At 42.4% G+C, this 72,089-nt stretch overlaps 2 protein-coding genes across 2 annotated transcripts in view; one reads left to right on the forward strand and one right to left on the reverse strand.

The window, feature by feature from the left end:
• LOC306968256 (CD5 antigen-like) overlaps positions 1–3,371 on the reverse strand; it is a gene marked incomplete at both ends in the record, with an annotated part of 6,786 nt that extends 3,415 nt beyond the window's left edge. Inside the window, 4 exons of the mRNA XM_079563598.1 lie at positions 190–480; positions 553–837; positions 2,835–3,209; positions 3,335–3,371. Of these exons, the coding sequence (XP_079419724.1) occupies positions 190–480; positions 553–837; positions 2,835–3,209; positions 3,335–3,371 (988 nt within the window). The remainder of the gene's footprint in view (positions 1–189; positions 481–552; positions 838–2,834; positions 3,210–3,334) is intronic.
• A 16,796-nt stretch (positions 3,372–20,167) lies between these two features.
• On the forward strand, positions 20,168–51,594 carry LOC306967739 (protein FAM171B-like). The gene is made up of 9 exons (XM_079562899.1): positions 20,168–20,467; positions 38,771–39,004; positions 42,744–42,836; positions 43,154–43,315; positions 44,129–44,395; positions 47,157–47,273; positions 47,345–47,465; positions 49,349–49,805; positions 51,226–51,594. Exons 1-9 carry the CDS (start codon positions 20,236–20,238, stop codon positions 51,475–51,477), a joined length of 1,935 nt encoding a protein of 644 aa, XP_079419025.1. The 5' UTR covers positions 20,168–20,235; the 3' UTR covers positions 51,478–51,594.
• Positions 51,595–72,089: the final 20,495 nt, after the last annotated feature.

Below are 72,089 nucleotides of genomic sequence, written 5' to 3' on the forward strand. Positions count from 1 at the left end.
AGATAGGACACAAGTTAGGAAGATAGGACACACGTGAGAACTATTTCTCAGGCCTCTCCACATGAAACAAAAGCTGAAACAAACGTCAGTGTTTTCTCGGTGCCACAAATGACCTTTGACCTCTGAAAGCCGGGCTGTTCCTCAGTGAGGACTGGGCAGCTTTAAGAAGAACACGTTCAGAAAGTTCACCTGAGCACACCAGGTCCATGTCGTCAGCGTGCGGGTCGTCGTGTTGGATACAGTCTCTCACGGCGGCCGTCTTCACGCATTCGGACGAGACGATCCAGCCGTATCTCTGTGTCACGTTTCTTTTCTTCCCTGTAGAAACGACGGTGCCACAGTCCATGTCCCGACACACCACGGCCACGGCCTCCAGGTCCCAGGGGTCACTGAGGGTCGACACTGGCCTCCACTCGTCACTGTACTTCACCTCCACGTTCCCCTCACAGCGGCTGGCCCCTCCCAACAGCCTCAGCGGCTCTGGACACAACACACAGGTGAGCCCCGCCCCTTCCCCTGGCCCCGCCCCTTAACACAGCCCCGCCCCGTTACCTTCGCAGGTGAGGTCGACAGGGGGGCAGCTCTCTGGGCGGGTCCTGGTCCGGGGACAGTCCATCAGAGCAGACTCATTTCCCTCACAGTGGAACGTCTGCCCCAGAGGAGAGAGCGCCCCCTGGAGGAGAGGAGCCCCACAGCCCAGCTCCCTGCACAGCACCTCTGCCCCCCGATGGCCCAAAGCGCCCTCACAGACCCCGGCCCAGGACTGGTTCAAGGACTGGTCCCGGACCTGCAGAGATCCTGAACACAGGCTCCGCCCCCCAACCATCCGCACCGAGTCTGAGGGAACACACAGTTAGTGTTCCAGAGTGTTGTTGAATTCTGGAGACATATATATTTTTTTAATTCATGCAGTGCTTATATTTGAAGAGTTCAGTGGTGCTAGGCTAGTGCTAGGCTAATGCTAGGATAGTGCATGTCTATGGTAACTAGTAGCCGGCATTAAAAAACCTCTTCTAAATCATGGGCTCGTCCTCCAAACGTTGCCAGATCTGATTTGTAGAAAACTCCTTAGTGAATCCCACGTGTAGTGATGCGGCCGCAGGTAAACAAACGACTGTAGATCCGGTAACCGAGCAGATCACTCCGCCGCTGCGTAGCTACAACCAGGAAGCTGCTCAAATATAAGTTCTTTTAAATGCAAAAGGGTTATATATAGTTCTATGGGTTATATTTAAAACATGATTCAGTCGACACACACATTTATATGGTTAGTCTGGTGTTAGAAGTGATTTGCTCTGTGCTTGGGTCAGACTGTTTAATGCAAGCTACTAGTTACCATAGATATGCACTAGCCTAGCACTAGCCTAGCACTAGCCTAGCACTAGCCTACCACTAGCCTAGCACCACTAAACTCTTCAAATATAAGGACTGCATCAATGAAAAAAAAGAAAACATTATGTCAGGGGTAGGCAACGTCAGGTGGCCAAATCCGGCCCCCCAGCACAGAACCTCTGGCCCCCAAGATGATTTTGAGAAATATTATGCAAATAAGAGATCAAATACCTAAAGTACTCTTAAAATGCGAGAAATTGTGTATTTTTGCAGTGTATTTTTTAAATGTCTTTGCAGAACATCCCACTTGGTCTCATATAATGTAAAACAGTGATTCTCAACTGGTGGGTCGGGACTCAAAAGCGGGTCGTGAGCCTAAAGGGAACTTTTTTCCAATATTTTCCATGAGAAACTACACAGAAACACACTGGAGTCTGTTCAAATTAATATTATTGGGTTGTTTTGATCATAATTTCTACAGCTTGTTCATACAAATACAATCTTTTATACGATATATGACAAATTATAGTTTTCTTTGGGTCGCTGTTTTTGTCATTAAGGTAAAGCAGGTTGTTAAGTTTATTGTATAAGCCCCAGTTATAACGTTAGCCTAACGGCCGCTTTCTGCCCCACTCAGTCACGGAGCTCTAAGTAATTTTTATTTATTCCTTGTCCTCCTCCTCCCTGATGGACCTGTGTAAATATTTTGTTTTTAAAGAGGGGGTATTCTGCTTTTTTCAGTCCCATAGCACCAGTCTATATCACACTACAATGATGACAAACCTTCTGTTGGTCTGTAAATGCAGTAAATTAGAATAACTGCCTTGTATAAAATGTCTCTCTCAAAATGGCTGTAGTGAATGACTTGAAATAGGCCTCTGTCTCTTTAAGAACCTCTGAGCCTTTAGACACGCCCCCTCCACACACTGTCTGTGGCATCAGTGGGGAGGGGGTTCTGCTGAGGAGCAGTGGTTGGTTACTCGGCTGGTGACGAAAGCTCGGAGGCGTCTCCAGGAGGTGGGGGCGTTCCTAGGAGGACTCAGGCAAACCTATCCCTAAAATGGCCGCCATCAGAGTTTTTACAGATTACTCACAAATACGTGAATGTGCCAAGGCAACACTTCAGGCATGTTTTTAATGAGGGGATGACATAATAACATGATGGAAAGCTTGAAAAAGTCCATTTTGCATAATACCCCCCAGTAAAGAAGCCATCATAACTGCGGCCCTGAGTTCGTGGTCTCTCTCTACACGTACATCGGTCACGTTTAGAACCACTGCATTTGCAGAAAATGGTTCTTAACTTTATGCAACAATGGTGAGGTTCGGTCCTTGGTGTTTTGGCGATGATGAAAATCGTCCCAAACTTGCCTAACCCTGCTCTATGTAAAAATCCCTTTAATGGCCATGTTAGTGTGTTACCATAGTAACCACACATAAGTAGCCACACATAAAGCGGCGTGATGTAAATCTCTGAATCTGAGCGAGTGCTTCCTCCTCACCTGAGCAGTTCAGCTCCAGACTGGCCTCAGAGGGATCCGTGTTGAAAGAGAAACATGTGATGAGTGACGTGTTCTCACAGGCGCTGTGATCGAGCTGTACGGCTCGTCTCATTCCCACACGGCTCTGCCGGGCCGTCACCGCGGCGCCGCAGTCCAGCTCCTCGCACACGCGGTTTCCAAACCTCAGAGGGACGAGGCCCGGGGTCACCTCAGACCAGTCCTGTCCCGCCACCTGCACCTGGAGCCGCCCCCGACACCGACCGTCCCCCCCGACCAACCGCAGAAACGGCTCTGAAACAGCAGCAGAGTCACACCCCTGTGGCACAGTGGTTAGTCTGTGCTCGGCTTTACCTGTGGAGTTCACAGCCTGGGCCCCTGCAGAACAGAAGACACGTGTGTTAGTTACACATATATCACACTCTCTCACTTTCAGCACCGGCCTTCCTTCAGTGACCTGCAGCTGAACTTCAACTCAGAACTAGAAGAACAAACAAACTGACAAGGGTTTGTGAAAGGGTGAGAAGTGTTTAGCACCATAGATATAACATAATAAAGATGAGCGGGTCTCATTCAGCCCCATTCATAGAAAAGGTCCTGAGTCCTGTGTGAACCTTAATGGCCGCTCTATCTCCTCCTACGCAGCCTGTGCCTTAAAAGGGCAAAAAGGCGGGAAGCTCTGCACTCACAGGGCGGAGCCTCCACAGAGCTCCAGAGCTTGATCAAGAAAGTGGAAATTGGAAATGCTTCTAAAAACCAGCCTGTTTAAAAATATTTCACCTCCCCCAGTGAGGTCACATGGGTCACATGGGTCACATGGGTCACGTGGGTCACATGGGTCACATGGGTCACATGGGTCACATGGGTCACATGGGTCACATGGGTCACAGTGATTTTTAGAAAAAGTAGAACTCTTTGGAGTCAGACTTTTAAGCCGTTCTAAGGACGTTTGAAGTCCCATTAGAATCAATGCTCCCAAGTGTCTCTTGGAGTCGCCCTGGCCACCAGGGGGCGGTATTACAGCGATGTCAGCTCCCACCATGAGGACCATAGAGATCCTCGCCCATTGATTAGCACAGACCATTTTCAGTCGGTTCAGGGATATTGAAGTGTATGTTGGACACTTGTACTTGTTCATTGTAAATGTTGGTGTTTTGTTTTCTGCCTAAACAAAGTTAGGCATAAAAAGAATGAACTTAAACCCTTTGGATCGTGCTGTAAATGTAATAATGGAAATGTTTGTGTAAGGATGTATTGACTGAATAAACTGCCTTAATGAGAAAGTCATGTGACCTCAGTGCATCTGTGCTGAGAGAAGACGCTGGACTTTGTGACAGTTTTTGTTTCATGTGGAGCCGTTACTGAGATATAAACCATAAACCAAGTCCAAATGTTTCCATCAAACCTGTCACCACACTGTTCTATCTCAGTACTATGTTAGGTGAACTTTTATTAGATTAATCTGACACAATGTCAGAACTTACCCTCACATCGCTCTGGATTTCCAGAAAGTACAAATCCTTGATCACAAACACAGGAATAACTGCCCTCTGAGTTCACACAGGCTCCGTGTTTCCCACAGATGTTCTCTTGGAGACATTCATCCACGTCTGTTCAGGAGGAAACAAGATTCTGTCATGATTTCATCAAATGTGCTCTGAGTGATGTTGGTCTTACCTCTGCACGAGACACTGACGCCGTTTTTAAACTCTGTCGTGCCATTGGACGAGGCAAATCCATCTTTACAGTAGCAGGTATAACCAGGTATGCTATTTGTGCATGTAGCATTTGGTCCACAGATGTTTCTGTCCTCCAGGCACTCATTGAAATCTTCAAGTAAAAAGACATGTTTTTGAATTGGACACTCACTTTTAATTTTAAAGTTTGTTCTGACTGGCTGTACCTATACATTGTGCAGGGGGTCCTGTAAAATTAACAGTGTTTGTTGGTGATCTGAAACCGTCCTGGCACTGGCAGTAGAAGCTTCCTTCAGTGTTAAAACATTTGGCGTTGGATCCACATGGCCCAACATACTCAGGGTCATCTTCATTCAGGCATTCATCAAAGTCTGAAAGGAAGAAAATATCATTCAATTCATTGTCATTAAAGTGTCTGTAGGTCCTCATGACAGTAGACTTACCGTTACGATTCCCGTGACGAAATCTCTTCCCAGCCCCCGTGTGGCTCAGGAGTAAAACTACAAACACATGCACAATGTAAAGCTGCTTCCTTATTTAAATGTTTTTTCTCATCATCAAAGACGTGTGAGCAGAGATGCAGATGTACGATGCTCTACTGTGGGTTTAGAGCATTTTATATTGAACACCATCGTAGGACATAAATAATATTCCTGCACTCGTGGTTATTAACGTGTCTCTCCACCAGGATTTCCACCACATGCATGTTTCACAGGGACTCAGTCAACCGCTCACATTACACTTTAACACACAGTAAGTTTACACACATTTTAGATTAGAGATTATGGTTTAGGGATTATGGTTCGTTATGTTTATTAAGGAAGATTCAGCTCCGATTGTTCAAAGGTGAAATAAGTTCTGTCAGTGCAGTTACTTCACTGTTTTATTCTTTGGATTCATTCATCATTTCCTCTTAGCTAAGCTAAAAAACTCCAACAGGTGTCATTGATATGACCTTTAACCTTTTAACACCAGCACAAATACAGCAAATACTGAAGCAACAAAGTGCAGTTTCCTTTACCCAGAATAACTGCTCTATGTAAAGTCAGCTCCTGTTTACCTGAATGTTCTGTGATGTATCCTGGTTATTCAGTCATATTAGACTGGCAGGAACAGACATGATCATTTTCATGCTAATGTGGCAATACGGGTGGTTAAGGTGCTAGAAATTAAACATAATATACTTAAAAGTAACTACCAACCACGCCAGCTTGAATAAACAAGCAATAGAGGAAACACAGGTTTGTAATTGAATAAGAGGCCTAGACAGTTCCATTTTAAAACATATAGTACTTCATTTATTTACTTTGTATTAAGTTCAAAGAATTATTTCGTTTCACTTCATTTCATTATACCAAGTACCATAAAAAACATACGTTTCAGTTCACATTCTCACGTTGGTTGTGACGAACATGGGCAAAATCGTTCATTTGGTTTTGTGGAAGTGCGCCAGTGGGTCGACCACAGGAAGGAAACAAACCAGGCGACATAGATACAAAGCAGAAGGACGAGAGGCGAGAGGCGAGAGGCGAGAGGCGAGAGGCGAGACAGCCATGGTGTTGGGGTGGAGACCTATTTAAAAAAAGAAGCGTTAGAGTACGAAATTATCACGTTTGCCACTGCCTTGATCAAAACAAACACGTACCTCCTCCGAGCGCAGAGGCAGCGCTGTCAGGACAAACAAGCGGAGGGACACACGGAGGACAAAAGCCAGGCCATCGGCCCCCATAGCCGGCCCCTGTACACCGGCGCAGGCCGGAGCTAAAAGTGATACAATCGCCTGAACAACAACTAGTCTTATTCGATAGTTATGATGAAGAGAACTACACTGATCACCTGTGAGCCGCCCACAGCTAACGCTCTGTGACTTCCCGGATGAGGGATGTGGGGGCGGTGACAGTGAAAGCAGAGGACGGTAAAGCTAAAGCAGGGGCAATTTATATTTTAGGGCTGGCGCCATCTAGTGGCAAGTCCAGCCTGCTACACTCATCCCCCCAAATTTAATCGGCGTCCCGACGATTTCACATTTACATGACTGCATACATCACACGCATACGATGACAACGTTTAGAAGACGGGCCCTCGAACCGGGCCACAGCCACCGCCAACAAAGGTTTACGCAGGACTGCGTGACGGCACAACCTCCTCATCGTTCCACCCAGTTTACGGGCGAGATGAGGTGCCCTGAGAGCGACCAGTTGACAGACACGATCACTTAAAACTTACTTGGGCCCAAAGCTGTACCGAGGCTCTTCCTCACTGACAACCTTTATGTAACAATGGCCGCGCCGACACGCCAACAGTAAATGAGGAATCCTTCATCTCACCTTACGTACCATTGCCTGGGGTGTAAAGCCACCACTAGAGGCCGCCAGGGCACAGCACCTGCCACGGGCACCAAGCTGCTGTGTCCTCACGGCCACCGCCCCATGGCTCCCTGACAAGTGTCCTTGAACCACAGCTGTCTCGCCTTTGAACAAAACACAATTTGACTTAACACATTGACGCCATGGATTTATTATTGATTGACACTGTTTAATATAATAGATCCATGACAGACACAGGTTAATCCAGCTATCACTAGTGGTAGCATTAGCATGTTGTTAAGAGCTTTAGCATGTTCTAAACAAGCGTGGTTGTGGAACAAAACAAAACTGTCAACATAATCATGACCATGAAAAACAAATACATCACATCAAATTAGAAAAGGTAAATCACACAAAAAAACATGCAAATATACACACTTTGAAATAACAAAAACGGACACAAAAGATTGAACAGAGCATTTGCTGAACCAGCACTGGAGAACAGAGCCACTTACTAACAGCTACCTTTACTAGCATTAGCAGGGGTGCATCAGTTTTGTTTTTTACTACATGGAACAGCCTCTATTTTATCAATTATACCACTAATAATTCTCTCAAAACATTTGAGATTGTAACAAAACCTTAATTAAAACATCACTAAACACCGCGTGGTGAAAAACGTTTCCTCCTCTGGCGTCTGAGCTCTGACTTACGGCTCCACAGACAGAAAAGATGAGCTCATACAGTTTAAGTGAGCGCTGACTTTAACCGGTGTTAAAGGGAAGTGGTGACAAACTTCTACCAAGAAGAGAAGAAGTGTGAATAAATATTTGACTTTGGCAGCAAGAAATAAGTGAGCTAGTTTATGTGCTTTTTGTTGTTTACATTTTAGAAGTTGGTCATAAGAGATGAAAACGAGTTTGAAAATGCAACAAAAAAGCGACAAAGAAGTGATGAAAAACTGACGAGAAAGTGATGAAAGAAGTGATGAAAAACTCACGAGAAAGTGATGAAAGAAGTGATGAAAAACTGACGAGAAAGTGATGAAAGAAGTGATGAAAAACTGACGAGAAAGTGATGAAAAACTGACGAGAAAGTGATGAAAGAAGTGATGAAAAAGGAAATGCACCAAAAAAAAAAACACACACATAAAAGAGCAACAAAAAAGTGACAAAAAGCGATGAAAAATGTAGTTTGGGTGTTTCCTGACAGATTAATGACACATCAGGGCAGTAAACTGCAGTGTGGCCGCGCTGAGCCCTCGCTGCGGCTATAGAGGCGCTAACGGAGGCGCGGCCCGCGGGGCCTTCGATGCCAAATCCAAAGGCTTTAATTCTTTCTTTCTTTCGCACCGTCGCAATTTTCACCCAGTGAACACTGAGACAACTTTTGACTATTTTGAATTTCAAAGTAGTGGTGCGATGGCGCCACCTCAGCTTTTTTTTTTAGCATTGTGAGATAGGACGCGGGCAAAAATGAAGTTTGTCGTAGAATCCTAAAAATCAAGTTGAGCGAAAAATATGATTACGGCCACGCCGTAAAGTCAATCACACATATGCCACGGTGTTGCCGTAGCGATGACCAGAACTTCCCATTTTGTTCGGATTGGAAAATGTTAAACTCCATAATTCAGCGACATATTCGCTTTCTCCATTTCCTCCAAGGAAAACCAGGTGAAAAAGATCTGGAGAAGTGAGGACTCTAAAGTACTTGAAAACCTTTATGGCACAAACCTCAGTGAGTCAGTAAGTTGAGTTATGGTTCAGTTTGCACATATAGAGTGATTCATGCTCATTTTGTCTCTGTTTAAGGTTAACTAAAACTGAGCGCGGAGCACCTTTTCACTTTGTCAGATACAAAAAAGCTCCCCCTGGTAAAAGAACAGCATTCCAACACCCAAAAACCCTGAGAATAAATCAAACGAGGCAGAAGCAGTGCCATAGTTTAAATCCCAGTGCGGTCGGCGAGGGCCGATACTCGCCGCTTTGTGGATATTTGTATCTGTAACTTTACTCACACTTTTATGATCTCGACATGTGTGAAAAAGCACCGAAACAAAGAACATATGAGAATATTAAAGGATCAAAATCTGGTGCTTTAACCGCCTTAACCGAGCACATGTTCTCCAGTTCAGCTTTACCCGAATCTTAAAGCCTCTCACAGCCGACAGGCCAGAGTAATGCCTTCTTTGAAACCAACAAACCTGATTAAAAAATGATCTTTTCCCATGCTTTATTGTCTCATTTTTTGCTGGGTTTTTTTTCAAGAAGCTTTTGGATTTGGGTAAAACCAACCAGGAGGAAATCTGCTCAGTTCAGGTGGGGGTTAAGAGGTTAACCACTGCCACAGTTACCACAACAGGATTCTTTTAAAATCCTAGTCTGTTTCTGATATGAGTCTCCCCATAGCCCGTGTACTCACCCCCCAGGCCCCAGACCAGGACCAGCTCCCTGAGCTTCATGCTGGAACTGAAGCCCGACTCAAGAGTTTCCTGTTTTTAGCTCGTTCTCATCTCTTCATCATTTGTGGTAAAAGTAGCTTCTTCCTGTGGAAATATGTGTCTTCTTGTTTTATGCATTTGAAAATTATGTAATACTGCTTTGCTCTTTAGTATTTTTGTTTTAGCCACAACCAAGACTCTGCAAGTCGATGGGACAAAAAAGTAATGTGGAGAGATCAGTTTGAGACTTTTGCTGTAGATTACTGACATATGATGATTTAGGATATTAAAAAACACATCATTTTAAAGAAATGTACAATATTGAACACTAACTTTCCAGATTAGAATATTCTGTGAGAAATCATGTCTGTCCCTCTACATCAGCGGCCCGGGGGCCAAGTGCGGCCCTCTGCCTTCTCGCTGAATCGGTAACATCATCAGAGACGGTCTTTTTTATTTGAAAGTTAATAATTCTACACAAGTCGAACATAACAACTCACATTTTATTGTGAGACAGAGCTGCATGAATAAAGGTGTGGGGCACAGTTTAAACTTCCTCTCCACCCCCTGTACGCTTCAATAAGCGCCCCCCATGAAAAACGTTTGGACACCCCTGCTCTACATCATACTACCCCTCCTACCCCTAATTACTAATTACTACTGAATGTGCCAAGGCAACACTTCAGGCATGTTTTTAATGAGGGAATGACATAATAACATGATGCAAAGCTTGAAAAAGTCCATTTTGCATAATACCCCCCCTTTAACTTTGGGAAAGGAGTGAAACAGCGCCCCCAATTTGACCCTGGTGGTCAAAAAGTGTACTGCATCCACATTTACCATTGAGAATGAATGGAAGAAAGTTAACCAGATGCAGCGCAAAAGTAGGTCACCCTCTGGCGGGCCAACAGAATTGTTTTTGGGCCCCACTTTGGGCACCCCTGGTTTAAAGGGACTATACGAAGTTTAAAAATGTTATAAAACTAAATATTCTCCTCCCCCTACATGTTCCTCCATGTCCTCATGTGTAGACTGAGCTCAGACCTGTTCACCACAACTGCCTCTAAAATCCTGCACTGTCACTCAGAAGCTGTTACTGCGGGTCTGAAGTGTCGTCATGCACGAGCTTAAGCAGTAGTGAGTATAAAATGGCCAACTTGCATCTGTCCCCTTTAATAAAGGATTCAAGAACTACTTTGCTCTTTAGTATATTTGCTATATCCATATCCAAGACTCTGCAAGTCAATAAGGACATTTTTTTGTCACATTTTGTCACATTTTTGTGAATTTTTTGTCACATTTTTTGTCACATTTTTGTAATTTTTGTGTCATTTTTTTGTGTCATTTTTTTTTGTCACATTTTGTCAAATTTCTGTCAAATTTCTGTCATTTTTTTTGTCATTTTTTTGTAATTTTTTTGTAATTTTTTTGTCAATATTTGTCACATTTCTGTCATTTTTTGTCACATTTTTGTAATTTTTTTGTCAATTTTTTGTCAATTTTTTCGACAATTTTTCATCAAATTTTTGTCATCTTTTGTCACATTTTTGTAATTTTTTTGTCAAATTTGTATCGCATTTTTGTCACATTTTTGTCACATTTTTGTCACTTTTAATAAAGGATTAAGGAACTACTTTGCTCTTTAGTATTTGTGTTATATCCATAACCAAGACTCTGCAAGTCAATAAGGACCAAAAAGTAATGTGGAGATTGACACTTTTGCTGAGGGTCAGGGTCAGGGTTAACTAGTTTAAAGTAGAAAAGAATGTTCCAAAAATGCTCATTTCTCCTTGTTTTTTGGTTCAAAACGCAATAAATCAGGCGGCGATTCGATCCTTCTGACTTTCAAAATATTGTGAACGAGTGGAAGGTTTTTGCCACTAATGAAGAGGAATAAAACTGTGTTTCATTGGACCTTCTTTGCAGCACAGACGGCAACCTTTAGTCAGGGCTTTAGTTCAATGTAGATCAAATCAGATTACCCACAATGCCTTTCTGCTCATGGCTCGCTCTAACCTAACACCTCTCTTGAATCAACATCCTGGTATAAGATAAAGAAACCACAGGAACATGTCCTCACGTATACTTTAGCATCGAGTCACGCGGCCGTTTGAAACAGGATGATTTTATCACCGCCTCAGAATGTGTCAAACCGCCTGAAGTCGTCGTTTCTGTTTTAGGCTGAGGGTGAACAAATTAAAGGTGAGATTAGATGGGACTTAAAGGGATATTTCAGGATGTTTGACACAGGGCCTCATTTCCTAGTTATCCAGAGTGTTGCTGATTTCTGGATATATTTTGTTTGTAATTCACGCAGTTCTTATATTTGAAGAGTTATGTGGCGCTAGGCTAGTGCAAGGCTAGTGCATGTCTATGGTATCAGCTAGCCTGCATTAAAAAACAGCCTGACCCGCTCCACAGAGCACCTGAGGCAAATCACTTATAACACCAGACTAACCACATAAACGTCTGAGTCCATAGAATCATGTTTGAAATATAACTGACCTGCATCACATGAATGATCGCATTTTGAGGGACTATTTTCTAGCAGATCACTCCACGAAGCTGATGCTGCTCAAATATAAGGTATTTTAAATTGTTCTATGGACACAGACATTTATATGGTTAGTCTGGTGCTATAAGTGATTTGCCTCAGGAGCTCTGTGGAGCGGGTCACACTGTTTTTAATGCAGGCTAGCTGATACCATAGAAACGCACTAGCCTTGCACTAGCCTAGCGTCACGTATCTCTCAAATATAAGAACTGCATGAATTACAAAAAAAAAAACATCTCCAGAAATCAGGAACACTCTGGATAACTAGGAAATGAGTATATTGCGGCTTCCAAACAAAAAAATAAAATAAAAAAAAGAAAAGAAAAAAGAAAAATGAAGAAAATGTTGTAAAAAGAAAAGAAAAAGAAGAGAAAAAAACCCCAAAAACATTTACCTCTAGTCACAGCCAATCAATTAGTTGTGTAAATAACTGATGGATTGATCGACTATCAAAATGATCGTTAGTTGCAGCCCTAATGTTCAGTGTATATGTGTTGTGTTTCGTTGTGTGTGTGTGTGTGTGTTTTGTGTTTTGTGTGCACTTCTGTATTTGTCTTCATTGTTGCACAGCCTTGATGTTAATATTTGTTTAAGATTGTTAAGACCCCAGGAAGAATAGCTGCTTTATTTAGTAGCTAATGGGGATCTAAATAAATAAACATATAAACACTTCCACGTGCATTTTTTTGGTAATTTTTTGGTCAAATTTTTATCAATTTTTTGTCTTTTTTTGGTCACATTTTGTCATTTTTTTGGTCATTTTTTTGTCATTTTTTTGTCACATTTTGTCATTTTTTTGTCTTTTTTTTGTCACATTTTGTCAATTTTTTGTCATTTTTTTGTCATTTTTTTGTCATTTTTTTGTCATTTTTTTGTCATTTTTTTGTCATTTTTTTGTCATTTTTTAATCACATTTTTGTAAATTTTTTTGTAATTTTTTGGTCAAATTTTTATCACATTTTTGTCTTTTTTTGGTCACATTTTTGTCATTTTTTTGTCCATTTTTTGTAATTTTTTTTTCAAATTTTCATCACATTTTTGTCATTTTTTTGCCAATTTTTTATTGCATTTCTGTCATTTTTTGTCACATTTTTGTCATTTTTTTGTCACATTTTTGTCACATTTTTGTCACATTTTTGTCAATTTCTTGTGACATTTTTGTGACATTTTTGCCACTTTTTCATCAATTTTTCGTCACTTTTTTGTCAATGTTTTCTCACTTTTTTGTCACATTTCCATCATTTTTTTCATCTCAGTTCTGTTGCTATTTTCACAGCTTTTTTCCAGAAGCTTTTGGACTGGGGTAAAGCCAAGCTGGAGAAAATGTGCTCGGTTCAGGTGGGAGTTAAGGGGTTAAATGTTTTTTCTCATCATCATCAGTCGTGTGGACGTCGACCTGGGGGAATGAGCTGGACCCCAGCTGGACGCCCATGCCCACGTGAGGACCCCGCCTCAGAAGCACACACACACAAGCGCACCGTGCACACACTCACACACTCAGACACTGATGCGTCTCCTACACACTATTATGTCACACATAATAATTTCACGACACATATAGGAGGCATCAACATATAGTATTTCAAATGTAACGCTTCATATTTAAGTTACAGTCCATGATTAGGCTAAATCCGTACGTCGTCCTGATCAACTAGTCCATAGTCCAAAAAATAGTCTCAAAGGTGATCAAACGAGATCAAACGTGGCTGAAATGGCTCCAACAAGTACTGTATATCATGTTTAATTTCTAACACCATAACCATAAACAGGAATAACTGCCCTCTGAGTTTACACAGGTTAGGTTTTCCCACAGATGTTCTCTTGGAGACATTCATCCACATCTGTTCAGGAGGAAAAACGAGATTCTGTCATGATTTCATCAAATGTGAGTGATGTTGGTCTTACCTCTGCACGAGACACTGACGCCGTTTTTAAACTCTGTCGTGCCATTGGACGAGGCAAATCCATCTTTACAGTAGCAGGTATAGCCACGTAAGGTATTATAGCATGTAGCATTCGGTCCACAGATGTTTCTGTCCTCCTGGCACTCAAGACATGTTTTTGAATTGGAAACTCACTTTTTTAAAGCTTGTTCTGACTGGCTGTACCCCAACATGTTGCAAGGGATAGAAACGTAAAATTAACAGTGTTTGTTGATGATCTGAAACCGTCCTGGCACTGGCAGTAGAAGCTTCCTTCAGTGTTCACACATTTGGCGTAGGGTCCACATGGCCCAACAAAGTCAGGCTCATCATCTTCATTCAGGCATTCATCAACGTCTGAAAGGAAGAAAATATCATTCAATTCATTGTCATTAAAGTGTCTGTAGGTCGTCATGACTGTAGACTTACCGACACACGTTCTGTTCTGCCGATGAAATCCCTTCTCACAGCTTAGCGCCCCCGTGAGGCTGAGGAGTAAAACTACAAACACAAACACATGCACAATGTCTGTAAAGCTGCTTCTTTATTTAACCTCTTAACTCCCGCCTGAACCGAGAGGATCTTTTTCCTCACGTCATAAGATTTTTTTCCCATCATTTTTTGGTTAGGTATCCAACTCATTTTTGTAACTTTTTTGTCATTTTTTTATCATATTTTTTTCAATTATTTTTGTCAATTTTTTGTTATTTTTTCGTCAATTTTCTATCAAATTTTTGTCATTTTTTTGTCACATTTTTGTCATTTTTTTTGTCAATTTTTGTAATTTTTTTGTATTTTTTTTGTAATTTTTTTGTAATTTTTTTGTAATTTTTTATTTTTTTTTTGTATTTTTTTGGTAATTTTTTGGTCCATTTTTTATAAATTTTTTGTCTTTTTTTGGTCACATTTTGTCATTTTTTTGTCACATTTTTGTCATTTTTTGTCACATTTTGTCATTTTTTTGTCAATTTTTTGTCAATTTTTTGTCAATTTTTTGTCATTTTTTAATCACATTTTTGTATTTTTTTGGTAATTTTTTGGTCAAATTTTTATCACATTTTTGTCTTTTTTTGGTCACATTTTTGTAATTTTTTTGTCCATTTTTTGTAATTTTTTTTCAAATTTTCATCACATTTTTGTCATTTTTTTGTCAATTTTTTATTGTATTTTTGTCATTTTTTGTCACATTTTTGTCATTTTTTTGTCCATTTTTTGTCACATTTTTGTCAATTTTTTGTCACATTTTTGTGACATTTTTGCCACTTTTTCATCAATTTTTCATCACTTTTTTGCCAATGTTTTCTCACTTTTTTGTCACATTTCCATCATTGTTTTCGTCTCAGTTCTGTTGCCATTTTCACAGCTTTTTTCCAGAAGCTTTTGGATTGGGGTAAAGCCAAACTGGAGTAAAAAGTGCTCGGTTCAGGTGGGAGTTAAGGGGTTAAATGTTTTTTCTCATCATCATCAGTCGTGTGGACGTCGACCCGGGGGAATGAGCTGGACCTTTCTCTCCATAAACCAAACTAAAGCGACCACAGCACTGAGGTTTGGTTTGTTTATGCTGCGCTCGTGCAGTGTGGGGCGTGTTGCTGTTGGTGATGTCACTTCCTGTTGTTTCCTCTGCTGGGTGAGGATTGTGCAAACGCAGCGGAAACTCGAGTTCCTTAAATCAATGCCTGGAATCGTCGTTATTATTAATGCTGCGACTGTAATGTGCTGCAACGACGAGTATAGCATAGAAGCTCTGGCCCTCAAGACCATTTTGAGTAAAGGTATTTCTATAAATGGTCTTGAGGGAGATCGAAGGCCTGTTAATCTCTTAACCCCACTTGAAACCAAGCACACTTTCCCCAGATTGTCTTTACCCAAATCTTATCACACTTGGGGGGAAAAACGGTCAATATAGCAACGCAAACGAGGATGAAAACGCAAGAAATAGTATTAAAAAAGTAGCAACAAAAGAGCGATGTTAAAGCAGTACTAAGTAACTCTTCCCCCTAGAGGCCATAAGCGCAACTGCAGGTGTCGTAGCAAGTTACGATTTTTTAACTTATTAATTGTCTTGGAGAGTAAATGCTACGCCGACAGGAAAGGCGAAGGGACAGAGGGTTACTGTGCATCCAATCCAAAGGAAATAATTTTTTTCACTCAAACTTGGCTGTAAATACTGTTTAAAGTGACGCTAGCCCGCAGTTAGCTTTGCCCGTTAGCATGTTAGCTTCTTCGTGATTACATTAGTGTGTATTGGTGGCTCCGGACCGGTGGCAGTCAAGTTGCAAACATGGTTTTCTGGCCAGAGACACCAGGGGGAGATGAAAGACCCTCCAATCCTCCCATAAACACTTGTATTACCCCCACAGGGACTACGAAAAGGATTTATTAAGGTAAACACGTTACTTAGTACTGCTTTAACGTGACGAAAATGTGGCGAAACCAAGACAAAAAAGCAACGGAAAAAAAAAACACGATCAAAATGTGGAACTCCAGTCCAGAAGCTTTAAGATTTGGGTAAAGCCAAACTGGAGAAAATGCACTTAAGGCTCAAAATGTGAAACATAGTCAATTCCTCAACATTTCTGAGCAGACCGCCCACTTTAGTCATGTATGACGTACAAGTGGCAATTGTTAAAAGTGATGCTTTACTTCAGGCAACAATTGGGGGGGTTTGGCCCTCTGTCTTTTGACAATGAAGAAAATCGGCCCTCCACCACGCAAACGTGCCTACCCTGCCTTAAACCATAAAACAGAACAATAATGTCAATTCATTTCTTCTCCGTCTTTTGTATCATTTGTTTGAGGTGAAACAACCAAGAAACGACAAAACACAGAAACAACACTTGCGTTTTTTTCTTGTTTCCCCCATTTTTAACACATTCCCCTTTAATTTTCCATATTTCTTTATCCCCATTTTCCCCCAAATTATATTCCCCCCCCCCCACATTTTCCCCCCAATTTCTTGCAAATTATTAATATTTCCCCCCAAGTTTTTCTTCCACTATTTTCTCAATTTCTCCATATTTGTTTCCAAATATTTCTGTATTTTTTCCCCCCAATCTTTTTCTCAATTTCACCACAAAACGTTTTTTTTTTCACCAACATTTTTTCCACCAATTTCTCCATTTCTACCCATTTTTTTTCTACTTTTTTCAACTTGTGTTTCACTTTTTTTCCTTTTTAAATTTTAATAAAGATTTGATTTTTCTTTTCAGTATCTGCTTTCGATAGTTTTATTATTTGGATGCCAGCACTGCCTAAACCGAGGTCCCCGTCCCCCTAAACCAAACTGAGCCTCACCCTGGTCGTATCTGGAGCGTCTCCCCCGGACGTCTGAGGTCTTCAGTTCTGTGACTTCAGGAGAAACTTAGAGAAACTGGAGCTCTCGCTGACCTGCATCCATGTAGTGAACATCAGCTTCACTTTTTATTTCAGTCAGATTGAAGTGTTTTGCTCTAACCCCAGCCATAGTCCAGATTCTTAGCTGCACCAACTCCATTTTAAATTCTATTACATATTCACCTGCAGAGTCTCCCCACAGCCCCTGTACTCACCCCCCAGGCCCCAGACGACGACCAGCTCCCTGAGCTTCATGCTGGGACTGAAGCCGCACTCAAGAGTTTCCTGTTTTTATCTCAGACAGATTTTTTCAGAGGGAGGCTGGATCTTCCCCTCCAGGAACCGCCACCTTAACGTGGTGGAGGGGTTTGAGCGTCCGAATGATCCTGGAGCTCTGTTGTCGGAGGCTTCGTGCCCCTGGTGTCAGCGCCGTGGGAACTAATGTTGGTTAGGGGGTGCTGAGGGACAAAACTGCCCCCAAAAACGCCTTTTCTGTGCTTATTTCCTATTTCCTAACAACATTGCTTGAAATACACAAATTATCCACCAGGGGGTGCTGCAGCACACTCAGCACCCTGGGTTCCCACGGTGTCTCCCAGGGCAAACAGGTCCTAAGTCAGACAAAGAGCGGTTCAGAAGCCCCTTATGAGAGACCAACAGGCCCTGTTAGAACCACGAGGCCGTCCTTCTGTGGACCCACCACCTGCAGGAGGAGCCATAAGGGGCTGGGGCAATGTGATCTGGGCGGCTCCAACAACTGCCCCCACGACAAGTGGACAAGTGGAAGAAATGGATGGTTGGATGAATGGATGGAGGCTGGATGTTGTGTAGGTTCGGAATAACCAGTTTTAAGTGGAAAAGAAGGTGTAAAAATTCTAATTCCTCCTTGTTTTTTGGGTTCAAAACTCAATAAATCAGGCAGGAATTCAATCCTTCTGACTTTCAAAATATCGTTAAAGACTGGAAAGTTTTTGAAGTGGAAATGTGGCTGTAACAGTGTGATGGTAACCTTTAGTCAGGGCTTTAGTTCCCACAATGCCTTTCTGCTCATGGCTCACTCTAACCAAACACCTCTGCCATTGTCTGCTGTTGTCAGTGAAATCAAACCTCCAGAGGCCACGAAACCTCCTCTTATGATCTACAGAAACCACAGAAGTAACGTGTTCACCTTAATAAATCCTTCCCGTCGTCCCTCTGGGGGTAATACAGGTGTTTATGGGATGATTGGGGGGGTCTTTCATCGCCCCCTGGTGTCTCTGTTCCAGAAAACCACAATTGCAACTTTCCGGCACCGACCCAGAGGGCGCAATACACACTAATGTAATCACGAAGAAGAAGCTAACAATAAATGCAGTCAGTAAGACGTAAGCACAAACTATATTGATTTACAAACTATAAAAGTCAAATGAATAATCAAATAATGTGGATAAATCTCTAGAAATTGTTGTAATTAGTATTTTAACTAGACTTGGGTCTCTTTAAATGATTTTTAATGCTCTGTATGCTGCATCGGACTGGTGGAGCTGAGTCCATCTGTGTTCCTGCCCTCACCTCAGGTCAGGAGATCTGAGTAATGACTAAAAGGACGAGATCATGAGTTTCCTTCACAGAGACCAGAGGGAGCTCGGAGTAGAGTCGCTGCTTTACATAGAATTGTTTGACTTAGACCAAAATGCCTCATTGTGAAGTAGAGACGACTCGCCTGCACAGTCGTCCCCACGACTTTATCCACAAGGTCAACACTTGATTCAGGCTCATATTTGTTTCACTGTAGTGGTTTGCAAAAATAGTAATCAAGTCTTCACACTTTGTTTTAGTTTCCATTTATTTTTATTTTCAAATAAAACATCATTATGTAATGTGACCAAAGTAATAACTTCTTACACTTTATTCTCTCCACACTCTGTGGTTAAGCTTCATTTACCACGGGGCTATAATGTGTTTATATTCTGATCTCTTATGTCAGTGCCCTCTGCTGGACACCTGTGGAATTATTTTTTATTTATTCAAATAGCCCCCTAGTGGCTGGAATGAGTAAACTGGTTATTTAGTTAAAATATCAACTCCGCACAGGAATGGGCTGGAGACTTACTTTTATTTTTGACAAAAATGTTTTTGCTCTACAAGTCGGGGGCCGGATTAAATCACCTCGCAGGCCCGATTTGGCCCGCGGGCCGTCGTTTGAGGACCCCTGCTGTAGGGTCTCCCAGAGCAAACAGGTCCTTGGTGACGGGTCAAAGAGCAGTTCAGAAGCTCCTTATGAGAGACCAACAGACCCGGTTAGAACCACGAGGCCGTCCTTCTGTGGACCCACCACCTGCAGGAGGAGCCATGGGGGCTGGTGCAATGAGATTTGGGCAACTCCAAATAACCCGGAAACGGACAAGTGGAAGAAGATGGATGGATGGACTTTCCTGTTTGTTTTGTTGTTGTTGTTGTTGTTGTTGTTTATTACCAAAGAAATACTGCACCGTTCCCTCCAAATAGTTGAACCGAACTGAGATGTCATTTTCCTCACACCTCTAAGGCTATAATGTGATTGGCATGAACACGAGTCTGGCTCTTGCAGGTCACAGCACTTTCCCCCTGGGGTTCCTTTGTCTCCATCTGGTGGAGGAAGAGCAGCACTGCAGGGCTCTGATCTGAAACCTTTCAAACATTATTTCTTTATATATTTGTATATGATCACTATCACTGTTGTTCTTGATTGGTTGTCATTTTATTTGCCATAGTCAGAGTCAGGTACTCGATTACATTTTCTCATGCACTTCTACTCTTTTTTTTTAAATTATTATTATTATATCTCACTGTTTCACTGTACAGTTGCACCGGAAATACACCCCAGTCCGTGAACGCTCCTCCACTGACAACAACAACCCTCCTCTGCACGCGCTGCTCTGCCTCTGCGCGCGGGGGGGAACTGGGTGATTCTGATTCTGACGGTTATATAAGGCTCAGTGTCTCTGTGGGAGCGAGCAGCGCCATCTTGTGAGCTGTGTTCGCCCTGCCGCTGCCGCTGTTGTTGTTGTTGGTGGTGATATCCTCCTCTCTCTCGCTCTGAAGGGGGTTAATCTTTCTGCCTGAGCGCGGAGAGCACCCCCCCTGCAGACCGGGACATGCGCTGACCGAGCTCCCGCTGCTGCGCTGAGGTCATGGGGCTCGCACGGTCCCTGGTGCCGCTGGTTCTGGTCCTGCTCTGCGCTTCGGGTTCGGTGGATGCGGCGGGTTTACGCGCGGAGGAGGCGGAGGTGGAGGGGAGCGGCGGGGGGAACCTGACGGCGGAGGAGGAGAGGTTTATACCGACACGGACCCCGGGATACGAGGGGGCAGTGAGGGAAGCGGCGGCCGAGTCCAGGAGACAACAGGTGACGCGGACCCCCCCAGGTTCGTGGAGTTCGTGTTTACGCGCGATGGTGTGTTTGGATTTGGCTCAGTGCTGTTTCCAGGGCTCGCTCAGGCAGCGAGGCGCGCGCACCGCAGTGGCACAATCAGCCTGTGCGCAGTTTGAAGAGAGTCTTTAGGGAGTATTTACAGATCATTCATGTGTAAATGATCAGACAAGGGGAGGGAAGTGTTATTTTCTGTCCCGATTCTACCAAAACTAGACCATGAGGCGCCATCGTTTATCTTTACTAAGGCGAATAAACAAGTGATGAAACTGACGCTGAAGGGAAAACTCTCTTTTGGGTTCATTTGGTCTCTTAACCCCTTAACTCCCACCTGAACCGAGCACATTTTCTCCAGTTTGGCTTTACCCCCAGTCCAAAAGCTTCTGGGAAAAAGCTGTGAAAATAGCAACAAAACTGAGACGAAAACAATGATGGAAATGTGACAAAAAGTGACAAAAACATTGACTAAAAAGTGATGAAAAATGGATGAAAAAGTGGCAAAAATGTGACAAAAAAATGTAAAAATGTGACAAAAAGTGACGAAAACATTGACAAAAAAGTGAAGAAAAATTGAAGAAAAAATGACAAAAATGTGACAAAAAAATGCAAAAATGTGACAAAAATGTGACAAAAATGTGATAAAAAAATGACAAAAATGTGATAAAAAAATGACAAAAATGTGATAAAAAACGACAAAAATTTGACAAAAATGTGATAAAAAAATGACAAAAATGTGACAAAAATGTGATAAAAAAACAACAAAAATGTGATAAAAAATGACAAAAATGTGATAAAAAAATAACAAAAATGTGATTAAAAAAATGACAAAAATGTGATAAAAAAATAACAAAAATGTGATTAAAAAAATTGACAAAAAGGTGATAAAAATGTGATAAAAATAACAAAAGTGTGATAAAAAAAATTACAAAAATGTGACAAAAATGTGATAAAAATTTGACAAAAAAATGACAAAAATGTGACAAAAATGTGATAAAAAAATGACAAAAATGTGATAAAAAAATGACAAAAATGTGATAAAAAACGACAAAAAATTGACAAAAATGTGATAAAAAAATGACAAAAATGTGACAAAAATGTGATAAAAAAACAACAAAAATGTGATAAAAAATGACATAAATGTGATAAAAAAATAACAAAAATGTGATAAAAAAATAACAAAAATGTGATTAAAAAAATTGACAAAAAGGTGATAAAAATGTGATAAAAATAACAAAAGTGTGATAAAAAAAATTACAAAAAAATACAAAAATGTGACAAAAATGTGATAAAAATTTGACAAAAAAATGACAAAAATGTGACAAAAATGTGATAAAAAAATGACAAAAATGTGATAAAAAAATGACAAAAATGTGATAAAAAACGACTAAAAATTGACAAAAATGTGATAAAAAAATGACAAAAATGTGACAAAAATGTGATAAAAAAACAACAAAAATGTGATAAAAAATGACAAAAATGTGATAAAAAAATAACAAAAATGTGATTAAAAAAATGACAAAAATGTGATAAAAAAATAACAAAAATGTGATTAAAAAAATTGACAAAAAGGTGATAAAAATGTGATAAAAATAACAAAAGTGTGATAAAAAAAATTACAAAAATGTGACAAAAATGTGATAAAAATTTGACAAAAAAATGACAAAAATGTGACAAAAATGTGATAAAAAAATGACAAAAATGTGATAAAAAAATGACAAAAATGTGATAAAAAACGACAAAAAATTGACAAAAATGTGATAAAAAAATGACAAAAATGTGACAAAAATGTGATAAAAAAACAACAAAAATGTGATAAAAAATGACATAAATGTGATAAAAAAATAAGAAAAATGTGATAAAAAAATAACAAAAATGTGATTAAAAAAATTGACAAAAAGGTGATAAAAATGTGATAAAAATAACAAAAGTGTGATAAAAAAAATTACAAAAAAATACAAAAATGTGACAAAAATGTGATAAAAATTTGACAAAAAAATGACAAAAATGTGACAAAAATGTGATAAAAAAATGACAAAAATGTGATAAAAAAATGACAAAAATGTGATAAAAAACGACTAAAAATTGACAAAAATGTGATAAAAAAATGACAAAAATGTGACAAAAATGTGATAAAAAAACAACAAAAATGTGATAAAAAATGACAAAAATGTGATAAAAAAATAACAAAAATGTGATTAAAAAAATGACAAAAATGTGATAAAAAAATAACAAAAATGTGATTAAAAAAATTGACAAAAAGGTGATAAAAATGTGATAAAAATAACAAAAGTGTGATAAAAAAAATTACAAAAATGTGACAAAAATGTGATAAAAATTTGACAAAAAAATGACAAAAATGTGACAAAAATGTGATAAAAAATGACAAAAATTTGATAAAAAAAAGACAAAAATGTGATAAAAAACGACAAAAAATTGACAAAAATGTGATAAAAAAATGACAAAAATGTGATAAAAAAACAACAAAAATGTGATAAAAAATGACATAAATGTGATAAAAAAATAACAAAAATGTGATAAAAAAATAACAAAAATGTGATTAAAAAAATTGACAAAAAGGTGATAAAAATGTGATAAAAATAACAAAAGTGTGATAAAAAAAATTACAAAAAAATACAAAAATGTGACAAAAATGTGATAAAAATTTGACAAAAAATGACAAAAATGTGACAAAAATGTGATAAAAAAATGACAAAAATGTGATAAAAAAATGACAAAAATGTGATAAAAAACGACTAAAAATTGACAAAAATGTGATAAAAAAATGACAAAAATGTGACAAAAATGTGATAAAAAAACAACAAAAATGTGATAAAAAATGACAAAAATGTGATAAAAAAATAACAAAAATGTGATAAAAAAAATAACAAAAATGTGATTAAAAAAATTGACAAAAAGGTGATAAAAATGTGATAAAAATAACAAAAGTGTGATAAAAAAATTTACAAAAAAATACAAAAATGTGACAAAAATGTGATAAAAATTTGACAAAAAAATGACAAAAATTTGACAAAAATGTGACAAAATGTGACAAAAAAATGAAAAAATTTGGGGGAAAAATGACAAAAATTTGATAAAAATTTGAAAAAAAATATTACAAAAATTTGACGAAAAAATGACAAAAATGTGACAAAAAATGACAAAAAAGTTCCAAAAATGAGTTGAATACCCAACAAAAAAATGATGGAAAATAAAAATGTGATGACGTGAGGAAAAAGATCCTCTCGGTTCAGGCGGGAGTTAAGAGGTTACCGTAGAAACTTTTACCTGAACAAACAAAATAACCTCACCTTAACCGAGTTCATTTTCTCCAGTTCTGCTTTACCCAAATCTAAAAGTTTCTTGACTGGAGATCACAGCCTCTCAGTCACAGTAACGCCTCATTTGAAAGCTAAGACCTGAAAGTTTTTTTTTTTTCTCACTTTTTTTGTGTGTTTCCATGTCGTGTTATTGTTTTCCAGCATGTCTTTTTTTGTGGGGCTGAAAGATACATCGTTATCGTATCGATGTCGAGATACAGAACATTCAAAACATTAAAATAGAAAAAGCAAGATATAAACCACATAGATTTTCATCAATAAAAGTGCACTCTTTATTATTATATTTGATTTTTTCTGAAAAATGCTTGGCTTTCACATAACTCACTCATGGTATCGAGATCGAGATATCTGGCATGAATATCGAGATATGAAATTTTGTCCATATCGTTAACTAATGATTATTTGGTAATTGATAATCGTTGTGAAAGATGCATGAAAATTGTATCGAGTATTTCAATAATGGATTATTTGTTTCAGCCGACTCTTCTGTCATGTTTTTGTCACTTTTTCGTTTTTCCATCACTCTTTAGTCGTGTGTTTTTGTTGCTTGTTTTTATTGTGTTATTGTTGCTTTTCCGGTACGTTTTAGTCTTAGATTTGGGTAAAGCCAAACTGCAGATTATGCTGGGTCCATGTGGGGTTTAGAGGTTCACCAGTTTCCATGGCGATGTTCAGGAAGTTAAAGCTTTGACTTCGCTCTTCCCGATGCAAACGGAAAGTCTCTGTCACCTTCAGTCCCGCAGATATCGGCTTTTATCGGCTCTGGATCGGCCGATATAGCCCATATAGCAAAATCCCCGAATATCGGTCCGATAAATCAGCCAGTACGGGAAACTTTAGAGCAGAAAAGTACTTCTTTTTGTAAGTAATGCTCTATTTGAACTGATATTGAAGTCTCCAAAACCAGGTCAGCTCCTGGTCAGACCCGGGTCAGCTCCTGGTCAGCTCCTGGTCAGACCCGGGTCAGCTCCTGGTCAGCTCCTGGTCAGCTCCTGGTCAGGCCCGGGTCAGCTCCTGGTCAGGCCCGGGTCAGCTCCTGGTCAGGCCCGGGTCAGCTCCTGGTCAGGCCCGGGTCAGCTCCTGGTCAGGCCCGGGTCAGCTCCTGGTCAGCTCCTGGTCAGGCCCGGGTCAGCTCCTGGTCAGGCCCGGGTCAGCTCCTGGGTCAGCTCCTGGTCAGACCCGGGTCAGCTCCTGGTCAGCTCCTGGTCAGGCCCGGGTCAGCTCCTGGTCAGGCCCGGGTCAGCTCCTGGTCAGCTCCTGGTCAGGCCCGGGTCAGCTCCTGGTCAGGCCCGGGTCAGCTCCTGGTCAGCTCCTGGTCAGGCCCGGGTCAGCTCCTGGTCAGGCCCGGGTCAGCTCCTGGTCAGCTCCTGGTCAGGCCCGGGTCAGCTCCTGGTCAGGCCCGGGTCAGCTCCTGGGTCAGCTCCTGGTCAGACCCGGGTCAGCTCCTGGTCAGCTCCTGGTCAGGCCCGGGTCAGCTCCTGGTTAGCTCCTGGTCAGCTCCTGGTCAGCTCCTGGTCAGGCCCGGGTCAGCTCCTGGTCAGCTCCTGGTCAGCTCCTGGTCAGGCCCGGGTCAGCTCCTGGGTCAGCTCCTGGTCAGCTCCTGGTCAGCTCCTGGTCAGGCCCGGGTCAGCTCCTGGGTCAGCTCCTGGTCAGACCCGGGTCAGCTCCTGGTCAGCTCCTGGTCAGCTCCTGGTCAGCTCCTGGTCAGCTCCTGGTCAGGCCCGGGTCAGCTCCTGGGTCAGCTCCTGGTCAGACCCAGGTCAGCTCCTGGTCAGGCCCGGGTCAGCTCCTGGTCAGGCCCGGGTCAGCTCCTGGTCAGCTCCTGGTCAGGCCCGGGTCAGCTCCTGGTCAGGCCCGGGTCAGCTCCTGGTCAGACCCGGGTCAGCTCCTGGTCAGCTCCTGGTCAGGCCCGGGTCAGCTCCTGGTCAGGCCCGGGTCAGCTCCTGGTCAGGCCCGGGTCAGCTCCTGGTCAGGCCCGGGTCAGCTCCTGGTCAGGCCCGGGTCAGCTCCTGGTCAGGCCCGGGTCAGCTTCTGGTCAGCTCCTGGTCAGACCCGGGTCAGCTCCTGGTCAGACCCGGGTCAGCTCCTGGTCAGACCCGGGTCAGCTCCTGGGTCTGCTGTTTGGTTCTGGTTCAGTCTGTGACATAATGTTGTTATTTAAAGGCAGCAGCAGATGGAGCGGCGCCGCCTCCACACACGCCTCACTGACTCATCACCACGGCAACATGACACAAACTACAAACTGATCTGCCTCGAAACTGGATTACAAAACTAAGAACTGATGAGCACAGAGGCTGCAGGAAAAGAGAGCGGACGACAAGTCAGAGATTCACCGGAATAATAAGGAATAAATAAGGAAAGTCTCAGTAGGAAAGGAGAAAACGGCTCCTCACTAATCGTCTAATTAAAAAAAATAAAGGAAGAAATGCAATATCTTATATAAAAGCCGATATCTGCTGCGATAGAGACTGTTTGGAAAGCACAAAGTCAGGGCTTTAAAATAACTTTATAAAACCTCAGTGAATATGTCATTTTGAACCTGGAGAATTAAATTACTCAGTTAGTTTTAACCTCCGGTATTTTTAATATTGTGCAAAATGCCGCTGCTAGCAACAGTATGCTAATGCTAATGCTAACAACAGTATGCTAATGCTAACACTAACAACAGCTAATCAAAGCTGGGACAAAACTATGATTGAAAGTAATAAAATAAAATAGAAGTATTTATGTTCTTTACAGGATTATAGACATTTGGAAAGATCGGTCAAAAATATCAGTCAAACATATCGGGATCGGCCTTAGAAAAACCCACGAGTCGACCTCATATATCGGGTATCGGTTACGAATATCCCAAACTTGTGTTGTTGTTTGTCATCTCATTTTGTCACTTTTGTGTTGCTCTTTTCTTGCTCATGTGTGGCTTTTTTTTTGCCTTTTCATCCCTTTTTTTTTTTACCACTTTATTGTGTAGTTTTTGCCACTTTTTTCTTTGCATTTTTTGTCAAATTTTGCTGCTTTTTTTTTTTGCACTTTCATCGCTTTTTTGTCTCTTTTTTTGGCACTTTTGTCACATTTTTGTTGCTGTTTTGTCACTCACGCTTTTGCATTGTGTTTTCAGCCTTGTTTTTGTTCTTGTCTTTTTGTAGCTGTACCATTTAGATTTAGGTAAAGCCAAACTGGAGAAAAGGGGCTTGATGCAGGTTAAAACATAACCTAAAATAAACAAGTTGTAATGATCAGATGAACTGAATGTGAGTCACGTCTGAGGGTTTTTCCTGTAGAAAAGTCCAGTGATCGTTGCTTCATATTGTTCCATACAGTTTATTTATGGATATAGTTGATTATTGATCAGTAACAGCTCGTCTCACTATATTGATCTCACACTGAAGAAAAGAGGGACATTCACTGTTTTAAAGAAACTCTCTTGGTATCGGTTAATATGGGATATGGTTTGGTTGCACATGTGCCGCTGCCTGACCCGCTGTGCCACCGCCCCCGTCAGCAGCTGAAGCCCGGGTTGTTTGACCCACTTGTGCTCGGCTCGTTCATGAATAAAACAAGCGGCCGTGGGAGTCGGAGAATCTCTTCATCTCTTTACTGGACGGATCTGAGCAAACACAAAACCTCACACTCTGACCCCAAAACCACGGCTTTGTCTGATTCTCTGTCTGACGTAAACGCCTGCGGGGATAATAACGGTCACAGTCTGTACAGTCTGGTCACCAAAAGCACATCTCAGACTTTCTCTACAGCGACGATGAAGCGAAAATGGATCCCCTAAAAAGACCCCTTGACCCTCCTATTCTTTCAAAATAATGTTCTAATCAGAGTAAATCTCCTCTTCCTTTTAATCTGAAATGATTCTTCACCTCACCTTATAATGTATCGTAGAAGTCGACTAATCGGGACGATATTTGGGGATTTTACAATATCGGCCGATCTAGCGCCGATTAAAGCCGATATAGCTCCCAGCTGACAGACAAGCGTACAAGTGGGTTGTGCCATTTTCCTTTTTTATTAACCATTAGCACATCGCCACCGTAAGAGCTAAAAATACATACCGTAAATTAGTACAATTTTCATAACAATACATGGATAAAAGATAAATGAAACTGTACCTTTTTTCCCCTTTCAGCTAGGCGCTAGGCCGTGCCATGACCATACAAGTTTCCCACCCGCCATGATATTTAAACACTTCCTTCCCTAACAGGAAATTGCCGTGGTACCGGAAGCAGTCTTTTCAAAATACATCCATAAGCCATTACACTCCCCGCAATCACGAGTAATACAAAAACGAGTGATTACTGATACATTTAGTTACAATTCTGAATATTAAAAAAGGTTACCAAAATCACACTCATTTCCATTTCTACACATTTTTTTTCCCTTTTTTTTTTTTTTTTTTTTAAAAACAACAAGTTATGTGATGTCCTCCGGATCAGGGATCACAAAGTCTTTAACAAAATGTTCATTATGCAAAACAGTAGGGTGCCTGAGGCCACAGTCCCCACACAGAAGACGTCGTCTACAATCCTTGACCCCATGTCCCTCTCCTAGACAACCAAAACATAAATACCTTTCCTTGATGTATGCACGCCGTTCATTAATAGATAATTCCTTAAATTTAGTACATACGAATATTTGGTGAAATTCTTCATTACAAAAGAGACAACAGGGCCTAGATAATTTTGGGGACATTAAGGGCTTCTTCAGTGGAGAGGTTAGCGTTGACAGGGTATTGCTTGTTATTTTCCTGGGCTGAAGTGCATAAAGAGATGTTATTGGATTGCAGGCAATGTCAGCCTCAAGACTAATAAAAGACACAAACTCTTTGAACATTGGAAAGGTGTTTTTCTGCCTTAAGCTCTGAGTCACTAGTCTATTCCAGCTTACTATAACCCAATCAGGTAATTTAGATATTAAGTTTTTATTTTGCTCGCAATCATTTAATATGTCCAGTCCTGTAACATAAGGCATTGCCTCAAGAATTGTGGTTAGAAAATCCGCATAACTTCTCAGTCCTTCAGCATCATTCCCATGGATCCTTGGCCACCATTTTATTCTTTCTCTGAAGGCCCTTTGAATCGTAAATGGATGGCCATACCTGCGATTTAATTTGGTCCAAGCATCTGAGAAGGCCTCACTGTCACTGCGGAAGAATGTTCCATCCAAAACTTGTTTGGCAGATCCACCAACGTATTTTCTCAAATAATATAGTTTCTCTGTGGGATCTATTGTTCTTTGACTGATAAGTGTCGTAAATGCGGCTTTCCACTCTATAAACTGAATAGGACAGCCCGTAAAAACAAAGGGCTCAGGTACAGGGAGTCGACTTAATGAAATGTTGTCCTGCAATCTTTGAGCCAGGGAAGAAAAATCAGCAAGAGTAGAAGGGCCCGTAGGAGTTGATGCAGACGCACAGGATTGCTCGCCAGAGTTAGATGTAGGTAAAGCCGGAGCCTTAATTGTTATAAAAGATGGCGGTCTGAAAGTGGAGGCGGTTGCCGTAGCCTGTTCCCATGGAAGATGGGTAGTTGTTGCACTGTGAGAACCTGGTATATCTGGGGCCGCAGCCGAATTTGAAGAGAGTGATGGTCCATTCCCAGGACATCCACTAGCGCTGCCTTTGATTTCTTCATTTAAACATGTCAACCTTACTTCCGCTACACGGAGCTCCCTTGTTGCCTTTAGCCTTTCCAGGGCATATTTCTGTTCATCAAGTTCTTTTCTTTGGTTTTCTTCTAATTGTCTTATAACAATCTTTTGCCTTTCTTCCTCAAGCATCAAATCATAGTTTGCCCTTTTTACAGCCAACTCAGCAGCAGCTTCAACCCTTTTTACAGCTAGTAAGTCTGCAGAATTGCAATCGGATTGATTAGATATAGAGGCCTCGGAACCATAAATGGAATGTGCATATTCACAAAACAACAGTTCATGCATCCTGGTCTTCTCAGCATCTTCATCAAACTGATCATCCACAGCTCTGTTGTAAGCAATAGACAGTATTTCATTATTGACTGCCTTAAATGCCTCCACTCGTCTCTTTATATCAAGTGATGGAGTGATTATTTTACACATTTCATCAAAGAGATCAATCACGTCCTTATTGCTTTGCTTTAACACTTCAATAAGTTTCCAAATCTCTTCTTCAGACAGGTGTGTCTTTAATTTGTTCCGAGACTCTCTTATGTCCATTTTCCATTTATTATAAAGGGAAAGCAGCAGATCTTCACATTTTTGTGCATCTTCTATTTGATCACAAATGTCCCTTTGTTCAATATCATAATTTCCCCCTGACTCCATTTTATCAAAGTTTGCTCTGTATTAAAAGCTTTGGTCAATTTTGATGACAAAACAGTGATGTAAAGTTGCAAAAGTTATCCGTGGCCGCTCCGTTCTTCTTACTGGCGTTTAAGTCACTGCTGCGATGATATAAAGTGCTGCGTGTACTCACAATGTCCATAGGCTTGGCTTACTTCCGTGAAGTTAATTTTTACCGCTGTCGCCGTTGCTGTTTTCGAGGCTCCAAACGAGCGCCCCGTTCACAGCCTGACCGTCCAACGTGACTCCCGGTCCACACCCGACACCTCGCAATCGTTGACTCATGCTCGTCGGTCCCAACCAGCTCCATGGTCCCGGAATCCATCACCAAATGTTCGGTAAAGCTCTTACTATAGCTCCCAGCTGACAGACAAGCGTACAAGTGGGTTGTGCCATTTTCCTTTTTTATTAACCATTAGCACATCGCCACCGTAAGAGCTAAAAATACATACCGTAAATTAGTACAATTTTCATAACAATACATGGATAAAAGATAAATGAAACTGTACCTTTTTTCCCCTTTCAGCTAGGCGCTAGGCCGTGCCATGACCATACAAGTTTCCCACCCGCCATGATATTTAAACACTTCCTTCCCTAACAGGAAATTGCCGTGGTACCGGAAGCAGTCTTTTCAAAATACATCCATAAGCCATTACAGCCGATATCTCCGGGACCGAAAGTGATCGAGACTTCCTGTTTTTTGCGTTGAGTGAAGTCAGGGCTTTAACCTCTTAACTCCCGCCTGAACCGAGAGGATCTTTTTCCTCACGTCATCAGATTTTTTTTCCATCATTTTTTTTGTTGGGTGTTCAACTCATTTTTGTAACTTTTTTGTCATTTTTTTGTCACATTTTTGTCATTTTTTTGTCAATTTTTTTAATCACATTTTTGTCAATTTTTTTTTGTCACATTTTTGTCATTTTTTTGTCACATTTTTATCACATTTCTGTTGTTTTTTTGTCAATTTGTTATCACATTTTTGTCCTTTTTTGTCATTTTTTTGTCACATTTTTGTTATTTTTTTGTCACATTTTTGTCATTTTTTGTCAAATTTTCATCACATTTTTGTCATTTTTTGTCACATTTTTATCACATTTCTGTTTTTTTTTTGTCAATTTTTTATCACATTTTTGTCATTTTTTGTCACATTTTTGTCATTTTTTTGTCACATTTTGTCACATTTTTGTCATTTTTTCGTCAATTTTTTGTCATTTTTTTGTCACTTTTTTATCACATTTTTGTTATTTTTTGTCACATTTCTGTTATTTTTTTGTCAATTTTTATCACATTTTTGTCATTTTTTGTCACATTTTTATCAATTTTTTGTCATTTTTTTGTCACATTTTTGTCATTTTTTCGTCATGGGGTAAAGCCAAACTGGAGAAAAAGTGCTCGGTTCAGGTGGGAGTTAAGGGGTTAAAGGAACAGGCCACATTTTTTCCAGACTGAGATACCTGAGCTTAGACGAGTTGATGTGTACCTGTCTGGGGTTTGTGTGTGCCCTCAGTCACGCAAAACGACCAAAGATGTTGTTAGCTTTTAGCCTCTCCCAGTATATTCCTATGGCTCCAAACGGGTGAAGTTAGAAGCGACCGAGCTCTTCAGGTACACATCAACTCGTCTAAACTCAGGTAAGAACATGTCTCAGTATGAAAAACTGTGAACCTTTAAAGCGAGTCCTCTCACATCAGTCAGGGGGAAAATGTGACACCTACAGGCTTTTCTTTCAGATTTTTGGCCTGTTTCACCGATTCCACCGATTTCCCCTTGTATGGTAAACCAGGGGTGTCGAAGTCGTTTGGGTCGGGGGCCGCACACATTGTAAAGGACTGTGGCCTCATGAATAACATCTTACACTTATTGCTCTTCATCAGCCTGTGTCACATGTTTCTCAAAGTGCTACATGATGTCAGTATTCATTCACTCCACAGTAAGTTACTATTGTAGCCACAGCCGCCCTGAGGCAGACTGACCATTGGCTATAATATACTGTTTGTATCCTGATCTCTTATTATGTCAGTGCCCTCTGCTGGACACGTGTGGAATTCTTTTCTTATTTTAAATTTAAGCTGCCCCCTAGTGGCTGGAGTGAAAAAGCCTTAAAGAGGGGGTGTTCTGCTTTTTTCAGTCCCATAGCACCAGTCTATATCACACTACAATGATGACAAACCTTCTGTTGGTCTGTAAATGCAGTAAATTAGAATAACTGCCTTGTATAAAATGTCTCTCTCAAAATGGCTGTAGTGAATGTCTTGAAATAGGCCTCTGTCTCTTTAAGAACCTCTGAGCCTTTCCGACACGCCCCCTCCACACGCTGTCTGTGGCATCAGTGGGGAGGGGGTTCTGCTGAGGAGCAGTGGTTGGTTACTCGGCTGGTGACGAAAGCTCGGAGGCGTCTCCAGGAGGTGGGGGCGTTCCTAGGAGGACTCAGGCAAACCTATCCCTAAAATGGCCGCCATCAGAGTTTTTACAGATTACTCAAAAATACGTGAATGTGCCAAGGCAACACTTCAGGCATGTTTTTAATGAGGGAATGACATAATAACATGATGGAAAGCTGGAAAAAGTCAATTTTGCATAATACCCCCCCTTTAACTTCCGCACAGGACTGGGCTGAGACTTACTTTTTCTTTGGACATGCTCAGGAATTCATGCTCCTCAAAGGGCCACATGAAATCATCTCGCAGGCTGCATTTGGCCCGCGGGCCTTGACTGTTTCACCTAAAGTATTAAAATAAAATCGGCCACTGCTGGAGCGGCCAAGTATTTATGTTTCTACAGGATTATAGACCAGACATTTGGCACAACATCGGCATCGGCCTTAGAAAAACCCAAACAGCCTCTAATATATCAGTGGCTATAATCAACCGCTGATATATTTCACACTTCAGGAGTGGAATCAAAATCCCAAGTCGACAAAACATCATGAAATAAACACCGTAAAGGGAAAGTTTTGTCCTTTTTTTGTTACTCTGACACTACGACTAAGATGCCTCAAAATCAACCACTGCACGAACCCTCATGGACCTTTTATACATGTTGGTTCTGGTCCCGTCAAGGGCTGGGTACCAAAAAATATATATATATATATTCGGGTCAAAAAATAAGAAAAAAACATTTTAAAAATGGGGAAAAATTGTGTTAAAGTTTTGGTACCTGCTTTCGATACTTTTATTGTTTTGATACCAGGAGTACCTAAACCTTAACGGTGCCCAGCCCTGGTCCAGCCCTGGTCCAGCCCTGGTCCAGCCCTGGTCCTGCCCTGGTCCAGCCCTGGTCTCCTCCTGGCCCTGAAAGCCCCTGGTCGTCCCGCTGACTGAGGTGATACATCCGGGATTTGGCCTAATTCCCGTCGGACACAGACCACGAGCCGTCTGTGGAGATAAGACTCAAGACCATCTGTTGGACACAGAGAGAGGGGGGTCTGCTGTTTACCCCGGACACAGAGGGAGGGGGGTCTGCTGTTCTGACCACTCAGCGTCTCCGTCCCATCACTAATAACACCATCTACATCTCCACATAAACCGGAGCTTCACTTAGAGATGGTCTGTGTGATTCCGGCTCCTGTAAATCCCTCTGTGCTGCTGCTGTAACTGACGCTCAGATTATGGTGAATCTGGAAACACCTCCTCCTCAGATGAACAGACTCTCCTGTCGACTCAGGTCCAGAATGTGCTGATGACCTCATCATTGGATTTAAGCTGATAAAGTCTCCTAATGAATCCTCGTGCACTGAATAGCAGAGGTGGGAGACTCTTTTCGGGACTTGAGGCCAATGAATCTACTGTGAGCAGCAGGGTTGCCAGGTCTCAGCAGCCAAACCAGTCCCTGTGGAGTATATTATGAGCTCTGGTGGTGGCCGTTCCACTGTGTTTTCCTCTTAGCCCCAGAACATCAGCCTGATAGTTTGTCCTGTATTTGCCCTGATGTCACGCCTGAAGTCAAGAAAAGTCTTGCTTGAACTATAAATAACCCCATCGAGGAAAACTGCACTTTTTTTTCACCCGCGGAAAGACATAAAAAAATTGGACCTGGCAACCCTGGTGAGCAGGGGCGAATCTGAGCTTACAGGGGCCGGGGCATTACAGGGGAACCACTGAACAGGAACTAACAAAAATAATAATATTATTTTATATTTATCTTTCAGACTGCAGGAAAAGCAGCTCATGTTTAAAAAACTCTGCTTCAATTTTTCTGAAGTCGCCCCCCCCAGGCCCCGTCTGTAAATGCCTGTCCCAGTCCCAGTCATTTTGTACATAGACTTGAGCATTCAATATATATATATATTTTAATTCAAGCGATTAAACAATAATTACACTTTAAATCTAAATCCATTAGGTTTTGAAAAGTTTAAAAATGGCTAAATCTTGAAAAAGCACTTTTTGAACAAGATAAAACATCTATATCAGGAAAATTGTCCTCAGTTCGTGTCCTTCCAGTGAGCTTTCGCTTTGCAGATTTGCTGCAGCCGCACTATGGGGCGACTCGTTACATTCTCCCTCAACCCAAAGTCCCACATCAGCATTTCAGCTAAAGCGCTAACGTTAGCTTACTGCTATAGAGGGAGACGGTCACGCTAACGTTAGCTTACTGCTATAGAGGGAGACGGTCACGCTAACGTTAGCTTACTGCTATAGAGGGAGACGGTCACGCTAACGTTAGCTTACTGCTATAGAGGGAGACGGTCACGCTAACGTTAGCTTACTGCTATAGAGCTGTGGGAGACGGTCACGCTAACGTTAGCTTACTGCTATAGAGCTGTGGGAGACGGTCACGCTAACGTTAGCTTACTGCGATAGAGCTGTGGGAGACGGTCACGCTAACGTTAGCTTACTGCTATAGAGCTGTGGAGACGGTCACGCTAACGTTAGCTTACTGCTATAGAGCTGTGGGAGACGGTCACGCAGGAGAGTCACAGGTTCGAAGTCTTGCTGCTTTAGAGACACTTTTTCCTGCACGTTCCGCAAACAGGAAAACTGTCTCTATCAACTGTCCTTCAGCTTCTAAAAATACACAAACATGTCCAGACTTCAGGCTCGGTCTCTGAGGCTGATCCTGCGCTGTCGTCTCGGACATGATTCCAGCTTCCAGAAAGTTTAGTTTTGTTTGTAGCTGCGGCGACTTCAGCAGAGGAGACGGCGCCTCATGAGGCTCACTTTGCCTAAACCGCGGGCGCCGTAATCCACCGCGGTAACATATTTTTTTCAAAAACAAGACGGTAATTATTATTGTCAACATTTTTAGCGGGGTTTACCGCTACACCGGTAACCGTGAAGTCCAACAGCTCTGTGTTATCTGAGAATGTGTCCCAAGAAAACCTCTGGGGCTTCAGTGTTCTATCCTCATGATCACACTCCGGGACACGTCACACGGACAGAAAACCTCTGGGGCTTCAGTGTTCTATCCTCATGATCACACTCCGGGACACGTCACACGGACAGAAAACCTCTGGGGCTTCAGTGTTCTATCCTCATGATCACACTCCGGGACACGTCACACGGACAGAAAACCTCTGGGGCTTCAGTGTTCTATCCTCATGATCACACTCCGGTACACGTCACACGGACAGAAAACCTCTGGGGCTTCAGTGTTCTATCCTCATGATCACACTCCGGTACACGTCACACGGACAGAAAACCTCTGGGGCTTCAGTGTTCTATCCTCATGATCACACTCCGATACACGTCACACGGACAGAAAACCTCTGGCTTCAGTGTTCTATCCTCATGATCACACTCCGATACACGTCACACGGACAGAAAAGCCCGCGCTCCGACGCACTGAGGAATCCATGAAGTCTCTCCAGTTTTCAAGTCCACACACTTTTACAAATCATGAGAACATGAGAACGTCTGCCCCCTGCTGGCGTTTAGTCCAACTGCACTTTATAACATCAAACATGTTTTACAGACACTTAGATAAAGTTATATGACTATATGACTATATGACACAGACGTAGCGTTACTTCTAAAGCCTGAGTAAAGCTTTACCTCCAGTTTCGAGCGTGTGCAGGATGTTAATGAGATGTTAATGCCGTGTAAAAGTGGATCATTGCTTTTATAAGCCGTGTCGACGGCTCCATTTGGTCCGGCCTTAATTGCCCGGCTTGATCGCTGTTTAAATTCAAAAGTGCATTAAGTCCCGCGAGTCTCAGAGTAAATGAGTTCTTTGGTCTCGGAGTTAGTGAAGCCCGAGGCCATAATGGAGACGGAACACACTGTAAAAATCATCCTTAGATTAAGAAGATCCAGTGAGTTCATGCGGAGCCTCAGAGGGGGGGGAGGGGGGGGGGTCACAGGAAAGAACTGTTCACACTTGTGGATTCAAGGCTTTTCATATTACAGTTGTGGTTTTATTTTCTGACAGATTCTTTTAGAGGGATGTGGATCTTGTTTAGTGTTTGGCTGTGTGCCTTGTTTTCTTCAGTCAGGAAATAGGTACTGGAAAATCCCGCTGATAAAACCTGTAAAATGTTGTTAAGTCTTTCAAATGTGTAAGCCCTTCACCCTAAAATAGGAATGGTTCGAAAAACTACCAATCTAGTTGGTTAAGCTGATATTGGTAAGATTAACCAGTAACACTGACCAGTCTGTTGGTTTGGAACAACCAACCTTATTGGTTTGTCAAACAACCAATGAACATCGTAACAAAAATTACACTTCACAACCAAACAGTCGGGCTGTGCACAGTTAGAACATGGGGTTAAGCTACGGGCACATTTATGTTCTTTAACGTACAATTTCTAGTTCTGTTCCCTCGATGGGTCAAATTTGAGCCACAAGATACTGATATGTTCCTTTTTGGGCTTAACCTCTTCAGCCTGAACTTAAAGCAGTACTAAGTAACTTATTTACCTTAATAAATCCGTTTCGTAGTCCCTGTGGGGGTAATACAAGTGTTTATGGGATGATTGGAGGGTCTTTCATCTCCCCCTGGTGTGTCTGGCCAGAAAACCATGTTTGCAACTTGACTGCCACCGGTCCGGAGAAAGCAATACACACTAATAGAATCACGAAGAAGAAGCTAACATGCTAACGGGCAAAGCTAACTGCGGGCTAACGTCACTTTAAACAGTATTTACAGCCAAGTTTGAGTGAAAAAAAAATATTTCCTTTGTATAATTGGATGCACAGTAACCCTCTCTCCCTTCGCCTTTCCTGTCAGCGTAGTATTTACTCTCCAAGACAATTAATAAATTGAAAAATCGTAACTTGCTACTACACCTGCAGTTGCGCTTATGGCCTCTAGGGGGAAGAGTTACTTAGTACTGCTTTAATGCTCCGGGCAGTTGGACGCCACTGGACACAAGGGGGTGCCCTTCCACCTTTCCAACCTTCTCAGTGTAAATGTGAAGTTAGACTGTAGGTCAGACACCATGAGTGACAGTAACATGACGCTAAATACTCATTGCTCTTCAGGCACAGACTGAGAAGTGAAGAAGGAAGTCATGGAGCTTCTGCTTTAGACAGAACTTCAGACTTCTGCTGGATATAAGAGTTATACCGCCTTTGCGATGCCCAATCCCGTCAGACCTTGGAAGCTAAGCAGGGAAGGGCCTGGTCGGTACTTGGATGGGAGACCGTTTAGTAACACCAGGAAGCCTAGCGCATGTAGTGAGTGACTGAGTGGTTGGTGGTGGTCGGAGGAGCCGATGGCGCAGACTGGTTGCCTCGCTTCCGTCAGTCTACCCCAGGGCAGCTGTGGTTACAATAGTAGCTTACCACCACCGAGTATGGAGTGAACGAATAGTGCAATGTAAAGCGTCTTTGAGTGTCCAGAAAAGCGCTATATAAAACCAATGCATTATTATTATTATTATATCATATTCTGAAGCTTAAAATGATGTAAAAAATAGTGTTACAATTACAAAAAACACATTGATTCTTCTAAAGGTTGAAGAAATATCCAAATATATGATCTGCTGTAGAGTCATGTTTGTCCCAGTTCCTCTGAGTCGTGGTGCAGCAGGACTGATGTGGACAGATGTTACAGAAGAAGCTCATGAGGTTCATTTCTTCAACAGTTACTATAGTAACTATTTTAGATCTACCACAGTCCTGTCCACATCTGTCATGGTCCACCAGGACCCACCAGGACCCACACATGACCTACAGCAGATCATATATATGGACATTTCTTCAACCTTTAGAAGCATCAATCATGTGTTTGCTCTTCTTTATTGAAGTGACCGTTTCATGCTAAGTTGTGCATCGCTGGGATTTTCCTTCCTCGCCTGCCTCTCGTAACTGATGTGCCAAGTTTCTCTTCGATCACAACACTGCAAAATCTTGGAGGGACTTGGAATGAAAGCCTCATTTAGAGAAAACGGCCCTAAAGTTCTGTAACGTTGTTTATCCTTGTGGACTTTAGCAGCCGGCGTCTTCCACAAAGGAAATGACCATATTTGGATTACAGAGTGTTGTTGGGAGGATTCCTTGCGTCATGTTAATACCAATCATGTCAGTATTTGGGATTGAATTAGCGTGGGAAACATGGCGGGGCAAAATTCAGACAAAACATCATGAAATAAACATAGAAAAGGACCTGTTTTTATTCTGACATCCTCACCTGCAGTGTCTCGCCTTAAAAGTCCTTGTGTTGTTTCCGTTTCCTCGGTAACCCCTCCCCTCCGTCTCCAGCCGCCGCGTTCCTGCTGAAGCTGCGTGTGGTGGACGCTCTGAGCGGACGCCCCCTGAGCTCCGCCTCCGTCCACATCTACGTGAACTTCACTCGGACGTGGTCGTCTCGGACCCGGGACGACGGAGAGGTCTGGTTCAGCATCCCGCGCCGAGGCCGAGCCGTCATCTCCGCCCTGGCGTCCAAGCAGCGCTACGTGCCCGCCCTGCTGCCCGTCACCACCGACCACGCGCCAGGTAAACACGCACGGCAACATGGACTCAGAGCGTGGTGTCCTGCACTGGTCAGCCCCTCCTCCTCCGGCTCGGATGCTGTTCTCCACCTGAGGGTCACTTGTGTTGAATATTAAAACACATCAGTCTTTCTGGGCAGAGAGTTGCAGACGGATATAAATAATATTCTCATATAGGGATGCACCGATACCACATAGAGCTGACGACACTCCCTAAACCAGAGTCCGAGCTGGATTTAACCAGAGCTACATGTCTGCAGTGTTTGATGCTAATGATGCTAACTAGCCGCTAACTTACGGTGTTTTATGTCCAGGGGCGTATTCATCTGAAAAACTAACCCAGAGACTAAAAAGTCGTCAGAAAATCCAAAATAAAGAGACACAGCATGTTTATATCGATCAAAATACTGAAGCTACTGGATAAGTTTCTATAAACACAGGAGAAAATCCACACGGAGCTGAAGTAAAGGAGAAAAGAGAGCATTTATCTGCAGTAATAAGTAACATCTCAATACTATTGTTACATAAAAATACATAAATGAATAAAGCACAAGCACTGAGGAGCTTTAGGACACGAGCTGTTCTCTCTATGATGCACAGAGACATACAAAATATATTTATTTATTATCTATTTATTTGATAGGGACAATGCTTATTAATGAACAGTTGCACATGAGCAGTGTAAATATGCCAGATTATAGCGGGGATGCTAGTTTCCATCTGTAGTCCCGAGGCAGGCAGCACATACACAATTTACAATTTACAAAATGTGACAACAAATCACTATAAATGCAATAACAACTAAAAGTGTTCACAGGCCTGGTTTTCCTTTAGCCACTGTTTAAAACGTGCTTTAAAAGTGGCCAGAGTTGGAGTCTCTCTGATGATAAAGTCCATGCAATACTTTGTATACAAGGCAACCATATTTAATATTAATGAAATTATTAGTAATATAATATTGCATAAAATAAAATGTAATCTGTTCCATTCTGATATAACTTCTCTTAAAAGTGCCGCTTTTGGGAATACTTATTTTCAACACTCAGCTAAATTAATTTGTTGAATACTTAAAACTGGGGTACTTGATTTTTCCTGTTCAAGCTTTGAAATGTTTAATTTTGGCCCAAACTCATTCACTCCTGCACATTCAGGTTTTTCAAGCAAATCAATGATAACAGTGTAGAGCTCTGAGCAGTGGCAAAGTGAAGAGGCGAGGCCTAGAATAAATGGCACTAGGTTGTAGGTTTAAGGGTCAGTGTCCAGTGAAGTTGACTTGACAAAAAGCAAAGCTACACTTCCAGCTTTAAACCCTGGTGCTCTGTGTTCCTGTTCTCTCTCTGTTGTGTAACTGTGGGTCTGAGGACGTTCACACTTCACTGAACACGACCGGGACGACGGAGGAAAACTAACGAGCTCAGACCCACAACAACAGGACAAAACCAAACATTCCTCCTTTAACCTGCAGGAAGACGTGGAGAAACACCTTTAAGTTTCTCTCTTAAACGCTGATATAAGAAACAGTTTCCTCCTGAGTTTGTTTGATTTGGATTCAAATGGTTGGATTGTTGAGCTGTGTGTGCAGCTCCTCATTAGTCTGATGTTTCACAGTCGTGTCAAAGGAACAAAGACACTGGTTATGTTCAACACAGAGAGAGAAAAATCAAACATGGCAACACAGCGAGTCAGAGCTGAGCAATATGAGGATAATACAGGATAATAACGAATATATCAGAATATGTGCACAATGATATCACCTTTTATAAGAAATGTGGAAAAAGGCTTTGAAAAGTGGAAAAAAAAATGATTTTTTTAATGAAAAAATGTGAATGTTGAACATGTGGGGTGGAAATGGGGAAAAATAATGGGGGGAAATGTAAAAAGGGGGGGGGGGGGGGGTAAAACGCAGGAACAATGTGGAAGGAAAGTGTTAAAAAAAGGATGAAATTTTTTGAAAAAATACAGTAATAATGGGGATTGGAAAAAAATAGGAAATAGGGGGAAATTAATATATATATTTTTTAAATGGTGAAGAATTTAGGAGTAAATGGGAAAAAGTGAAAAAGTGAAATAAATTGGACATTTTCAGAAAAATCAGGGGGAATTGGGGAAAATGTGGGGACTTCCACTTTTATTGTTTTTTTTAGGGACTGTACATGTTAACCCCTTAGCTCCCACATGAACCGAGCACATTTTCTCCAGTTTGGCTTTACCCCAATCCAAAAGCTTCTGGAAAAAAGCTGTGAAAACAGCAACAAAACTGAGACGAAAACAATGACGGAAATGTGAGAAAAAAAGTGAGAAAACATTGACAAAAAAGCGACAAAAAATGGATGAAAAAGGGGCAAAAAATGTCACAAGAAATTGACAAAAATGTGACAAAAATTTGATACAAATTTGACCACAAAATGACAAAAAATGGACGAAAAAATGACAAAAAATTGATGAAAAAATAGATGAAAAAATGACAGAAATGTGATAAAATGTGACCAAAAATGACAAAAAATTGACAGAAAAATGGACGAAAAAATGACAAAAATGTGACAAAAAATGACAAAAAAATGACAAAAAAGTTACAAAAGTAAGTTGAATACCCAACAAAAAATTCTGGAAAAAAAATCTGATGACGTGAGGAAAAAGATCCTCTCGGTTCAGGCGGGAGTTAAGAGGTTAATGAAAACACCACACCGGATTGTAGCCTTATTTATTTTTTACTTTATCACTTTATTTGAACATGGACAATGCACATTAATTAACATCACTGTAAATGTGCCAGTTTTAGCTCTAAAGCAAGTTTTCAACTGTCCCATGCGCTCTCTCAAACACACACATTCATCCTGACCTGTTGTACATGTTTTTAGTTAAGTTATCCTTTATTAATCATCTTTTTGAGCCACAAAGTAACAGAATTTAACCTCTTAACTCCCGCCTGAACCGAGAGGATCTTTTTCCTCACGTCATCGGATTGTTTTTCCATCATTTTTTGTTCGGTATTCAACTCATTTTTGTAACATTTTTGTCATTTCTTGTCACATTTTAGTCATTTTTTCGTCAATTTTTTGTCATTTTTTTGGGTCATTTTTTGTCATTTTTTTGTCAAATTTTTATAGATTTTTTGGTCATTTTTTTGTCACATTTTTGTCATTTTTTTGTATTTTTTTTTATCAAATTTTTGTCACATTTTTAGTAATAATTTTTTTGTCACATTTTGTCACATTTGTCATTTTTTGTCACGTTTTTGTCATTTTTTTGTACATTTTTTGTCAATTTCTTGTGACATTTTTGCCACTTTTTCATCAATTTTTCATCACTTTTTTGTCACATTCCCATCAGTTTTGTTGCTATTTTCACAGCTTTTTTCCTGAAGCTTTTGGATTGGGGTAAAGAAAATGTGCTCGGTTCAGGTGGGAGTTAAGGGGTTAAGATGTTTGCAGCTAATCTTTACATACATCATCGTTATCGAGAAAGTCCCAAAAACACCTCGATATTCATGTTGTGAATCTGGTCCAGCTCCGGTGTCTGTGAGGCGAAGAGTTTCCCTCCTCTTCCTCCTCTCGCTCACATCAGCAGCTCCAGTGTCTGTGAGGAAGAGTTTCCATCCTCTTCCTCCTCTTCCTCCTCTCGCTCACATCAGCAGCTCTGGTGTCTGTGAGGTGAAGAGTTTCCCTCCTCTTCCTCCTCTTCCTCCTCGCTCACATCAGCAGCTCAAACCTGGAAGTGTTGAATACTTACAGTTCTTTGTGCAGTTTTCTCCTCGGTGACGCTGCCTCTGCTCGGAGTCAACCCTGGAAACATGTGGCTGTTCCATGACTCCGTCCTCGTCACCCGGAAATCCACCGGTAAATAAAACATCACTAAACTTCTTATATACTTAAATACTTACATACTTTATTTTTACTCTGTGTATTTCCTCCCCGTGGTGTTTGGTAAATAAAACATGATTAAACACGGTAAATACTTTACTTTTACTCTGTGTATTTCCTCCCCGTGGTGTTTGGTAAATAAAACATGATTAAACACGGTGAATACTTTACTTTTACTCTGTGTATTTCCTCCCTGTGGTGTTTGGTAAATAAAACATCATTAAACTTCTTATATACTTAAATACTTACATACTTTACTTTTACTCTGAGTATTTCCTCCTCGTGTTTGTCAGGGATGTTCGGAGCCACCCCGGCCGTGCAGTTCTCTCGCTCGGCTCTGAATCTGACCCAGGACGACTCTCTCTCTGCGGCCGCCGCCTTCATCAACAGCCCCTCCCTGTGGCCAGGAGAGGGAACTGCAGCGCACACCATGGGCCTCGTCAGCGCCAAGTCAGGTACACAAATACAAGTACACATACAAGTACATACGTATACAAGTCAGGTACACAAATACAAGTACATACGTATACATGTCAGGTACACACATACATATACATACAAGTCAGGTACACGCATACACATACAAGTACAAATACAAGTACATACACATACAAGTCAGGTACACACATACAAATACAAATACAAGCACATGTCAGGTACTCACATACAAATACAAATAAATACAAATACAAATCAGGTACTCACATACAAATACAAATAAATACAAATACAAATCAGGTACACACATACAAATACAAATGCAAATACATACACACACAAGTCAGGTGCACACATACAAATACATACAAGTCAAGTACACACGTACAAATACAAGTACATGTCAGGTACACACATACATACACATACAAGTCAGGTACACACATACAAACACAAATACATACACATTCAAGTCAGGTACACACATATAAACACAAATACAAATACATACAAGTACATGTCAGGTACACACATTCAAATACAACTACATACACATACAAGTCAGGTACACAAATACAAATAAAAGTCAGGTACACAAACACAAATACATACAAGCATATGTCAGGTACACACATACAAACACAAATACAAGTACATACAAATACAAGTCAGGTACACACATACAAGTACAAGTCAGGTACACGACAAATCAGGCCTATTTTAACACTTTTGTTCAGGAAGCTTTTAGATTTGGGTAAAGCCAAACTGGAGAAAGTGCTCAGTCTCGGTGGGGTTAAAGGTCAAGGCTGTTGTTCCATGTGCTTCTGTAGGACCTGTGGCGGTGAGTCTGTCCCCGGTGGCGTCGGCGTTCGTGCAGCTCGTCTCTTCTTCTTCTTCTTCTTCTTCTTCTTCTTCTTCTTCTTCTTCTTCTTCTTCTTCTTCTTCTTCTTCTTCTTCTTCTTCTTCTTCTTCTTCTTGGTCTGACCCTGTGGAGCTGAACGTGTCGGGCCCCGTGTCCCTCAGTCTGTCTGTGAGTGAGGGCTGTGGGCTGCAGGACGGAGACCACGTCCCGGCCTGGACCCTGGACCAGTCCGCCGGTACGAACTACACCACACAATCACAAAAAAAAAAACGTTTCCAAATTTTTCAAAACTTTTTCAAATTGTTCCAAAATTTAACATTTTCAAAATTTATTATTATTATTTTTTTTTCAAAACTATTTCAAACTTTCCCAGAGTTTTCCAAAATGTCCTTAACTTCTTAAAGAGGGGGTATTCTGCTTTTTTCAGTCCCATAGCACCAGTCTATATCACACTACAATGATGAGCAAACCTTCTGTTGGTCTGTAAATGCAGTAAATCAGAATAACTGCCTTGTACAAAATGTCTCTCTCAAAATGGCTGTAGTGAATGTCTTGAAATAGGCCTCTGTCTCTTTAAGAACCTCTGAGCCTTTCCGACACGCCCCCTCCACACGCTGTCTGTGGCATCAGTGGGGAGGGGGTTCTGCTGAGGAGCAGTGGTTGGTTACTCGGCTGGTGACGAAAGCTCGGAGGCGTCTCCAGGAGGTGGGGGCGTTCCTAGGAGGACTCAGGCAAACCTATCCCTAAAATGGCCGCCATCAGAGTTTTTACAGATTACTCAAAAATACGTGAATGTGCCAAGGCAACACTTCAGCCATGTTTTTAATGAGGGAGTGACAGAATAACATGATGGAAAGCTTGAAAAAGTCAATTTTGCATAATACCCCCCCTTTAAAAAAATTCAAAACTGTGGAAAAATTATAACACTGTCTCAACAAACTGTCGAAGGAAATGACCATATTTGGATTACAGTGTCAGAAAAAAGAAGGAAGGAAGGAAGGAAGGAAGGAAGGAAGGAAGGAAGGAAGGAAAGCAGGTTTAGTCTCTTTGTCTGCACACGCGCCCTGTGTTCCTCCCGTCTTTAGCCGCTGCTGTCTCCCAAGAAGGAAATTACCAGATTTGGATTACAGCGTCATCTCGGTCACAGCCTTTCATGCTACACGTGGATACCAAACTTGTCAGTATTTGTGAATGAATATGCGTGGGAAAGACCAGGGAGACACATGTTGGAGTCACTTCCTGATAAATCTCAGAGAATAAACATCGTAAAGATAGAGTTTAATCTATTTCAAGCTAAGACATTAAAGCAGTGGTCCCCATACTACGGCCCTAGGGCCAAATCCGGCCCGCTGGATGATTTAATCTGGCCCCTGATTTACTGACCTGAATTTACTTCAAATTAAAACAAAGTGTGAAGACTTGATTACTATTTTTGCAAACTACAACAGCTAAACAAATCTGCGCTTGGAGTCAAGTGTTGTCTACTTCACATTGAGGCCTTTTGGGTCATACAAGTCTATGTTATAGCCAACCCGGCCAGGCCCCCCATCACAGTCAGGAACAATAAAAAAGTTTGAGGACCCCTGTTCTACATGTCCCAGCCATGTCCTCATGTGTAGAATGAGCCCAGACCTGTTCAGACTTGCATCTAGCCCAGGGGTGGGCAATTCATTTTCATAAGGGGCCACATGAGAAGCCTGAATTGAGTCAGAGCCGCACCAACAATAACTCAAACTTATATCGGGATATAGGTATAATATACAGTATTGGGAGTGTATCGCCGGAATCCATAAACAAAAGCTCCAAAATAAAAAAAATGCTTTGATTGGGAAAATCCATTGAGGACTTTTTTTTTCAATACATGAATAATAATGAGCCTGACAGGACTGTGGCCTCATAATAACGACTTACACTACCACTCCGTGGTAGTAAGCTACTATTGTAGCCACAGCTGCCCAGAGGAAGACTGTCCATTTCCCACTTGCAAGTCACACAATGTGTTGTTTATATCCTGATTTCTTATTATGTCAGTGCCCTCTGCTGGACACCTGTGGAATTCTTTCCTTTTATTTTTATTTAATCTGCCCCCTAGTGGCTGGAGTGAGTATTCTGGTAATAAAAAAAAAATCATAACTCACAGGAATGGGCTAGAGACTTAATTTTTTTTGACATACTTATGACAAGTTGAGGGCCAGACTGAATCATCACATCCGGCCCGCGGGCCGTATTTTGCCCAGGTCTGATCTAGCCCCTTTAAGAGAGAAAACCATAGATATATATAAAGGGGAGAAAACCAGCAACAACAGCACATCTCCACATTGACCTTTATTGGAATAGCAGTTAAATCCATGTAGATCAAAAGGAAGCGCGTGAGTATTTCCAGTGTGTACTTTATCTCAGCAGCAGATGGTCTTCATATATTTATTCATGTATTTAAATGTACCTCCACAGTGAGGCATCAGCTGCATTAATAACATGTGAAGACCTAAAGGAGCAGGACCGTCTCTGGGGCACGTTTTATAGGTCACACAAATATCACCTGCCCCGGGCGACTCTCGTGGCGTGAAAGGCGAGAGGCTGGAGGTGGAAACACGGGTTCAAGTCCAGCTCTCTCCCTTAACATCGCACAAGCTCTGCCTTTACGAGGTTTATTTGTCGACTTGTGATTTAGTGTGAGATCAATCCAACATGGCCGTCTTTTCCCCACGCCTCTTCATTCACAAACACGGACATGTTTGGTATCCACGTGTAGCAGGAAAGGCTGTGACGGTGATGATGCTGTAATCCAAATATGGTCATTTCCTTTGTGGGAGACAGCAGTGGCTAAAGACAGGAGAAATATACTCAGGGCGCATGTGCAGACAAAGGGACTAAACTTTAGGGACATCTGCACTTCAGTGGCTCCATCAGATTCCACACTTAGGCTTAAATAAAGTACTTAAATAAAGTACTTTAAATACTTCTCTGCTCCTGTATCTGTCTCCGTCCTCCTGAAGGTGCGTGGGTGAGGAGAGGTCTGGGCACGGTGCAGTCGGTCGACGGGAGGCTGGTGTGGACGTTCACGGCGCCTCACCTCGGCCACTGGATGGCAGCACCTCTGTCCCCCTCCAGAGGTGAGTCCGTTATCTCCTGGTGCCCTGATGAACTCCTCTGACGGGGCGTTGTTCTCTCTGAGCGCCTGCAGGGGTCAGGCTGGAGCTGCACGTGGACTTCCTCCTGCGTCACGGCTCGTTCCTCATGATCCTGCTGGGCTCCACTCTGACCGTGGCCGTGTGTCTGCTGGTCGGGCTGCTCTGCTGCCCCAGGTAACCACCGCCTCCTGTGGGTTCAGAAGGTTCTGTGACCGGGCTGGAGCTCCAACCTCTGGGCCCGACTCATGATCTTTTAGATACAGACCAGGTTTAGCTCCAGCTAAGATAAGAAGAAGATAAGAAGAAGACTCTTTGACCAATCAGAGGAGAGAATCCTCTATCCTTAAAACAAACCTTAACCCCCGAGAGAAAAGAAAAATTAAAAGACATGAAAAAACTAATAATAATAAAAAAATAATAATAGAAAAAAAAAAAAAAAAAAAGAAAAAGAAAAAAAAAGAAAAAGATACAGCGTTGTATCGCAATATGAAGTGATCATAGCATTACATCGCCACGTCATTAAAGTCCTCATCAGACATAGATCGACAAACTCCACAAAAACAGAGAGAAATAAATAAATAATAATAATAAAAAAAGTACTGGATTTATAAATGTCTGTTTTTTTTTTTTTTTACTACTTTTAGTATTACAGGTTACACACTACAGATGCTGATGTATTGTTTTTCAAGTCTTGTTATGTTCGGTGAGCGAGAGAAAAAAACAAAACAACAAAAAACCTTCACCTACAATTTGTCCTGAATTAAAATGGAATATCAATAACATCATTATCCCGACACTACATAACGATTGTTAACAACGTTCTCCTCATGAGGTTCAGACTCGTGTCGTTCAAGGCGCTGTAGAATTCGTCATGAGTTTAGAGATAGATTTAAGATAAGATAAGATAAGATGATACTTTATTGATCTCACAGATGGAGAAATTGCATTTATAAATTTGTAGTAGTTGTAGCTTTGTAGTAGCCCTGATCCAGAAGCTCCATGTCTGGGTTTGTCATCCTGGTCTACGGCTGCATCCGAAACCATCAAGTCCTAGCCCTGGCTCCTGACCCTTGACCTTTCATGGGGTCAATTGTTAGATCTCTATGCAGGTGGTGAACTAGAGCTTCAGCAGCATTTGCCCAATTCGACCGTCCTTACCCAGGGGAAGGAAGTGTCATTACCAACAGCTGCTGTTCTTCTTCTTTAAGGTTATTGGCAGGCAAACAAAAGCGCATGTCGCCCCCTACTGTATTGCATATGCAACAACATAGTGTCCAAATAAAGACGTTTAAACCCCTTAACTCCCACCTGAACCAAGCACATTTTCTCCAGTTTGGCTTTACCCCAGTCCAAAGGATTCTGGAAAAAAGCTGTGAAAATAGCAAGAAAACTGAGACGAAAACAATGATGGAAATGTAACCAAAAAGTCAGAAAACGTTGACAAAAAAGTGACGAAAATTTGATGAAAAAGTGGCAAAAATGTCACAAGAAATTGACGAAAAAATGACAAAAAAATGACAAAAAAATGACAAAAATGTGACAAAATGTGACAAAAAAATTACAAAAATATGACAACAAAATTGATAAAAATTAGACAAAAGAAATGCAAAAATGTGGAAAAAAAATGACCAAAATTTGATAAAAAATTGACGAAAAAATGAAAAAAAATGTGACAAAAAATTACAAAAATGTGACAAAATGTGACAAAAAAAATAGAAAAATGTGATAAAAATTTGACAAAAAAACTACAAAAAACGACAGAAAATGTGACAAAAATTTGATAAAAAATGGACGAAAAAATGACAAAAATGTGACAAAAAATGATAAAAAAGTTACAAAAAAGTTACAAAAAAGTTACAAAAAAGTTACAAAAATGAGTTGAACACCCAACCAAAAAATGATGGAATTTTTTTTTTTTTATAATTTTTTTTATAAATGTCATGGAGTCAAAGTTCTCAACACAAATACGACTCCAGTGAAGTACAGATCCTCAAATACTGAAGTACAGAGCTGTAGTAAATGTACTTGCCTGACCGTATTTGTGTTTTCCTCCACAGATCTCCTCCTAAGGAATCCAAGCTGAGGCGTCCGGCGGTGAACCCTCTCCACTCTGTGAAGGACCAGAGCACGTCCACGGGCGAAGACCTCTCGCTCTCCAACGGCCAGTACAACGTGGCCATCTACGACGCCGGCGTGCTCGCCAACGCCGACGCCGAGCTGCGGCAGACGAGGGGCGGCGCCGTGACCTCGGACTACGGCGAGGAGAAGCTCCAGAACGAGGCGCAGACCCTCGGGAACGGCCTGTTCTTCTACAACCAGCCCGTGGCCATCCTGCACGCGCCCGCCTTCTTCCAGGCGGACGAAGAGTGGAGCCGGTCCCAGGACAGCGGCGCCCAAACCAAGATCACCAACAAGGAGAAGGAGAAGGAGAGGGGCGACGTGAAGAAGAAGCCGGAGCTGAAGTCGCGAGCGCACAGCGGCTTCCCCGAGTCCGTGTCGGAGCCGGGGACGACGGTCAGTAACACTTGGTCATTTAGGGCGAGACGCTGAAGGTGAAGATGTTCATTTGAAAGGCTGTGATGACGCTGTAATCCAAATATGGTCATTTCCTTTGTGGGAGACGGCAGCGGCTAAAGACGGGAGAAATATACACAGGTGCAAACAAAGGGACTAAACTTTAGGGCCGTTTTCTCTCCTTTAACGACATCTCAAACACTACCCAGTGTTTAGCTCATTGACTGTCTGCAATTTTCCAATCAGAGAGCTCCCACTGCCAGAGGTTTTCAGGATTTTGACTGAAAATTAAGTTTTAGGTCTATGTCAACACCAAACCCACCAAAAGAAAGATTAGCCTCTCTTCTTTCATCTAAGAAAAGAGTTTGTTTGTACTTCTCTCCATTCTTTTGTAATCGTTCGTAGAAAATTGGTGAAATCTCCCAAAATGCTGGTTTCTGACAAAAAAAGAAAATGAGCTTTTTGAATCAAGCAAGTTACTTTAATGATTTTTTTGCTTTAGTGACGCCTCAAACATCTGAACAGTGGTTTCCTTCTGTAAAACAGAAGCACAGGCTCTCGTGTTCTTCTCTCACACAGAGAGAAGCAAAAACAAAGTGCTTCTCTCTCGTGTGCGCTGTGATGAAAGGCGCCGCCGGACGCTCTGTCTGGATGCTACTTGTTTTGATCTGACATGTCTCAGACGAGGGAAGGACTATGGATCTTCTCCTACTCTCATTGCCATAGTCCTTCCCTCGTCTGAGACACGTCAGATCAAAACAAGTAGCCGAGGTTACTACTACTGACCTTTGACCTGACCTGTGATATTGCATCCAAAGAGCACTGCTGCCCCCTTCTGACTCTATATTAACACCACAGCTGCTCAAGGCTTTAATGCACCATCCCCATTAAAAAAACAAATTGACATCTAATGACGTCATTGGCTGTCAATGAGTTAAATGATACCAGTCTGGTACGGGATAAAGAAATTAGGAAAACAAAAGTTGGAAAAAGTGGAAAATCTTTTGGGGGGAAACGTTAAAAAATTGGTTCAAATGGGGGGAAATAAGAAAACTTAGTGTTTTTTTGCCCTTTTGTAGTTAAGTAAGTTGTTTTTGGTTACTAAAAAGTGACCAAAAACACGGCAAAAGAGACAAAAATACGACAAAAATGCTTTAAAAATGTGACAAACGCTGCAACACATTTTGTAGGTCTTATCTTTCAAATGAGCCGTTACACTGACCTGTAGCTCCAGTCAAGAAAACAGTTTATTGAAAAACTGAATCCATTTTCTCAAATCCAAAATCCCTCTGAGCAAATCTGTAACTAATACGTCACAAAATAAAAGCATGAAAGTAACACTGTCTGATTTCAAAGCAGACCCTGTCATACTTCAGTGTATTTGAAAGTGTGTGACTGTGGTTGTTGCCCCCCCCCCCAGGGCCCGCGTGCCTGGTTCGTGTCCCTGGAGGGGAAGCCGGCGGCGGAGATCCGGTACGCCGTGTCGGAGGAGCAGCGGCGCTCGCGGGCGGCCGAGAGCAGAGACACCAGCCTGGACTCCGGGCTGGACCTGACCGAGCCGGGCCAGGCCCGACGCGACGAGCGCAAGCTGGAGCGCAACGCCACGTTCCTCAAGAAGAACATCAGCAGCAGCAGCAGCAGCAGCCAGACGCCGAGCGGGGCGGGGCCGTGAGGGGGCGGAGTTTACACCTTTACGGACTTGATGTGCCGGTTTTTACCCTGATGTTGTTCCTCGTGAAACACTGGCCTGTTGTGGCGTTTCCTTCTGCAATCCTCCATATTCTGCATTCCTCTCAAACCACTCAGATTAAATATGTGTTTCATCTGTTCATCTTAGGCGTTAGAGTCGCACGAATGAAGGACCAGAGCTGGAAATCACTGATCACTGAGAGATGAAGGTGTCCGGTTTGTGGATCCCTGTGGTCACTTCGTATCGACCTGATTCTGCTCACATGATCACGACAATCACAGGTCGAACATGACATGATCACTTCAACTTTAAATCCATGAAACTGCTTTTTATAACGTTTTATAACTTATTCTCTAGACCAGGCATGTCAAGCTGGCGGCCCCCGAGATGATTTAATCCGGCCCCCGACTTGTAGAGCAAAGATTCCTCAGTAAAGAAAGAAAGAATTCCACATGTGTCCAGCAGAGGGCACTGACATAATAAGAGATCAGGACATAAACAACACATTATAGCCATGTGGTAAATGGTCAGTCTGCCCCAGGGCGGCTGTGGCTACAATAGCGGCTTGAATAATGATTACAGTTTACTCTGAGACACCTATTATTATCTATTACAGTCCTGTCGGCCTTTTATTTTAAATCACAGCTAAGAGGGAGCTGAGTCGGGGCAAAGCTCTCCATTTACAGATCGATCTATGTTCCCGCCCTCACCGATGGTCACGAGATCTGGGTAATGACCGAAAGGACAAGCGGCCAAAATGAGTTTCCTTCGCAGGGTGGCTGGGGGTGAGGAGCTCAGAGTAGAGTCGGTGCTCCTTCACGTCGAAAGGAGCAGCTGAGATGGCAAGGGCATCTGTTCCGGATACCTCCTGGTCTCAGGAGGGGTTCCAGGCATGTCCTATTGGGACGAGGCCTCGTGGAAGACCCAGGACACACTGGTGGGACTATGTCTCTGTGGCCTGGTGTGGCCTCGGGTCAGAACAGCTGGAGGAGGTGTGGCCTCGGATCAGAACAGCTGGAGGAGGTGTGGCCTCGGGGTCAGAACAGCTAGAGGAGGTGTGTGTGGACTCGGAAGAAGCTCATTATTATTCATTTACCGTATTTTACGGACGATAAGTCGCACTTTTTTTCAGAGTTTATTAGTCGCTACTCAGGAGCGACTAATATGTGATTTTTTTCTTTTTTTTAATTCAAATATATAACATCACATGCCACTAGAGGGCGCTGCAGGCTAATGGAGCAGCAGAAAGAAAGTTTGGAGTGAGCGAGAAATGGAGGTTACTCTTAGAAGAAAACAAAACAAAGCTAATCACGAGCTAAAAGCTCGAGCCACAGCGAGAGGAACGACTTTGTAAATGAGAGATTGAAAACATGCTGCTGGGAGAGGTTTGTCAACGGGCTGTGGTTTGTTCTTTATGCTTTAGTGTCTGAACTGTTTGTATACCAGACACCTGTTTAGTTTGTTGTTTAATGTGTTACGTTAGCATAGCGTCCGCCTATTCCGCCTGTTGTTATTTTCTCATTAGGCATTTTATGACTAGTGCATCTTATACTCTTATAGTCCGGAAAATACGGTATTGGAAACATGTTTACTCAGTAGTTTTTTCATGTCAACATTATACACGGCCCGCGACCCGCAGAGGAAGCTGGATTTTGGCCACGACACCTTAGACACACGAGTGTTTTCAGTGACATGACGAACACTTTCCTGTTTACAATAGTTTGGCTCTGCACACGTCTAACAAAAACACGGCCGAGGGAAATAAAGCAGCTGTAAAAGTGAGTAAAGCCGGATATGTCCAGTTTCTGCCCGGTTTGCCGTAATGATGTCAAAGCCCAAACTTCTCTGTTGCACTTTTCCTTCAATGACTGTGACGCCGTAATAATGAAGATGACACTGTATTTGAAATGTTTTTTTGTTTTTACACTAAAAGTCTTAATAAAATCTGGATTAACAGACTATTCTGCCTGAAGTGACGTGTTTTGCAGTAAAATGTCCACAAATCTCAAATGTAAATGAGAAAACGCTTGATAAAAGCCCCTCAGTAAAACACATTGTCACACAGCGAGGGCCGATCACGGTCCACACCTCCGGCTGTACACAGTTAAGCAGCTCCAGATGAGACTGTTCCTTCTTTTCAGGCACAGATCACTCTCTGCTCCGACGGCTGAATCCGACAAGACACATTTTCTCAAACGGCATTTACGTGCCAACACTTCATTTGTCAATTACAGCTAAATGTCACGTCCGCCTTAGACATGACGAGTCCATTCTGCCGATTGACAAATGTGGAGAATCTGCTCGTCTCTCCATCGCAGTAATGATGGAATAATGTCAGAGGAATGACACGGATCACTGGAGATCAGGCAGAATGATGGGATTAGTCAAATAAAACTGAGCCAAAGAGACTCCAGTAAAGGGTGGTCACGTCTATCCAGGACCCAGGGCATGTGGGTCGGATCCCAGCTGACCCTTCTCACCCTGGACATGGACTGTTCACCCCCCTCCCCTCAGGCAGGAGGGTACGGTCCCCTCAACCATCAGACTCATGAACAAGAACAAGACCCAGTAACTCTTGAAAGGAATAACTTTGCAATATAACATGTAAACAACACAATACAATTTGAACGACTCACAGAGGCACGTTCAAAACCCTGCCCGAGTTCTAGTTTTTATTTTGTGTTAGCCGTTAGCCGTTAGCCTCAAGACAAAAAAAACCCACCGTTATGAAGACGTTCAGTCGTCAACCTGCTCCACATCCAAACTTTCATGTGGGACCTAAGTGTGAATGTGAGAGATCGGGGAGAGGAAGGACAGCGCCGATGTTACTGTCCAGCAGGGGCGGATCTAGAAAAAAAATCACGGGGTGGCAAGCAGGGTCAGGGATCATTTCTGGGGTGGCAACACATTTTACAATGTGCAATGTTTATAGCGGGGGTGCACAAGTGTTGCTTGATCGCAAGGCAAATTTTCCGTTTAGATGCAGCTGAGCTCCCAAAATGATATACAAGTAGGGGGTTTCTGACTCAAGCAAAATTAAGACTTTTGGGGAAAAAAAGAAAGAAAACAAAAATCCTGATCTTGGGGGCCACAGGAGTTGCACACGGCTCCTTATTTAGCTCTAAAGTTGTTATAGTTCTTTGTCCTGTCAAAAAAGTACTAACTGAGAGTGAGCCTCTGTGAGCACCAAGCAGCTTCTAGAGCAGATGTGAGACAGGCAGCTGGGGTGGCAAGACCTTTACTAGGGGTGCCACCCTCTAGATCCGCCCCTGCTGTCCAGGCAGAACTCACATGGGGTCACTGAGCCCATCAGGGACTTGGTTTATGGTTAATATCTCTGTAATGGCTGGATCAATCCACACGAAACAAAAACTGTCCTAAAGTCCATCGTTTCCTCTCTCAGCACAAATGAACTGAAGTCACATGACTGTCTGATAAAGGTACCCAAAAGTGGACACTTTTTTAAATTTATTTTTATTTTTTCATTGGGCATTTGTTGTAGGTTTTTTAAATATTATTTTTGTTTTGTTTTTTGGTCAACATTTTCCCCACCTTTTTCCTCCAATTTGCCCATTTTTCCCCCTGTTTTTCCTAATCCTTTCCCACATGATGAAACAGTCGTAATGCCAACTTTCTTCTGTAAATTTGGTTTATGGTTAAAATTTTAACCCCCGCATGAACTCAGCACATTTTCTCCAGTTTTGCTTTGCCTAAATCTAAAAGCCTTTTGAAAAGAGTAACAAAAAAGCCTGTCTGATAAAGGCGTCAGAAAGAGGAGATGATATTCAGAATGAGGTGAATGTGTCAGGTTTCTGAAAAACGCTCAGGTAAAACATTTGGACGTTTCTCTCTGACATTCCCGTCACGTCCGAGTCCAGGAGGATCTGAGGTTCTGGAGCTTCACCCGGACCTGTAAGTGGCACATGTGAAATGAAGGGAGATTACTCCAAATGGCCGCCGGACGTCCCCGGGTTCTGAAAGGGAACATCCAAACACTCTGAGCCGAGGACTGGTTTGGTAAAATATACTTTAGAAAGATGATGTTTAAAGAGGGAACATGGCGTAACGGGGAGGCTGAGGCCGAAGTGCTGTTTGAGAACGGATTCACAAACTTCCACGACTGAAACAGAGACGTGCCTCCCCCTCAGAGACAGACCCTGCAGCAGATACTTTCAATTATGACACATTTAAGACTGTTTGTGGAGGCTGTTGTTTTGGGCTGTGGCAGGGGCGGGCGGCGGACACTAGAGGGCACTGTCGCACTAATTAAACTGAGTCATTTCAGGCCAGACAAACACATATTTACACTGCAGGAATATCCCTCTGGAACTGTTTCTGTAGAGACTGGTATGAGGGTTTTCATGATAGAGGCAGGTTTGAATTTATGAGACTTATTTGATCTGGTTTAGTCTTGAATAAAACATGGAACCACCAAGCAATAACGTGGGGTTGAAGCTCAAGCTCGGAACAAGATCTCAACAAATCCAGACCAATGATTATATTTAACAAAGATCTTTAATAAAACTCTCGATAGGACAGATTCTATATTTATTGATTTCATGACTCATTGATAATTGTGTCAAATCATCAAAAAGTTTTGCACTTTTGTTTCAAAGGAGGCTCAGACTTTAGCTCCATTTGTCAAACACATCAAATCATTAAGTTCTATTTATATCAAATATAACATTTGTTTCCTCTTTTAAAACAGTATTTCTTCACTACGTAGACTATAAATAAGCAAAAGGGATTATGTAGGAATCCAAAAGGGTGGAATAATGTGCTTTTGTCGGTTCAGGTTGGGGTTCAGAGGTCATAGTGGTAATGCATAAGTATGGGTCCCCCTTTAACTTTTCAACATTTTGCCAACGTTCATTTTGAAATAAAATGTATACATGACTTAGATTGCATAAGTCCTTTCCTTTTAATGGAACAGTTGCCGTCAGAAGTTTCCTGATGATTTCTGAATGATCACATGTTGACCCAGTGACTAAACAGAGTCGACCTGTGTGTTTCTAATGTCAGTTCAGAAACAGCTGCTCTGTGATGGTCTCAGGTCTGTTAGAGACTATTGTGGAGCAGAAGCATCATGAAGTCCAAGAACACACCAGACGGGATTCCAAAGCTTGGCACATCTCTCTGTGTACAGTTAAATCCACCATCCAGGAATGGAAAGAGTCTGACATCTTCGTCAGAGTCGACTCTTTGATTCCCTCTCCCACGCTGGTGTTTCTACTACACGACACAGCCGTAGTTATTGTGGGAGGCGCCCCGACAGATGAGCACGCTGTACAGAACGTCATTAATAGTTTTATAAACTGCAATGAGAACAAATGTGGATTATTATGGATTATGGAATCATTCAGAGGAGCCAAGGCAAATACTAGAGGAAAGAAGCAGCTAAAAGACGAACTATGAAGGTGAGCTACGTGCTAATCAGGGGCGGATGTAGAAAAAAAGTCACGGGGTGGCAGCAGGGTCAGGGAGAATTCCTGGGGTGGCAACACAATTTATAATGTAAAATGTTTATAGTGGGGGACACAGAAGTTTTGCTGGGTTGCAAGGCAATTTTTTTGTTTAGATGCAGCCTGAGCCCTCCCGAAATTATATACAAATAGTAGCTTTGTCCATAATATAAGTAGGGGGTTTCAAACACAGGTAAATGTTTAATTTTCATTAAGAAAATGAAAAGAAATCATCATCTTGGGGCCACAGGAGTCGGCACCTGGCTCCTTATTTAGCTATAAAGTTGGACCTGAAGTTTAAAATCCTGAGTCGACTCTTTGATTCCCTCTCCCCCGTGGCACCGACTCTGTTCTGGTGTTTGTATTTGTGTCGCTGATGTTTCTTGTCTGGTTTTACATTTATGTTTTTTTAACGATTTAAAAAAAAAATGATCTCAATTGTGAACCCATGGAGTCGTGGAGGTTTCTTCATTTGCAGCTTCTGAAAGTAACATTTACCCAGCAGTGTAAATAAATCCACATTTCTGGTCCCTGTTCTCATGTTTTGTAAGTTTCTGTTTAACATAAGAGATGATGGCCGACACGTTAAAGGACACGTTCAGGATGTTTTACACTGAATGAGGCTCAGTTCTGTCTAAACGAGGAGCTGTGGAAACTCTGACGCGCCGTCCCGGATCATAAACCACCGGCGGATTAGCACCAACCGGAAACAGAGCGGAGAGTGAGGGGCCCACAGACACAGATATGACCTGCAGAGGAATGTTCCCCTCAGGAATCCCACTGGCCTTTCTCACTACAACAACCACCACAACAACTGTGCTCGCTCGGACTCCAGAACCTTCTCAATGGGCTTCTGCAACGCCAAAGGGCCAGTGTCGCTTTCATCTTTCACCAAGATCTTGTATTGACGATGGGAGAGTGTGACCACAGCACAAAGCTTCCTCCAGCACAAACCAAAGATGTGTTTAAGCTTTAGATTTAGAACAAAAAAAAGAAAGACCAAGAATCTACAGCAGGGGGGCCCAAACTTTTTGTCTCCGAGGGCCAAAAATTGAAAAGTGCCTGTGAGTCAAGGATCAAACACGGCGATGTCAAGCACGAAAAACACATATAACTTAAAATTATAAAGTTCCTTTTTTTTATTTGCTTTTTTTTGTTTTTAGATAGATTTGATACATTTGCATTTGATTCTATCTATGCAAATAACATGCTATATTCAAACAAATGGTAACTATGGCAAAAGCCTAGTTTTGGTAAAACAAAATCAACAATTGTAGCAATTTAGTGCAAAAAAACACCTGCATCTACAGCACCTACAGTAACTTTACCTCATTCATTCATTAACTCAAAGATTTTTCTCACATTAGATTATTTTGAAGGTGTCAGTTCAGCATCAATTCTTTTATATGTCACTTTTTAACATATACTGTTGTTGACGTCAACAACCTTTGTAATAAAAGTTGGAAAACTGTAAAAGTTGCTGCTAAAACGCTCTGTAATTGATAAACACCAAGACACCACAACAGTGTTTCCTTAACTTTGCGAAAGGAGTGAAACAGCGCCTCCAATTTGACGCTGGTGGCCAAAAAGTGTACTGCATCCATATTTACCATTGAGAATGAATGGAACAGAGTTAGTATTAACCACACGCAGCGCAAAAGTAGGTCTCTACTAAACAACAGAATTGTTTCGGCGGGCCAAATTTAGCCCACGGGCCCCACTTTGGGCACCTCTGATCTATAGCAACAGTGTCCATGTAGACAACAATGGGATTAAGATCTGATCAATCTCCTGCTCCCTGAACCGCTCTTTCTCAATGTGAGCCCCGTAAATCCTGACGCAGTCATCTTGGAATAATAGTCCAGCGCCATCAGGAAGAAGAAATCCATGGACGGAATAACCTGGTCATTCAGGATCTTCAGGTTGTCACACGGTGTCTTGCGTCGTCACGTATCGACTCTAGGGTACACGCTGGTGTTTCTACTACACGACACAGCCGTAGTTGTTGTGGGAGGCGCCCCGACAAATGAGCACGCTGTACAGAACGTCATTTATAGTTTTATAAACTGCGATGAGAACAAATGTGGATTATTATGGATTATGGAATCATTCAGAGGAGCCAAGGCAAATACTAGAGCAGGGGTGGCCAACCAGTCGGAGACCAAGAGCCGAAATTTTCAACCTTGATCCTGTGAAGAGCCACAAAGGCACCGACCATTAGCGAGATCCCGGGGCGGTACTTTATTGTGATTAAATAGAATGTGACCGTTTTATTTAATCACAATAAACTATAACTTTATGCCTTTTTCTTTTTTTTTTAAATAATTGTGTTAGATTGAATGGTTTTACTCCTCACCAAGATTGAAATACATGTATATTAAATGACATTTTGTGTTTCCTGTTCTGACTGAGACAGAATTAGATTATTATTATTATTTTTATTTTTTTAATGCTGGGGTGTGTTTGTATGTGGGGCCTTGCCCACTGAGCCCCCTCCTCTGATTCGCCCCTGGCCTGTGCGCTCAGTGCCTGCAGCTTTGTCCTGACTGGACTGTGCAGAGAAGGCACTCTAGGCTGCACAAAGTTCATGAACTTTAACCAGGAGCCTCTGGACGACTGAGAGTCTGTTTTAAGTTGCATCTGTTACAGTTACAGCACATGTGAAAGAAAAGTCATGACTTTGCGTATTTCCGCGTTACGATGTCGCGCTTCGCATCATACGCTTAATAAGAGCTCCGCTTTTTTCCATTTCCTAATTTTGATCTTTTTCTGTGAATATGAAGCCAAATTACATCAAATAAAGAGCAGCTGATCAGAAATCTGAAAAGCACAGAAGCTAATCCTAGTGCCACGATCTGCCTCCCTGTTGTTCAACCTACATCCTGCTTTGACTGAGGCTGCACGGGCACCTTTTACACGCCGCCTCGAAAACAAGGGAGATACAGACTCTCATTCATGTAGAGATGGAAACAGGGTCTGTAGGACGATGGTTGGATTTTTGGTCAAAGACTGTTACAGTTTATGGGAAATATTTACCAATTATTTTGCAAAGAGCCGCATTGTATTAAACATCTCCAATCATGCAAAGAGCCGCACTCTGATTGGCCAAGAGCCGCATGCGGCTCGAGAGCCGCGGGTTGGCCACCCCTGTACTAGAGGAAAGAAGCAGCTAAAAGATGAAGGTGAGCTACGTGCTAATCAGGGGCGGATGTAGAAACAAAATCACGGGGTGGCAGCAGGGTCAGGGAGAATTCCTGGGGTGGCAACACAATTTATAATGTCAAATGTTTATAGTTGGGGTACAGAAGTTTTGCTGGGTTGCAAGGCAATTTTTTTGTTTAGATGCAGCCTGAGCCCCCCAGAAATTATATACAAATAGTAGCTTTGTCCATAATATAAGTAGGGGGTTTCAAACACAGGTAAATGTTTAATTTTCATTAAGAAAATGAAAAGAAATCATCATCTTGGGGCCACAGGAGTCGGCACCTGGCTCCTTATTTAGCTGTAAAGTTGTTATGTTCTTTGTCTGAGAGTGAGCCTCTGTGAGCACTTTTCTTTGGTCAGACAGTTCGGGCTGAAACAACTCATTGATTTTTGAAATACTTGACAAGTAACTGATGAATGTCTGCTTCACACAGACTCAAACATTTCAGATGTTTTTACGTAAGAGGGGAAGTTCGTCCTCTGCATTTGACCTACTGTTCGATGCCGCTGGGGAGACCCGCCCCCCACCGGGGGAAACCGGAGCACTGCCTTTAGTCTCCTCTGAAACGATTCAGCACCATTGTCTCTGTTTCAGAGCGTGGTGTCCTGCACTGATCAGCTCGTCCTTCCTTTGTGTCTTCCCGTTTAGACGATTGTAACAGTGTATTCTCGTGTCTGAACAAAAAGGAGCTGTCTCGTCTTCAGCAGCGAGGTCACTGACTCGCACAAACAGAAGGGCTCATATCACTCCCATTCTGAAAGCCCTTCATTGGCTTCCAGTCAGCCTTCGTTTCCATTTTAAAATCCTGGTGTTGACCTTCAGAGCCTTGCATGGTCAGGCTCCCTCCTACATTAGAGACTTGTTGTGTCCGTATACCTCCTCTCGGAGGCTGAGGTCTCAGGATCAGAACCTTCTCATGGTCCCTCGTACTCGTTTTAAGACCAGAGGAGATCGCTCCGACGCTCTGGAACGATCTTCCGCTTTCCTTGCGGTTACTTGATAGTGTTGATGTTTTTAAGAGTAAAATCAAACCTACTCGTTTCAGAAAGCGTTTTAAATTCCAGTGGAATAGGGGTTGTTTCATGACCACGTTTTTTGTGACTTACTTACTTACTTACTTCCTCCTCCTCCTCCTCACTTGTACATGTTTTTGGTTGAAGAAGGAAACCGGAGAAACACATCACGGGGAGAAACATGTAAACTCCACACAGAAATATTCACTTTCAGTTTACATTAGCTTCACTTGGGGAAAAGCCGTTCACAGCCGAGAGATTTACCTGCAGATTATTCGATTACTAAAACAATGGTTAGTTGAAGCCCTGGAGTCAATTTCCCTCTGTGAAAGTTTATTTATTAAAGAAACTGCCCAAAGACAGAACATGTTCTGCTTTACAGTGGTTCAGACCCACATAATGAGAGCAAAGCTTGTGTTTCCTCCGGTTTATGAAGAGTTGCTCCACAGCGTCGTGCCTTTAACTCACACAAAGGAAAGCGGAGAAGTGTTTTCCCCGCAGCAAAGCGATACCAAAAAACACAAAGCCAAGTGTGTGTGAGGCGAGAAGTTACGCAACGTGGAAGGAGGAGAAGAAGACCACAGCGGCGCGAGGGCAGGGCTCCAATGGCACCGAGTCAACCGCTGTAAACAAAAGCAAACACGCTTCTTTTACACGGAGCGAGCCAAACGCCGAGAGCGCCGAGGAGGAGGAGGACGAGGAGGAGGAGGAGGACGGGGGGGGGTTCATTAAGCAGAATCCGTTTGTGCAACAGTTCTGTGAAGAAGGATTACACACAGTTTGAGTGATGGTCAGTTTTCTTTCTGACGCAAAAGCAGAACTGGGGTTTTTCCTTCAGGAAGTTTCATCATCATTATTATAACTACAGAACAGAGGAGCCGATTCTGCAAAAGCCATTCAATGAATTGTGCCAGAAAATAAGGCAATAACTCAGGGGTAGGCAACGTCAGGCCCGGGGGCCAAATCTGGCCCTCCAGCACAGAACCTCTGGCCCTCAAGATGAATTGGAGAAATATCATTATGCAAATAAGATCACATACCTGTTAAAGTCAATATTTTTAAAATGTCCTGGCAGAACATCCCACTCGGTCATATGAAACGTTCTCAACTGGTGGGTCATGGAACCTTCTGCAGTGGCTCTCGAGCCTGTTGGGAACCTCCCCCCCCCCCATATTTTCCTTCTGAAACTGCATGTAAACGCACCGGAGTCTGTTAGAGTAAAAGTTGTTGGGTTGTTTCGATCATCATTTCAGTCTTAAAGGCAAATCTACAGCTTGTTCAATAAAAAACATGTGGGAAATACAATGTTTCATACGATAAATGACAAATGACATTTGTATTCGGGTCGCTGATTGTCATCTGAGGGTAATGCTGGGTCCCCAAGTCAAACCACTTGAGAACCTCTGGTGTAAAATTGCAGCTTAACGGTCTTTCCTCTGGGCTACAGTGGTGAGGTTCAGCACGTGGAGTTTTGGCGATGGTGAAAATCAACCCTCGATGACACAAACCTGCCTCCCCTGCAATAAATGTTAAGGTGTTAAGCTGAGCAGGTCGTCTCATGATCAGAAGGTCGGGGGTTTGGATCCTGGCTCCTGAAGGTGCACACTGTTGTTTTGTCATTGGGCAAGACACTTCACCCACCGTGCCTCCAGTGTCTGTGTACACTGGGGTATGAATGAGTGCGAATGGGTGAGTGGGCCCTGGCTGTAAAGCACTTTGAGGGCCTAATGTAGGTGGACACGCGCTATGTAAGTTGAGACCATTTACCAACAAGGATGAAAATACAACAAAAAAGTGACCAAAACCGCAAAAGAAACAAGTAAAAAAAAAACTAAGAAAACAAGACAAAAACACTTAAAGGCACTACACCTAATTTTGAACCTTTTTCATCAAAATGTGACGAAAAAGGTAAAGCCCTTTTCATCACATATTGGCTATTTGGGTTGACCATACAATGTCAGGCATCAGGCAGATTTTTTAACAAATGACTACTTTTACAACATACTTTTAGGTACAGTGTTGGGGTAACGTATTACAGACATTACACTACATTATAGATACAGAAATAAATTGCTTTTTTCAGTAACTAAGGAATATAACATATTACTGAGACAAAATACGGGAAAATATTAGTCATTACAATTCAAGTAACTCAAGTTACAAGTGCATTTTAATGTACGAATGAAAAAATGCCAAACTCCTGAACGTGCCAAATCAGGCTGGACACTGGTGAATTAGATCTGCATTTACAAAACACAAGAGAATGGGGGAAAAGCACTTTTGCTCGTGGCATTTTTACTATTTTCAGTTTACATTTTGCCAAAAGTAACTCAAAAGTAACTCAAAGTAGTGTAACTCGGCTACATTTTTGAAACAGTAATATGTAATACAAACTTATTACATTTTTAAAGCTGTAATCACTAATATAAAATATATTACAATTTTGAAGTAACTTGCCCAACACTGTTTAGGTTTAGCTCCTTTAAAAGTGTAGTTGTTAAACTGGCCTATACTCTGTAAGCTCCAGTCAAGAAGCTTTTAGATTTGGATAAAGCTGAACTAGAGAAATTGCGTTGGGTTAACTCGGGGGGTCAGAGGTTTGGAAAGTGCTAGATCAGACCATTACTTTACTGTAGTAAAAAAGCTCTGAAACACATTCAACCACAGAATATTATTATTTTCTCCTAAATGTTGCCAATTTGCCCAATTTTCTTTCTTTGTTTATTTTGTTCTGAGTGCGGAAAACTCTCTGTTCAAATGTGCTGCAGAGACGTTTATTACAGTCCACTACGGATCTTCCTCCTCCTCTTCCTCGTGTCTTTATCCACGACGGAAATGACCCGATATTACATTACCTCCGCATTACGCCGTTACCGTTTGTCCCTCCAGACCTTTTACACGTCCCGTCCTTTATGTCCGACAGGAGCCGCTTGTAAACCCGCTCTACAGTTACACGTTATTGTCGAGAGTCCGCGGCGCGAGGCTCGTCTTACACCGAGGGAAGCGGGAAAATCAGAATCAACTCGATTATATCTGACAGGCTGAAGCAGCTCGTTCGTCTCTGCAGGATTACACACTGAGAGATATTTGATCAAACCGAACGGAGCAACGAGGCCCCCGTGTTTGTCCGTGATGCGATAATAATGTTTGCCGTTTTTGTGAATGATATAACACAAACATTTCTGACATAAGCCTAAACAAACTCTCGCTCCTCTTTGATTTTGGCCTAAATTTACTCCCGAGTGGAGAAGGATTCGGTGCGTGGGCCGTTTCCTGAGGTCAAACCTGCAGCTCAGACTTCAGAGACTCGGTAAACAAACAATCACATTATTACGGCTCCTTTCATATTTTCATCCGTTTATTTCACGCCGCGCAGTTTCCTACATTATAATCACGCTTTGCTTTGTGTTTCACGGCGGTTACGACCAAAAGAGACTCTGGGGGAAAGAAAAGAAGTGCATTAAAGAGCTGCTGTTTTTCTATTCGTCTGGACTGTGGAGCGGAGTCTCGTCCACGTCGCTTTAATTAGCGTTTCCAGGTACCCTCTGAAACCCCACCTGAGCCAGGACTTCGTGAAAAAAGACAATGTGACAAAAAAAGCAATCAAAAAATGGCAATGTGGCAACAACGCGAGGAAAAGGATCCGTTTGCTTGGGTTTTGATGCTAATGGGGTTCATAATAAACAGAAATACTAGGGATGGAGTGTGAGATCGATAGTGTGACTTTGAGAAACATTTTTACACAAACCAGAGAGTACTTTTAACATTATTAGAGTTAAATGGGAGAAAAAAAGGTAGAAATACTGTCAATGCACCCAATGTGGTTTGAAGAAAGTGCACTGGAAAAAGAATAATCGGTTTAAGGAAGAAATGACATAAATCTACTTGAATTAGAAGATTAAATCTAAGGTTTGAGTAGATTTGGTCAGGTCATAGACGTGATAAAACCTCTAGTAGTATTTTTTCTCTTTTTTTATTCTTGTTCCATTGGCGCTATAGTATCTTGGATCAGTTCAAACCGATTCAAATTCAACATAGAAGAACTTTAATTCAGGCAATTTTAAGTCATTTATCTCATTTAAGATGGTCATTTTTCCAGTGTTGTGCTTTACTTTGGGCTAATAATCAGCGGCTTCGGCCCTCGGTCTATTTACAATAAAGAAAATCGGCCTCCGCCAAGAAAACTTGCCTGCCCCTGCTGTATCGGACTGTTGTGGTGAAGAGGGAGCTGAGTTGATCCATGTTCCCGCCCTCACCTATGGCCATGAGATCTGGGTAGTGATCAAAAGGACAAGATCGCAGATACAAGCGGCCGAAATGAGTTTCCTTCTCAGGGTGTCTGGGGGGTGAGGAGCTTGGAGTAGAGTCGCTGCTCCTTCACGTTGAAAGGAGCAGCTGTGGTGGGGAGGGCTTCTGTTTCAGAGCCTCCTGGTCGACCTCCTTCAGGACGTGTTCCAGGCATGTCCTGTAGGGAAGAGGCCCAGACCCAGGACACGCTGGAAGGACTATGGGCCAGATCTTGTGCCTGACGCAGTGCCTCTGAACGCAACATGGCACATGCGTGATCTTGCATGTGGCGCAGGTTTTGCTCCACTAGGGAGGGGACGTTATTTAAGAAAAAGAGTCCGACTGAGGCTGGTTCATGACAAGCAGCACTCGGAGCTGCTCCTCTGTGTCAGCCTTCACACTATGTTCCTCTTTACATCGCGCTGCCCGCTATTCTTCCTTTAGAATTGACGTCAAATTGGAAACAAAAGCGAAATGACCTTGAAAAGTCTTTTTAAGCGTAGGTTATGCACGGATGACTTTGACACAGTAGATCAACACAAACACCCCGACACCAAAACAACAACAGTTTCCATAAATAAACCACACATGCCTTCAAGTACCACAACACCAGGTCTGATCTGCATTTTGGTAGCGGACACTGACACACCATGGTAACATCCAGGGCTGGACTGGTAGAAGAAATCGGCTCGGGACTTTTGGGTCAAGACCGGCCCTCTAAAAAAAAAAAAACAGTCATATTCAATGCAATAGTCGAGGTGATGAGCAAAATAATAAGCCCTTGGCTTGAACTAAAACAGTATAAGCTACAAATCGAGGACAATAGTTGCATTTTGTTTCTGCCGAATTCAAGCTAACACCTCAGAGACTCAACTCTTTAATCTTGTCATTTACAACTTGATGGAACTTTTGTAAAATTACTAAAGAATCTTAAAATGTGCGTTCCGTTAATGAAGTTCCACTCACGACTGCAACACAAATAAACTTCTCAAAACCAACCAATTGATCCCACTGTGGATTGAAGATAAAATGGTAAAACTCACCTCAGAGTTCAGGAGGTGTGGAGTGAGAACAGAAATCCCAAAAAGGCCAAACATTGTAAATCCTTTTAATGGAAACAAGATTTCCAAACTGCACTAATGACGAGGGACAAGACGGAGTCACCTGACAACTCCCAGCATGCACTTCTTTGCAAACATTTGTCTAAAATGTATAAAAAATAGAGGTCTATGGTTCTGTGGGTCCTGGAGGGAGTTACAATAAACTATTTCTTCTTATATTCGCAATGTGAGGGGCATGAGTGTTATGTCCCAGAGGCTCATTGCTCATTTTACGAGATTATCTGTGAACCATAACTCAAGAAAGCGCCACCAGAGAGGTATAAAAGGCGTCACATCCCTCTGGTGGAGGAATTGTGTAATTGCATCTACGTAACGATAGAGACTCTGATGGCTCTTCACGCTAATTGTGGGCCGGTGAAAGGAAATCACGGGCCTTATCTCGATCTGACTGGCCCAATCGGCCCATCGGGAAAACTCCCGAATCTCCCGATGGCCAGTCCAGCCCTGGTAACATCGTCTCCATGGTGTGTCAGCATTTACCTCCTGATGAATGAAGAGCATCAGCCGTGGTCGTTCTAATAAGCCTCATGTTTCCTTTTTATATTGTTGCTCCTTGTGCACAGCTCATTCCAAAAGAAAGAAGTGCATTCCAAACGTTTTTTTTTCCAATTCAGCAGCTCCAAGAATCCTGCAGCTGTAGCTCAAATGTTCCAATAAGCTACAGTTTTCTTACAACTGCTGCATAACTCTGCAACTCCTCCACAGCCAATATGATGTTTCTGATCAGTTAAATCCTTTACATTTGGTGACTTTGTGCATTCCAACAGTGTCCTCCACAGGAACGGTCTGGGGAGAGCATGGGGAGGGGGCGGCACCACAACATAACACCCCCCAGGATGGATGGATGGATAAACACTAGCATGTAGGCTGCAAGCTTTTAGATTTGGCTGAAACGGAACTGGAGAAAATGCAGTTATTAAGAGGTTAATCGCAAATGGACTGTTTCCCGTAGGGCTGTGAAATTAATCGAAATTCGATTACAATTTCGATTACAACAGTAAACGATTACAAAATTAGCATAATCACAAAAAATCGATTCTAATATTTTTTTTTTATATTTTTTTTTTCAAAAAAAAATATATCAAATTTTTTGATTTTTGTCACTTTTTTGCTGGATTTTTGTCTTTTTCTGCTGGATTTTTGTCTTTTTATATGGATTTTTGTCACTTTTTTGCTGGATTTTTGTCATTTTTTTGCTGGATTTTTGTCACTTTTTTGCTGGATTTTTGTCTTTTTTTCTGCTGGATTTTTTGTCTTTTTTTGATGGATTTTTGTAATTTTTTTTGATGGATTTTTGTAATTTTTTCGATGGATTTTTGTCACTTTTTTGCTGGATTTTTGTCTTTTTCTGCTGGATTTTTGTCTTTTTATATGGATTTTTGTCACTTTTTTGCTGGATTTTTGTCTTTTTTCTGCTGGATTTTTTGTCTTTTTTTGATGGATTTTTGTAATTTTTTGGATGGATTTTTGTCACTTTTTTGCTGGATTTTTGTCTTTTTCTGCTGGATTTTTGTCTTTTTATATGGATTTTTTTCACTTTTTTGCTGGATTTTTGTCTTTTTCTGCTGGATTTTTGTCTTTTTATATGGATTTTTGTCACTTTTTTGCTGGATTTTTGTCATTTTTTTAATGGATTTTTGTCACTTTTTTCTGCTGGATTTTTGTCTTTTTTTCTGCTGGATTTTTGTCTTTTTATATGGATTTTTTTCACTTTTTTGCTGGATTTTTGTCTTTTTCTGCTGGATTTTTGTCTTTTTATATGGATTTTTGTCACTTTTTTGCTGGATTTTTGTCATTTTTTTAATGGATTTTTGTCAGTTTTTTGCTGGATTTTTGTCTTTTTTTCTGCTGGATTTTTTGTCTTTTTTCTGCTGGATTTTTTGTCTTTTTTTGATGGATTTTTGTAATTTTTTTGATGGATTTTTGTCATTTTTTTCTGCTGGATTTTTGTCTTTTTTTGATGGATTTTTGTAATTTTTTTGATGGATTTTTGTCATTTTTTTGATGGATTTTTTTAAAGGCAACAAATAATCGTTGAATAATCGTGATTTCAATTATGACAAAAATAATCGTGATTATTATTTTTTCAATAATCGAGCAGCCCTAGTTTCCCGAATGTATTTGTTTCTTTTTTAAGCAGAGAGCAGATCTGAACTTGGCTCAGCGTGTTGTACTGAGCAAAGAGGAGAAACAGCACTGCTTTGGTACTGTTTGGTATTAGGAAACAAAAAAATAACACAGTTCACTTCAAAGTACAAGGATTGTCCCCATGTAGCTGAACTGTAAATCAGCCCTGTATATTCTGGACCTTTGCTTAGCATGTTTTATCCAAACTGAACCACCGTGAAGACAGATCAGTCCAGCAAAGAGAGGCTACAGCATCCAGGGACCCGTGACTTCCCCACGACCAAAGGGCCAGTTTCTGAACAGTGAAATCCATACGACTCGTTATATTTACAAAGAATCATCCGACTGAAGCCGCTGCCTCTGTCCCAGCGCCTCTCGCCCTTTCCGTCTTCGGTCCGAGTCTCATTTCTCCTCATTTGACGGATAAATGCATTTAGATTGGCTCTTTTCATTTGAGACTTACTGTTCATTTCTCCGCTGATTCTCGTTCAGAGCTGTGTTTTATTAAATGTTTGTGAGTTGATTTCAGCAGCTTGTCAAACTCCTGCTGACCCCGTCTTACTCTAAACAGTCTGGAGATCATGAATGCCTAATGTATTGGGACGGTAACCCCACAGTGCCGGCGTGAGCTGTGTCCCTCCTATTGAAAATCCATCGGCCTGTTCAGCCTATGGTAAACTGACGCCGTGATGTTTACAGTCTCTAAACGGCTCTTTTGTAAGTACTGACGCTTAAATATTCATTAGAAACACATCCCGCCGGTTAAGCCGGTGTGAAACAGATACGCTTCGAGCTCAGTTTGTCTGCAGCGGCGGCGAAGGAGCGGCTAACGTTTCCATCGGGCGTGAGCGAGAAAACGAGCTAATGAGAGCGCTTAAACAGATGCTAATGTAGTCTCCCGCAGAGTGGTCGATACGCGCAGGAGACTGTGCACGCTGGTAATTGAAAACTTCAACTGCATCGAGCTCTGGACCGGGCAGGAATTAAGCTCCACTCACGCCCGACGGTCAAGTGGCCTCGACTGGGGACCGAGGACTGCAACACTGCTTATTTTTGCTAACTGGTTCACAAAACGCTTTTCAAAGGCTTTAATAATGTTTTTTCCCCCCCTCGCCAGTAGGGGCGCTGCAGGGGGAACGAGCTGCATTATTGTCATGAAATGTGCCTTTCATTGGGCACTGCTGTTTGGAGCATCTCAAGGGCTGTTTCCCAATTGCCAGGATCCTCGGCGTCTCGACCACTTCGGACGTCATTCGCGTCATCACGGCGCCGCCAAGTGGTGTTCCATTTCACCTGGACCACTCGCCCCCTCGCAGCTCGACTCCTCCGTTTGGCTCATTTACGAAGGATACAGCAGTGGATCCTCCGCTGCCTCGGAGAGCTGAAATTACCCATGATGCACTGCAGCATAGTTTTTTTTTTCTTTTCTCGCAAAACGTTATTAGTTTGAACTCACTTTAAAAAAGTTGTGTTCCACATAAACAGTTTCCTGGCCTCTGTTATTCATAAAACAGTTGTTTTAATGAGCATAGATTGACACGTGACCTGACGCAGCCGCTCGCTCCGGAGGTGGTTCCATTTGAGCTCAAAGGCGGCGGGGAGAGGACACTCCGCTCCGTTTTGGAGGAGCCGCCACCGAGGACGTCAACGAAGTGGCCAAACGGAGGACGGATCCTCGCAATTGAGAAACAGCCACCGACTTGCAATGTGATGATTCGGAGCAAAACATCTGCAGCTTCTCCTTACGGACTTCTACTGCCAGCTGGACCAAGGACGGTTTACAGAAATGTGCAGGCTGAGCGAAGAAGGAACTCGGCCGAACGGAGGAACAATTTAGACTTTAAAACAAACAACAAACAATTTAGACTTTAAAATATGTTTTTGAAGTTCCCGTATAAAGATGTGTCTGCAGCGCCCCCTTAATAAAACAATGTAAAAGTCAAATGCATTTGTCCTCAATGACCAGTTCATGACGTTAAGACTTTAAATGAAAGTGTTGCTGATGTTGTGAGAAAATGAAAGCATGTTCAAAGTTGTTTCCACACTTCTGCTCAGAAAACCATCTTGAGCAGGAGACACGTCTCTGAGGATAAAAGACTCTTAAACCGGGAACATCTCTGTGTTTATTTACATGTGCGCGATCAGCTGTAGTTCAGCTGGAGGCTCGGTGTGAGGAGGGGGGGAAGCTGCAGGCGGGGCTCGGTGCTGAGGAGGAGGGGCTCGGTGCTGAGGAGGAGGGGCTCGGTGCTGTGGAAGAGGGGCTCGGTGCTGAGGAGGAGGGGCTCGGTGCTGAGGAGGAGGGGCTCGGTGCTGAGGAGGAGGGGCTCGGTGCTGTGGAAGAGGGGCTCGGTGCTGAGGAGGAGGGGCTCGGTGTGAGGAGGAGGGGCTCGGTGTGAGGAGGAGGGGCTCGATGCTGAGGAGGAGGGGCTCGGTGCTGAGGAGGAGGGGCTCGGTGCTGTGGAAGAGGGGCTCGGTGCTGAGGAGGAGGGGCTCGGTGCTGAGGAGGAGGGGCTCGGTGCTGAGGAGGAGGGGTTCGGTGCTGAGGAGGAGGGGCTCGGTGTGAGGAGGAGGGGCTCGGTGTGAGGAGGAGGGGCTCGGTGCTGAGGAGGAGGGGCTCGGTGCTGAGGAGGAGGGGCTCGGTGCTGAGGAGGAGGGGCTCAGTGCTGAGGAGGAGGGTCTCGGTGTGAGGAGGAGGGGCTCGGTGCTGAGGAGGAGGGGCTCGGTGTGAGGAGGAGGGGCTCGGTGCTGAGGAGGAGGGGCTCGGTGTGAGGAGGAGGGGCTCGGTGTGAGGAGGAGGGGCTTGGTGTGAGGAGGAGGGGCTCGGTGCTGAGGAAGAGGGGCTCGGTGCTGAGGAGGAGGGGCTCGGTGCTGAGGAGGAGGGGCTCGGTGCTGAGGAGGAGGGGCTCGGTGCTGAGGAGGAGGGGCTCGGTGTGAGGAGGAGGGGCTCGGTGTGAGGAGGAGGGGCTCGGTGTGAGGAGGAGGGGCTTGGTGTGAGGAGGAGGGGCTCGGTGCTGAGGAAGAGGGGCTCGGTGCTGAGGAGGAGGGGCTCGGTGCTGAGGAGGAGGGGCTCGGTGCTGAGGAGGAGGGGCTCGGTGCTGAGGAGGAGGGGCTCGGTGTGAGGAGGAGGGGCTCGGTGTGAGGAGGAGGGGCTCGGTGCTGAGGAGGAGGGGCCGCTGCAGGCGGGGGCTCGCGGTGAGCCACGTGCTCAAAACCAAACGGATTGTGGGAAATATAGCTGGCGGAGAACGCACAAGTCTCCTCTGATGCATCCTGGGTAAAACGGGCGGAGCAAGTTCTCATCCAGGGATTTACAGCGAACTTGCTGAGAAGCGAACTTTGAATGTGAACAGGACTTGGGCCGCGCGTTTCACGAGTCCAC

The sequence above is a fragment of the Gobius niger genome (genome assembly GCF_951799975.1).
Source record: "Gobius niger genome assembly, chromosome: 9".
NCBI classification, from domain to species: Eukaryota; Metazoa; Chordata; class Actinopteri; order Gobiiformes; family Gobiidae; genus Gobius; species Gobius niger.

Coding starts and splice junctions, on each gene's coding strand:
- LOC306967739 (XM_079562899.1), top strand. CDS start 20,236: ATGGGGCTCGCACGGTCCCTGGTGCCGCTGGTTCTGGTCCTGCTCTGC. Junction 47,466..49,348: donor GGGCTGCTCTGCTGCCCCAG/GTAACCACCGCC, acceptor TTTCCTCCACAG/ATCTCCTCCTAAGGAATCCA. Junction 49,806..51,225: donor TGTCGGAGCCGGGGACGACG/GTCAGTAACACT, acceptor CCCCCCCCCCAG/GGCCCGCGTGCCTGGTTCGT.